The sequence below is a fragment of the Euphorbia lathyris genome, chromosome 6 (assembly GCF_963576675.1).
Source record: "Euphorbia lathyris chromosome 6, ddEupLath1.1, whole genome shotgun sequence".
Taxonomy (NCBI): domain Eukaryota; kingdom Viridiplantae; phylum Streptophyta; class Magnoliopsida; order Malpighiales; family Euphorbiaceae; genus Euphorbia; species Euphorbia lathyris.
This window is the reverse complement of record NC_088915.1, coordinates 48,255,489-48,327,577: the sequence shown is the minus strand read 5'-3', so window position 1 is coordinate 48,327,577 and position 72,089 is coordinate 48,255,489. Positions and strand designations below refer to the sequence as shown.

The 72,089-nt window shown below is 36.5% G+C and overlaps 3 protein-coding genes across 8 annotated transcripts; 1 reads left to right on the top strand and 2 right to left on the bottom strand.

Annotated features, from left to right (window-relative positions):
• Positions 1 to 29,138: 29,138 nt before the first annotated feature.
• On the top strand, positions 29,139 to 42,095 carry LOC136232332 (GPI inositol-deacylase). Of its 5 annotated transcripts, none has more exons than XM_066021406.1 (19): positions 29,139 to 29,225; positions 29,616 to 29,959; positions 30,397 to 30,645; positions 31,269 to 31,459; positions 31,536 to 31,704; positions 32,443 to 32,580; positions 32,652 to 32,841; positions 34,135 to 34,280; positions 34,721 to 34,897; positions 35,208 to 35,318; positions 36,026 to 36,145; positions 36,643 to 36,799; positions 37,679 to 37,842; positions 37,951 to 38,037; positions 39,161 to 39,489; positions 39,902 to 39,983; positions 40,291 to 40,430; positions 40,520 to 40,793; positions 41,365 to 42,095. In XM_066021406.1, exons 2-19 carry the CDS (start codon positions 29,669 to 29,671, stop codon positions 41,689 to 41,691), a joined length of 3,342 nt encoding a protein of 1,113 aa, XP_065877478.1. In that variant the 5' UTR covers positions 29,139 to 29,225; positions 29,616 to 29,668; the 3' UTR covers positions 41,692 to 42,095. The 5 variants fall into 5 exon arrangements, with proteins under 5 accessions (XP_065877478.1, XP_065877480.1, XP_065877477.1 ...); XM_066021408.1 differs by lacking the exon at positions 29,139 to 29,225 and adding an exon at positions 29,264 to 29,400 and having other exon boundaries at positions 40,544 to 40,793; XM_066021405.1 differs by lacking the exon at positions 29,139 to 29,225 and adding an exon at positions 29,264 to 29,400.
• A 476-nt stretch (positions 42,096 to 42,571) lies between these two features.
• On the bottom strand, positions 42,572 to 44,311 carry LOC136233002 (uncharacterized). 2 transcript variants are annotated; one of them, XM_066022512.1, is made up of 6 exons: positions 43,981 to 44,311; positions 43,830 to 43,912; positions 43,599 to 43,741; positions 43,459 to 43,508; positions 43,300 to 43,374; positions 42,572 to 43,212 (listed from the first exon to the last, which is right to left on the bottom strand). In XM_066022512.1, exons 1-6 carry the CDS (start codon positions 44,214 to 44,216, stop codon positions 42,675 to 42,677), a joined length of 1,125 nt encoding a protein of 374 aa, XP_065878584.1. In that variant the 5' UTR covers positions 44,217 to 44,311; the 3' UTR covers positions 42,572 to 42,674. The 2 variants fall into 2 exon arrangements, with proteins under 2 accessions (XP_065878584.1, XP_065878585.1); XM_066022513.1 differs by having other exon boundaries at positions 43,830 to 43,903.
• Positions 44,312 to 61,012: 16,701 nt separating this feature from the next.
• Positions 61,013 to 63,391, bottom strand: LOC136233001 (glycosyltransferase family 92 protein RCOM_0530710-like). Its single transcript, XM_066022511.1, has 2 exons — positions 62,846 to 63,391; positions 61,013 to 62,678 (listed from the first exon to the last, which is right to left on the bottom strand). The coding sequence occupies exons 1-2, from the start codon at positions 62,976 to 62,978 to the stop codon at positions 61,105 to 61,107; spliced, it is 1,707 nt and encodes a 568-aa protein (XP_065878583.1). The 5' UTR covers positions 62,979 to 63,391; the 3' UTR covers positions 61,013 to 61,104.
• Between the last annotated feature and the right edge of the window lie 8,698 nt (positions 63,392 to 72,089).

Here is a 72,089-nt window from a genome sequence, read left to right as displayed (position 1 = left end):
GCCCCGAGGCCAGACGGTGTTAACCCGAGCTTCTATCAGCATTTCTGGGATTTGATTGGTGATGAGATTTATGCTGCAGGATCATTATGGCTTGAACAAGTTACGTTCCCTCCAGGGATTAATAATACCATCATTACTCTAATCCCTAAGATTGAAAACCCTACTGATACGACAGAACTTAGGCCTATTGCGCTTTGCAACGTCATTTTTAAGATTATATCCAAGGTTCTGGCTAATAGGCTTAAGTCTGTCCTTCCTTCTTTAATTTCTGATAATCAGTCAGCTTTCATTAAAGGGAGGTCTATTCATGATAATGTTCTGATAGCATTTGAAGTTATCCACAGTATCAATGGGAATTGCAGTAAAAAGAAAGGGGATGTGGCAGTTAAAGTTGATATGAGTAAAGCCTATGATAGGGTGGATTGGAATTACTTGTAGGGTATGATGACCACAATGGGTTTTGATGACAAATGGATTAAAATAATCATGCTGTGTGTGACGTCTATTCAGTACATGGTTAAGGTAAATGATTCACTTATTGGCCCTATTATCCCCAAGAGAGGTCTAAGACAGGGGGACCCTCTCTCCCCGTATCTATTTCTTATCTGTGTGGAGGGATTGACTGCTTTGTTAAATAAGGCAGAAATTCGGGGTCATCTTCATGGGTCTCGGGTTGATAGGGGTGCTCCAGCTATTTCGCACCTTTTGTTTGCCGATGATGCAATCCTGTTCTGTCAGGCCAATATTGTGGAAGCCAGAACTCTGAAGGATCTCCTTAGTACTTATGAAAAGGCTTCTGGTCAGGCTATCAATTTCTCAAAATCTGGACTCATGTTCAGCCGCAATACTGCACCTGAATTGGTTACTGGGATTTCGGCAATTCTCAGGATTTCACAGACATTGAACACTGGAAGATACCTGGGCCTTCCGTCCTTGATCGGAAGAACTAAAAAGGCCATTTTTGCTCACTTCAGGGACAGGCTTTGGCAACGTTTACAACGATGGAGAGGAAAAGGTATGTCTAAAGCAGGCAAAGCTACCCTTATTAGAGCGGCAGGCCAAGCTATTCCCATCTACTTTATGAGTGTCTTCCTTCTTCCTATTTCTACTGCTGACGAGCTTCAGAAAATGTTAAACTCCTTTTGGTGGGAGAATAAGAAGTCTGCAGAAAGGGGGATCAACTGGATGTCCTGGGATCGCTTATGCGCCCCAAAGTTGTTTGGGGGCCTCAATTTCAAAATTTTCACTGCATTCAACCTTGCTATGTTGGGAAAACAGGGGTGGCGTCTATTCTCCAATCCATCTTCGCTTGCCAGCAGAATTTACAAAGCTAAATATTACCCGAGAGGGGATTTTATGGGAGCCGCGTTAGGGCATTCACCCAGTTTCATATGGCGACGCATTTGGAGTTCTCAGTTAATAGTCAAGGAGGGAGTCAGATGGAAAATTGGAGATGGGAGCAGTGTGAATGTATGGAGGGACCGTTGGTTACGAGATGAGGATTGCGATTTTGTTCAAACACCGATGATCGAGGGGTTAGAAAATTTAAAGGTATGTGATTTATTCATCCCGAATTCACGCGAATGGGACATTGAACTTTTACAAGAATTGTTCACCGAAAGAGATATTCGGGAGATGAATAGGCTTTTGGGACGTAATGCGCACACAAAAGATAGTATTATATGGTCGGCTCACCCCTCGGGGAGATATTCTGTTAAGAGTGCATACCGGTTAGCTAGATCGATGGAAGGATCTGAAAGGCATCATGTAAGTGGTGCATGAAAGAGGGTCTGGTATGCAGAGGTTCCTCATAAAGTTTGGTATTTCGCTTGGCAACTAGCAAGAGGCTGCCTTCCTACCCGCGTTAAGCTCCAACAGCGAGGGATCGAAATTATTAGTAATTGCGTGGTCTATAATGGCCCATGGGAGGATGCATGGCATGTGTTTATCGAATGTGGTCCCTCGAGACAAGTATGGCAGCTATCGGGTTTACTGGAGAAGATATCTGCAGCTGTGGAGGAGGCAATTAACCTATCTGACTGGTTTTGCAGGTTGTTGAATTCGCTTTCACCGCACATGGGGGCGACTTTCATGATGCAGCTATGGAGCCTATGGAAAGCTAGAAACAGTGGGCTTTGGAACCAAGAGGTAACGGAACCGGATAAAGTCGACTGGATCATTGCTTGTACGTTGAGCGATTGGGCGCGGGCTCAATCCCTTAAACAGGCAGTCGGCGCAGCGAGCAGAGAAAGGCGAGAGGACCCTCGCAATTGCAGCAGATGGCACCCGCCGGATCCTAGTTTTTTTTCATCTGCACAGATGCTGCAAAATTCAGCAATACGGAAATGGCAAGGTGTGGAGCTGCTGTCCGCGATTCTGGTGGTAACTTTATCATGGGGAGGGCGGAAAAATTATCCTGTTGTCCAACGGTTCAGGAATGTGAAGCAACCGCACTCCTTCAGGCGATGCAATGGACAGTAAGCCATAACCTTAAAGACGTTGCCTTTGAATCGGACGCTAAACAGGTTGTCGAAGCGATCAACGGGAACAAGGCGGATGATTCAGAGCTAGGAGATATCATTGCTCAATGTCGGGCAATCTTAACAGTTGATGACCATTACTTAGTCAAATGGATCAGGCGACAAGCAAACGGGTTGGCTCATGCCATAGCACAGTCTTCTCGTTTTATAACTTGTCCCACATTCTCTTATTCTTTACCGAGTTTCGCTTCTATTGATTTGTTGAACACTTGCCAGTTAAGGCACATTGATTAATTCATTCATTTTTTTGATTAAAAAAAACAGTTAACATAACGGTATTAAAAAAAGTTGAGGTGACAGACAAAGTCAAATAGTTGGAGGGGCATTTTTGGCATTTCATTTATGTATATATTTTATGATTTATTATATTTTCAAAATCCTAAACCTTACCCAATCCTCAACTTACACCTTAACTCTCCTCTTTCTATCACATCTCACTCTCTCTCCCAAGCTTGATAGCGTACTTCCATGGATGGTGCAGAATGCTAACAATGAAGCCTCTCAAACCAAACCACATACAGAGCTTTCACTCTGTCACTTGGCTCAACACGGTAACACGGCTTTTTCCATTTTGTAATTTATCAAACTCATCTCCTATTGAACTCCATTTTCAGAACGCTGAAAGAGGCTCTGGTTTGGAGCAAAAAAAAATCGTACGTGATGAACTCAAGTGAATTCTTGTTTAAGCTTAAAGTGGACAATATTGTTCAATGCCTCTTTGATCATTTGATTTTGACTACCACATCAGCTTTTTTTAACAATGTTAGTTTTTTGGATCCTGTTTGCTAACAAAATCAATCTCAATGTACCTGTTTGTTAACTTTTAAACCACTTAGTTTATGTTTGAAAATAATTCAAATCACAAGGTTTATTTTGTACTTTCCCCATTTAAAAACTATGTACACCAACGTCTAACAACTAGAATGAGCAAATATAATTGTGTCTCAATTTGGAGACTGCCTAAATTTGGACAGTATTCTCCAATTGAGATAATGGTGGACTCTATAACTAAAAAGAAAAAATTACTGCTAATTTTTCTTTTTTTTATCTTTATGTAAATATAATTGAGTGATTTTTTTTATGATTTTTTATTAAGAGGTAGAGGACAAGGAAATGAAGTCCGGGACATTCCAACTAGGTTGACATCCCTAGACAACCACTCCCGAACCCAAATCAATAAAAAAGAAGAAAAAATACAATCAATGTCAAAGAGTGAATAGTAAAATCTAAGCAAATCGATACAAGTCTCAGCCGTTACAATTATCCTAAATAAAACTAGAACAAAATTGAGGATGTGAGTCCCATCAGTGAGGCACCGAACTGATCCTACCAAAGTTGACCAGCGCATCTACAACCTGTTTACCTTCCCAAAACGTGTGATACAACAAAATACATTTCACGAAGCAAGGTTTCAACACTCCAGAAGCTCCTGATGCTGCTCCCAAGGGGTCAATAAGTCAACATGACGAAGGAGAGATACCACATAAACTGAGTCACTTTCTAGCCAAAGACGGTGCCAACCCTTATTGTATGCCATGCAAATTGCATAGAGCGCAACTGAGAGTTCCGCAATGTGCACCAGAGAGCAAGTAGACGGAAAAGCAAAAGAACCCACTGAGTGTCCAGCAGAATCCCGAAACGCACAATTTCGCAACCGACATTGACATTAGTAACCGAGGCATCCCAATTATTATTTTTTTAATAAATTTATAGAATGAATTTAAACAAAAATGAATACACTGCTGTTGTTGTTCTATATTATAGGAATTTAAAACAAAATTAAATAAATTATTAACTTTGTTGCTCTTAATTTATTCAACTAGTAAATTTCACTTTTTGAAAAATTAATTAAATTATTAATATTTATTTACAATACTAAATAATAAAATTATTTTTTTTAGAGAATGATAAAAATTATTTTAATTAATTATTAATGTTACAATTTAATATTATTAATAATACAAACAATTATTTAAAAAAAATACAAACAATTGGATTAAAATAAAAAAAAACAAAATCTTATCACGTGTGAGACCTGTTGAAATTGATAAAAGTATCCGACCAATAAAAAGTATTTTTAAAGAGAGTATTTTATTAGGGTCTCTACTGGTACGCTATAAGGACTTTCAGAAACTTTTTCTCTCGAAGAATTACTATTTAACCATTAGAGAAGCTGAATTTGAGGTTGTCTAGAAATATAAAGGGTGTTTGGCAGCTACTTTTCATGCTCATGGTTGTCTTTTCACTTCAAAAGGAAGAGTTTTAGGTGTTTGGTTAGTGATCTACTGTTTGCCATTTACACCTGAAAAACAGCCTTTTACAAAAGCATGAAATCCCTTCTTTTTGGAAAAATAGTATTTTCTAACAGTAAACAACAACAAACCGTAGATAAAACAAACGGACCCGAACACTTTTTTATATATGAAGAGTGTTTTACTCTTAAAGAGGAACACATCATGAAAATTTATGGTACGCCTGACATACCACGTCACTTTCTAACATAGTATGCCTGGACCAATACCATAATGACACTTGTTAAATAGTTAAAAGGAGAAAAACATTAGATTTAATTTACAATTTTAAATTATTCCAAACATCACGGTCTCCTTTTTTTCATCTGCCCCAAAACAACATTTTTCTCTCAACTCATCTCTCTTCTTCTCAGAATCCATCACCGGAGACTTAGCTTTACCGTTTCTGTCAAGGTTGGTTGTATTTGGAAGCGTATTTGTATAGCGTTGTCTTCTCTTCCCCTAACCCAAACAACCATCACTTCTTCTTCAATCCTGATCTGAGGTTTCCATCGATTTCCTAGTTTCAAAGAATCTCAAAACTGATTCCCTATTCCGTTAAAATTTAGCCCTCATTGGAAGGTGATCTGTAAATTCCACTGTAAACCCTCATCGAGATTTATGGTTTGCCCTGACCTTGGGAGTGGGTAGACTTACCCTTATCTAAACTTTTTCTCATAAACAAAAAAAAAATCTCAAAACCATTACCTTTTTTAGTGTTGCTCTTCTTCAGTCTTTGATTAAACCAATCAATATCAATGACTTATTCTTCTCCCACCTCTCTCTTTACCCTATTGTTCTTCTTCACTTTTATGTCTTCTTTCACTTTCTTACTTATGTTCAGGGACGCATCCAGAAATTATAGGTAATGGGGGCAAACCAGGGACGGAGCCAGAGGGGGCAGGGAGGGTCGGCCGACCCTCCGGCCCCACTGGAAAACCGCAGAGAGCAGTTTTCCTCCCTGGCTCCGCCAGGGGCCGCCATGGTTGGAGCCCCTCCAACATTTTGCAGAAGATGCTACAAAAACTTTTTACATTCTGATGAAGCAACACAGCAAATCGAAGGCGAGAAGATGAACGGACGAGAAAATAAAGAAGATGACACTACAACCGCTTGACTTTTTGTTAGGTTTCTTTTAATTGTTTATTATACATAGTATTGTTTTGTTTTTTATTAGTATTTTTCTTTTTGGAGTACAGATAGAAATTGCTTTTCTTTTGCTTTTTCTTTTTTATTTATATTGTTTAGTTTTTTTTCTTTCCAAACCATTTGTATTGTTTAGTTTATTTGAGATAATTGTCCAAATTGACCCTAATTTCTTTTATAGATTTGACCCTAGTGTATGAAATAAGGTACATTTATCTCTGATATTTCAAATAACGATCAATTTTTATCTATATTTTATCGAAAATTGAAAATGTTGAATTGACTGTTATTTAATTGTTAAGTTCAATATTCTAAACATCGGTTATGTTTAAGATATTTTAATATGTTTTAGAAGAAAATGTCATGTTTGACAAATAGCTGTTAGCTGATTACATTAGCTATTAACTGATTATCTTTTTGGTTAGTTGATTGTGTAAACTTGTTTAGTAAAACTTAGCTGATTGTTAATAGCTGTTTGTGTAAAATGACAAATAAGGACATGATAACGTCTTTATTTGAGGTTAGTTGGTAATATATAGAGGTAAAAATGTCATTCAAAAGGGATGAGCAATAAGCTAATTGAAAAAACTCATAAAATCATTAAAGTAGCTCAAACCTTTAATTTTGTTCCAAAAAACTCTTTAATAAATCAGGAATTTTCACATGCACCTTAATAAACAAGTGAATTTACTTAAAAATGTTAAAAATAGAGTAAAGTTCAAATAAAACCCTTGTGGTTTTACTAATTTTCAGATAAAGGACTGTGGTTTACTTTTTGTCAAAACAAGGATTGAGGTTTCAAACTTGGATTAATGCTATTAAAATCATCTTTAACGACCTGAAAATGAAAATTTTCAAGAATTAAAGTTGTTCAATGTCATATTTTCTATGGAACTGCATTTTCGATTTTCGAAAATCATCTTTTTTGAAACTTTCTCTCTCTAAACATTAACTTTCTCTCTCTTTACCAAACATCATCTAAACGACCTCAAAATAAAAAAGTTGAAGAATTAAAGTTGCTTAAAATATTAGTAGTTCTTAAAATATGTCATTTTTGAAGTCATCAAAGGTGATTTTAATAGTATCAATCGAAAAAGTCCTTATTTTGTTAAAGTTAAAAACTTCAATCCTCGTTTTGACAAAAAGTAAACCACAGTCCTTTATCTAAAAATTAGTGAAATCACGGGGGTTTTATTTGAACTTTACCCTTAAAAATATTAACATTGAACTGCTTTTTTTAGATTTTTCAATTACTAATAAACAATTAGCGTATTGCAGAGAAAAAAAATCCATAACAGCTTTTATATATACAAAGAATCATTATTTGAATTTTTTTTGTATCTATTTTTTAGTACTGGCTCCGCCACTGGGGCAAACTATATATGCGGTGTAAAAGAAAATTATACAAAGAATCAATAACAACATAAATAAATAATTTCAACAATTAGAAATCAACTATAGATGCTAAATTGGAAATCAAACTTGCTAAATTGATTTAATTGTTAAATAGAATTTAGAGATACTAAATAGCTAAATTGAAAATAATTACAACAATTTATAAATACATAATAAAACATCAAACCTCAAAAGCCTAATACAGAAATAACCCCTGAACTTGTCCAAATATTGCAACTGCCCCCTCCAACTTTCAATTGTAACAACTTACCCATCAAACTTGTCCAATTGTAACAACTTACCCCTTAAACTTGTCCAATTGTAAAACACAACCCCAAATTACTGACATGAACTGCAATTGAAGAAACACGTGAAATACAAAATCTGCGACGCTCGTGGAGTATGATAATCAGATCTTTGGCATGATACGAATCCGGGAAAACTTTTTTACAATTGTTTCAAATACGGGATAAAAAAATTCTCAATTTGAGGTTATATTTTACAATTGGACAAGTTTAAGGAGTAAGTTGTTACGATTGAAAGTTGAGGGGACAGTTGCAATATTTGGCAAGTTTAGGGGTTATTTGTGTATTAGGCCAACCTCAAATAAAAAGTGCATAAAGTACAAGAAAACAGAGACCGACACCAGCAAAATAGAAAAACCAAAATTAACAAACAATTTAACCAACACATATTTCATTTCATGAATCATAATAACAACTTAACAAGAAATTAAGAATTAAAGGAGAAATTAACAAAAACAGCAACATTATTTCTGCTATTTCAAATTTAAAGTGAGAGAGAAGAACCAAAACTGAATAAGCAACAACAAAAACAGCAGCACCTTTCGTTCTTCTAGTATGCTGGTGAGGGATGGTGACTCACGACAGAGAGAGACTGAGAGAGAAGAGAATAAGCAGATTTGGGGTTGGGGTTTTGATTAGATGAGTTCGAATTTGAGAGAGAAGAGGGAGAGATCGAGAAAGAAATTAGGGATTAGAAATTAGAAAGGGCTTGTTCTTGCTACTGGACCTTGATGGGTAGATTTTGGTTTTTCATATTTAATTTCTAATTGGTTATACACAAAACGGCGTCGTTCTACTTAAGTAGAACAGTGTCGTTTTGTGTAATTAGAATCAGACAACGTAATTAAACCTAATTTTTACCTTTCTTCTTCACTGTCTGCGCGCAAAGAGGGGTTGAAGGTGGTCTTCAATGGAGTCTTGGGGCAAGCTTTAAAAATCAAAAATTAATACATAGGATTTTTTGTTTTTCAAAATCTCAGCGGAGGCAAGTGCTCCCATTGCCCCACTGTAGATCCGTCCCTGCTTATGTTCCCTAAATTGTTTTACATGGTAATTTTCTCATAATGATTCTTGCTCTATTCCCAGGTGCATTACTTAATTAATTCATTTACTCTATTTTTCTTAGTTGCTTATTATTAATTAATTAATTAATTAGAATTGGGTGATATTGTAGGTTGGACACATTGAAATTTACAGGGAAGATGAGATGGAAAAGAATAATGTTAGTTGGTGATTCAAACCAATTAGAATCTCTTGTTTGCTTAGTACAAGGAGTTATTCCAACTAGCCAAAAAATATTACCTCTGACGATGGATTCTAATTGTTTTGGGGCATATGGATCCTGAGTTGCCTGAAAGAGAGGGCTGAGTTGAGAGAAAAAGATTAAACCTCTGTTTGGGATAGGTTTAGGAGATACATAGGGAGACATGGATAGTTGAAAAAAAAATTATAAGGGAGGGACTGTTTTTAACTATGGTTAAGGAAACAGAACCATTCCGGTGCCGGAATGGATAGTTTTAGTTTTTTTTTTTAAATTGCTTTACTCATTACGGCGCCATGGGCGCCGTAATGAGTAAGTGGACAGGAATCCCAGGATTCCTGTCCACAAGTGGGGCCAGTGGCAAAGCCACTGACCCGAGCAAATTTTTTTTATTATTATTTTATAAAAAATAAAATTTGTAAAATAAATATAAAAAGAAATTATTTTATTATTTTATAAAAATAAAAATATATATTATAATAATATTATTAAATTTTTATTTTATAAAATTTTGATTGAAATTCAAATTTTATTTTATTTTATTTAGAAACGTTAGGATTAAATTTGTACAATTTTATACGTTATGGCTAAATCTGTATCATTTGAAACGGTACGAGTAAATATTTAGTGCATTACTAACAAAAAAAAATTTAATAACAATTTCATGCATATTTTTTTAATTGTTAATAACACAGTAAAATATTTTAAACAGTTTCAAAAAAAAATAAACCTGCTATATATAAATTAATCACAATTTTTTTTTCCGATTTCCGATTTCGGGTTTGCAAACTTCGTTTTTTTTTAATTGTCTAAAATATTTTACTGTGTTATTAATTCACTTAATATTTTTTTTTTTTTGCTAGTAATGCACTAAATATCTAATATATACATCTCAAGTGAAATGTAGATTTAGCCATAATGTATGAAATTGTGGAAATTTAGCACTAATGTTTCCAATGAAGATCAATTTTAACCATATGCTACTGAAACTTTGAAAAAATTTGTTTAACTGTTATTTAGCCAGGTCAGACCTTCTAAACCAGTTTGACGATAAATTGAATCAGTTTCATACTCTTTTTTCGTAACTATATTAATAATGTCTAAAATATTTTACTCTGTTATTAATATATTAAATATTTTTTTTTTGTTAGTAATGCATTAAATATTAAGTAAATGCAGATTTAACCGTAACGTATAAAATTGTATAAATTTAGTCTAACATTTTCAAACAAAATTAAATTCAAATTTTAATCAAAATTTTATAAAATAAAAAGTCAATAATATTATTATAATATATAATTTTATAATTATGAAATGATAAATTAATTTATTTTTATTTATTTTATACATTTTATTTTTATAAAATAAAAAAAATTAAATATTTGTTGGGGGCAGTGGCAAAGCCACCGCCCCCACTTGTGGATAGGAATCCTGGGATTCCTATCCACTTACTCATTACGGCGCCCATGGCGCCGTAATGAGTAAAACAATTTTAAAAAAAAATTAAAACTATCCATTTCGGCACTTATTGTGCCGGAATGGTTATATTTCCTTAACCACGGCTCCTTCCTTGTAATTTTTTCTCAACTATCCCTATCTCCCTATTTATCTTCTAAATCTGTCCCAAACAAAGGTTTAATCCAGAGAAAAATTACTGTTTTGGGGCAGATGATAAAAAGAGAGGAAAGAGACACGTGATTCTAAAGATACTTTAAAATTGTAAATTAAATTAAAAATATATCCTTTAACTGTTTAACAGATCGATGTAGTTGTGGTATTGGTCAAGACATACCATAAATTTTAGATGTTGTTAAACCGAGTCCCAAATTCCCACCCCTAACCCTGTGAAAGGACGAAAATGCCCTTTCATGAATAAATATAAGTTAATTACAACAGATAAAACTAATATAATCTAATCCAAGCCTCTCTCCTTTCAGCATATAGATTGTCCAAGTGACGAACACTTGGATGATGAAATATACGTCATTGGGTGGCAATAGGAGGCACTGGAAATGTAGGATGTAAATAAAGACGTATGTAGTGATGATAACTCCCCAAATGATAAATCACAATCTCTCGCTCTGGTGGTCTTCCATCTAGGGATGGCAACGGGTAGGGTACCCGCGGATAATGCCAATCCCAAACTCTTACCCTTTTATTTTTTAACTACCCGTACCCTTCCCATTACCCTAACGGGTATATGTTTTGCATCTCATACCCTTCCCATTTAATTCACGGGTACCCGCGGGTACCCTTACCCGTTAAGAATCAATAAATAAAATAAAAAATATTACAAATTTAACAAAGTATAAATTTAATAAATCATCGATTTAAAAACTGAACAAATTGAACCTTAATCAATAAAAATAAAATAGTTTAGTGGTATCACTTAATGGTTAAAGAACAAAAGGTTAGTATTCAAATCTCACATCTTACATCTAAAACACAATAATATTTTTTAATATATAAAAAATTTATGACGGGTAACGGGTATCGGGTACCCTGAGGGGTCTTCCCATACCCGTCCCATTACCCTAACGGATAATGGTTTTGATCCCATACCCGTCCCATACCCTTTTATACAGGGTACGAGTAGTCCCATTAGGGTCGGGTAGTGTCGGGTACCCGCGGGTAGAGTACCCGTTGCCATCCATACTTCAATCGTCCGAACGCATCGGTAGTGTAGTGCAACATCCTAACTGTGATGTAGTAAAAAGGAATATTATTGCATTCAAAACAGATGCAGCAGCATATAAGTCATCCGGACTCACCATCCAGTGGGACTCACTACACCCCGCTCCTGCCCATTTAATACGCGTAAGGACAGCATCAAATTCGTTCCCATACACTGGCGCATATAGATCACGGTTTGCCCGCATCTCATTCTCTATGAGCACTCTCATCAGCTTCCACTCCTCCTGGTTATAGGTGATGGCATCGGTTAAAACACGAAATCCACAGTTGCCATCTGCTACAACATCATGGAATCCACTAAAAAATGGTGCAATGAGACCTTGAACCCGATGTAAATGGTGGTAACCGGCGATATCCGCATCAAATCCGACTAAAAATATTAATATATGAAATTCATCAATAAAAATATATTTACTTTAACTTCAACATATATATTAATAAAATAAAATATACCCGGCATCTCGTTGTTATGCACAAATGAGGATGAGGAACGACCTCGACTATGACAACTCCTCGAACCTGAGGACCGTGCTCGACCTCGTGGTGCCTGACTGTACTCCCATGCACTCGGATTTCGTTTCGTTGATGAATTCCCCTTTGGTCTACCCCTAACAGTGTCTTTGACCTCAGGTTCTTTGAAGCCACTTTGTTCCGGGTTTATCTGATCATGAATCATCATCGATATGCTACGCACCATTGAAGGATCTAATTTTTCAACCTTTTCCACAAGAGAGTGAAAAAACCGGTGATCCTCAGACCCGTCAGCATATACGGGAGCACTAACTGGTATGTCACTCAAACCTTCAAACGCAAGAGATCTCCAAAAAGGATGGATTCGGTCAGCACGGACCGATGTGTCCATGTCAATATACGTTTTAAGCTCACATGCACACAGAATGCCATGAGTCATGGGCAACACGCATCCGCATTCACTAATCACATCCATACTCAATCCGTGCATACGCTTGAGCTCAGCATTTAGTACACGCAAGCAGTAATGTGAAACGTGTAGGTCGAGATACTTGAAAGGTGCTCCACATTGAGCCACCGCAGATCTTCTTCTCAAATCCCCGAGTGAGTATCTGATTATATACCGTAAAGGATTACAAAACTAATGTATTACACTTTAAAAGATTAAAGCAAATAACAGAATAAATGTCTTACTTGATCGCCTCGATCTGAGCCTCAATGTCCTTGTGCACCTTCGCCCACACTGTATCGAGTGCACCAGTAGATGAATTCAACCACTGTTTCAACTGTGCATGTGAACTCTCCACTCGACAGGTTGTGGTGTTTCCTAAGTGCAACACCTTGTTCGTCCATGCTCGACAAAACTTCTCTTTATGCACTAGCCATGTGGTCTCCACGTACTCTATCATACGAGGCCAGTTGGCAGTAGTATCCTTCATGGCATACACTGCCGCCTCATATTCGGCTACTGTCGGGGCTTCAATTATACGTTTCCATTTGGAATTCTTAAAAACTTCACCAAAACTCTTCACTCCACACAACTTGCCTACTCTATCCTCCACATCTTTATTGATATGCCATGTGCACAATAAATGATGACTATGAGGAAATACCTCACGAACCGGCTTCATCAGTCCTAACTCCCGGTCTGTAGCAATGGCTGTTGGATGCACATCAGGTTGGAGCAAAAGCTTCAATTTTTGTAACACCCACATATAACTTCCCTCAGTTTCATCCTTCATGATTGCATAGGCGATCAAGAAGTTTTTGTTTGAAGGCGTCATTCCAATGATCTCAAAGAATGGCATCTTATACTTGTTTGTTTTATATGTTGAATCCATACCAACAAACAAGTAATAAGATCGGAATAGTGTGATAGATGTAGGATGTGCCATAAATAAGTGAGTCACAACATTGCTGCCCGGCACCGTTTGCGTCCAATGTACATATTCCTTATCTATAGCAAGCCGATAAAACTGACCGATTACATCCCGACCCTCAAAGTTCTCAGTCCTGATTTTCTCCCTATAGTTATAGATATGTCTTTGTGTCGGGCAATCCTCCGGATGTTTTTATTTGATTGCAGCAAAAATAGCACAAGGCTTAGCTTGAGCTGAACTCATTTCACGAACAAGTTTTTTGGAACCCGGGCTTAGTCCGCTCATCTGTCTGTAGCCCTGATGATATACAGCCAACTGATGATAGTGCTGTCCTCTATCTCCAGCAATCCCATTCACCACCCAACCGCCTAATTCAGCGATTTCCAGAACCTTTATCTGGAATTTGCAACCACAGTACTTTGTTTTTGTATCCCTTTGTAGTATAACATCCGCATCCATATCCCTTTTCCTTCTATAATTCTTAATACCATGAGCACATTTAACCAATATCCACTTTGACTTGCCCCATGTCTTGTGCGACGATGTGGTTAACTCGAAGTTGATCCCAATTGCTGTTTGTTTTGCCCAGTTAACAACTTCATGATATGTTTGAAATGTTTGTTTGGGAAAAAACTGCGAACTGTAATCAATGCCGTTTCCACCAAATTCTTCCCACGAAACCTCATGCAAATGATAAATAACGAACATTATATTTCAATACACGACATTTCTACAGCGTTTCGGTGTCTAAATCCGAAAAGCAGCCACAAATATGCTCGGACGTGTGAGCATCACGCCCCACCATATGGTGGGGCGTGTGAGCATCATGCTCCACCATGAGGTGGGGCGTATGAACATCACGTCCCACCTCATGGTGGGGCATGTGGCTATCACGCCCCACCATATGGTGGGGCGTGATGCTCACACGCCCGAGGTCCGAACCAGCGATTTTTAAAAAAAAAATTGATAGAAATCAAAGGAAGTTCAATCGGCCTCAACTTCAGACACAGCATCACTCCCGTCTCTTCCCGGTGATAACGGATTGCTCTCCATCAAACGTGTTGTTTTTTATTTCGAATCAAAATGTATTTGGGAGAGTTTGGGAGGGTTTGGAATTTTTAATTTTTGGTTAAAGGGCGGTTACGTCTTTTTTCGGGGCTTGAAGTGTGAAATTGGGGCTGGGTATACTAATCCACTAAATTTTCTCCAACATGGTAAGTCTTATTTCTAAAATTTGGGGTCACCACTAATTAAAAAATAAATAAAGAAGGTCATATTTCATCATTTATTAAAACAAAATTGAATTTAAAAACGGAAAATTATAAAATTGGATCAAATTGGAGACCCATTTATATATTTAGCCCATTTATCTAATCTACTACATATCCAGACTATTTTTATGTGATTTTTCCAAAATACCCTTAATATATATAACACTTAGAATTTTTTTTAGTCTTTCTTCTTTCTCCTTTCCGTCTGACTTCGCATATTTTGCAATATGCGAAGATAATATTTGGTTCAGAACATGATTTTAATTCGCATATTTCATAATATGTGAAGCATGTGAAGACAATACTAATTTGCAGAATAACTTTCATTTTCGTAGATTTTGCAATATGCGAAGTAAAATGCGTGTTTTTAAGTAGTATTATCTTCGCATATTGCTAAATATTCGAAGTGGTATATAACAAAAAAAAAAGCATAACAACAAGGGTGCAACAATGATTCTAACATTAAAAATCATAACATTATCAAAATTTACAACAAGATTATAACAATAACAACATCAAAATTTACAACAAGATTGCAACAATAATTCAAAACCTAAACCCTAAATCCAGAAGCGAAGAAAAATCGGCGGAATAAGCGTCATTTTGAGATGATAAATGGAACCCAAAGTTTGTGGTGATTTTTCTTTTCTTTTCAGAAAAGAATCCAAGAAAAATCGATAGGTTCCCACCTCACTTCCCCTGCATCCCACTACACCGCCTTCTTGAAAGGGATGTTATGTATTCAACCACCTTCACAAAAATTAAGTCGTGTTAGCAAGAAAAATGACGATTTGGCTTCGCGAAAGAAGATTCCGCGAAAATGTAAAAAAAAGGATGATTTTGCTCCGTGAAACCAGATTACATGAAGTTTGTGAAGGTAAAAATCATGAACATTTCTATTCGCAGACTTCGCGAAATCTGTTTTCGCGAAATAAAATCATCCATTTGAGCCTCTTTTTCCTCGAAGACCTTTGCAAAAATCATTTCGCGAAGTGGTTTTCTGGAAAAAAAAATGAAGAGAAAACAATACATATTTACATTTTTCCGCCTTTTACCATTAAAATCATCAATAACCTTATAAATGCAGAAAAACAATCAAAATAACGTCGAATAACGATGTCTTCGATCTGCACAAGAAGAAACAGGAAGATGATAAATCATGACTTAATTTTTTAGAAATAGGAAGATCATGAATCAAGATAAAAAGAGAGGAAGAAGAGAAAGACATGGTGATGAAGAAATTGGTGCAAATTTCACAAAATAAAGGAAGAGAGGAAGATTAAAGGTCTGGGAATGAGAATGAGAATGGGAAGAGAAACCGTGAGGAAGAGGAAGAGGAATGGGAAGGGGAAGATGAAAAGTTTGGGTATTTTGGGAAAGTCACATAAAAATAGTTTAGATATATAATAGGTTGGGTAAATGGGCTAAATATGTAAATGGGTCTCCCATTTGATCTAATTTTATAATTTTTCTATTTAAAAGGGTTTTGCTATTTACTGCCCCAAATTACTTATCACCGCCTCATTTGAACAATTTTGCCCTTTGCATAAAAAAATTTCAAAACTGGAAAAAAAATTGAGAGAAATTTTCAAAATTTGGCCTAAACGGATGCGGCATCCGCCCCAACCATGGTGGGGGCGGATGCGCCATCCGTTCCCGCCATGGGCCGGGCGGATGCCGCATCCGTTTAGGCCAAATTTTGAAATGTGCAAAATTGTAAGATTGTTAGTGACGAAAAATACTAAATCGTTCAATTTTTTGTGGCGAAAAATGCAAAATTCTCCGATTTTTTGTGACGAAAATTGCAAATTCGTTATGAAAAACATGTATTATTTTCATGAGTTCTTTGATAAAAAAAATGTAAATTTTAATGTTTCCGACTCGTAATCATCATTTTCGGGGTTCGGGTTGTCACACATCAATTATTTTAATAATTTCAATTATTGTTGTTCGGGTTTATGATTTTGGAGAGAGAATTTTCAGTTTTTGATCAAAATTATGAAAAGGGTAAAAAAATCTAAAGAGGGGCGGTGATAAGTAATTTAAGAGCGGTATTTAGCAGCTTATACAAAACATAATTGATATATTAGAACCAAAACCAATTCAAAATTAAAACAAATTCATCCAACAGTTTGGAAAATAAATTAAACTGATTTATTTATTTTTTTATAAAAAAAATCAAAATAGGTTCGATTAATTAAAAATTAATAAAAAAATTATTCAATTAATAATAATTTAATATCATTATATTATTTAACTTTTTTTGGTTTGTAAGTGTATCCACCGTCGACATAAGTGATTATTCACTTTCACAGATGGTTTGCACAACCCCGTAGAACAATATTTTGAAATATTATTAATACAAAAAGTAAAAAAAGTAAAATATTATATAATGTGTGGAACTTAATAAAATATTATGTAATTGTCCGATCACTATATTGAAAATGTATTTTAGTTGAAAAATATTTTTGTTGGCTTAAGGTGTTATTAAGCCCCTGACCTATTCAAAATTTTGATATTTGGTCTCTTATCTATTATTCGGTTACATTTGGCTCATGAACTATCTCAATTGGTGAAATTTCCTTAATTTAGATGGAGACTTCACAAAACTGTTATCTTCCCTCATATGTAATGATATTTTGACATATGAGATTGCTATGTCACACGTCTTGGAGTTTATTAATCATATAAACTCTCTTATGTCAAAATAATTAATTAGACTAAAAAAGAAAAAGAAATAAAAACAAATCTCTAAACTAAAATTTAACAAATTTAAATCTCAAAATGTCATCACGTGCTAATAGAATAATAATTAGGGTAAAGTTCAAATAAAAGGGATAATTACTAATCTAACCCAATCAAAGACCCCGATTTACATATCTAACCCACATTGCTTCCATTTTACCAAATTAGACATTTAAACCCATTTTGGACAAAACTACCCTTATTTTAGTTTGAAGGTTCATCTCCTACCTCCCGCTGCTTCCACTTCGACTTCCTCACCTGACCTTTCCCATTCAACTTCATTGTGGTTCATCTTCTTCAGTTTTAGTGTGTTTCAACTGCATTTTACGTTTTGAATTCATCACTATATATAATCTGGGCCGTTCTTCTCTGCATTTTCATTTTGATTTTCATCTCCTACCTCGCGGCCCGTTTCCATCTGCTGCGCACGGCGAGGATGGCGAGAAAACGGAAGGCGACGGCGGCGGCAAGCGAAGAGGAAGGACGGACGAAGCATAAGGTAAGCATGCATCATCTTCTTCCCTGTTGGTACCGCCATTAATGAAGATTAAATGCGCTCGAATGCGATCATATGTTAACTGTATGTAAATATGGTCGCATTTGTTACCTAAATGCGTTCAAATGCGACAAGGAATTATACGTGAACTTGGTGTCACATTTGTTACCTAAATGCGCTCAAATGTGACGAGCCATTACCTTAAACTGTCGCATTTATTACCTAAATGCGCTCAAATGCGACAAGCTACACCCTTAAACATTGTTGCATTTGAGCGCATTCACAGACGAATGCGACAAGATTGTAAGTGAGACAAGGAATTATACATAGAATATGTCAGATTTGTCAGTGAATTTAATATGTGTATGTTTAAAATTGTTACAGCATGATCCTAGGGAATCCAAAAAGGGCATACATAGTTCCATTTTCAAATATCCCAAGGCGGTTGATTCGGATGCTCAAGTAACAGTGAGGTTTAATGTGGATTCTGGGGTCATGATAAAGAAGTATTTGAGTGAAAAGCAATTAGAAATGTATAGGAAAACATGTTTTGGTCAATATTTGGATATGAAGGTTGTTGGTTTCTCTTCTGGAATAGTTCATCATGTCCTATCGCGGGAGATTAAACATAAAGAAAGTAAACACAGGGAGATGTGGTTCAGGGTGAGGGGAGTTGATATGCGGTTTGGAGATTGGGAGTTTGGCCTGATAAGTGGTTTAAGGTTTGGGGTAAACATGGGAGAATTCATGGAAAGAATGTATGAATTAGAGATGTCGCATAGGTTGCGAAATAAGTACTTCAAGCAATACGAGACAATAACGACCATTAACTTCTTGGAAGTTTTGCAAAGTATACAATAGAAGAAGAAGGATGCGTCTAACAGATTTAACCAAGATGCTGTGATGATTGCCATGTTGTACTTTGTGCATGGCAATGTACTGGACAATGCTAATGATAGGCATGCAAAGGATTGGGTTTTGGATCTTGCAGATTATCCAAGACTGTTTAATGAGTTTCCATGGGGGACGTTGGCTTGGGAGGAGATATATAGGTTCTTGGACTGGGCCATTAGCAAAAGACTGAAGCAATTAGAGGCAAATGCTGCGGGAAATAGGAAACGTGTTCCATATCAACTTATCGGATTTGCACACGTATTCCAGGTATGATTTGTGTATATATGTTTGGTGTATGAATGCGCCCGAATGCGATCACCAAACTTACATCTGTGTCGCATTTAGTGTTGAATGCGCTCAAATGCGACAAGGTTGGGTTGCTAACCTTGTCGCATTTGAGCGCATTCAACACTAAATGCGACAAGATTGGGTTGCTAACCTTGTCGCATTCGAGCGCATTCAAATGGAATGCGACAAGGTTATAATTCTTATCAAAGGATACCTCTTATTTGCAGACTTGGATTCTTGAGTTGTGGAATGTGACTCGTGCATATTACACAAGGAGAAGTGGCAACCCACTTCCACGTTTGCTGAGATGGACCCAGAGAATAGTCCCCTCAAACAAAGCAGTCAGAGAAACGTTTTCTGTAAGTGGAATGAGATTTGTATGTTTAAATTTATTTCGTATTTGTTTACCAATACATTTCTATTTTTCTGCAATGTAAGGTTGCTGATCCTCTAGACGTGCGTCTTGTGGTCGAGAAGGAAGAGAAAGAGTTCGATTGGTACACGTATTTGGTGGACCATGTTGAAGGACGGGAAGCTGATATAGATGCAATATTTGCCCAAATAAAGAAAGGTAATGAGAAGGTTGAAGATGAGGAGGAGGAAGGTGATGAGGAGGAGGGGGATGATGAGGAGGGTGATGGTGAGAAGGGACATGTTGAAGAGGGAGGTGATGATGAAGAGGGAGGTGATGATGAAGAGGGTGATGAGGGAGCTGAAGATGATGAGGAAGGGGATGATGAAGTTGATAGATATATCATTGCATCATAGTCACAAACGACCAAGATAAATCAACTTTAGAAAGTTCTGACGGATGTGCTTGATAGGCATCATAGGTGGTGCAAGGGAGAATTTAGCAAGGTCGGTAGTAGGTTGGGCAGCCTAGAGGAACGAGTATCATTGATTGAGGGGGATATAAAAGACTTAAAGGCGATGGGTCGACCCAATACTAATCGGGAGAATGAGGAGGCTGAGACCAATATTGTTCGGGAGGAGGTAGGCATGGTCCAAGAGGAGCCAAGTAAAGATGGAAAGGAGCAAGAGGCAGCTGTTATGGTTCAGGAGGAGTCAAGTAAAGATGGAAACATTCAGAAGGAGGCAAACGTTCAAAAGGAGGGCGATGAGGTTATTATCGTATTAGATGATTCTGTGCCCGATGAAGTTGTCCATCTTGATGATTCTGTTCCTGAGGAAGTTGCCCAAGTAGGGGAGGTTGTCCATGAAGTGCCAAAAGAGGTTGCACCAAAGTTGCAGCAAGTCCAAAAGGTAGAAGTTGGTTGAATTTATACATGAAATCATATCTCTGGGTCGCATTTTGTTATGGAATGCGCTCAAATGCGACAAGCTATTACATGAAATGTTGTCGCATTGGAGCGCATTCAAATGGAATGCGACAAGATATTACCTGGATGCTTGTCGTATTGGAGCGCATTCACCTCCAATGCGACAGCCTATTACCTGAATGCTTATCGCATTGGAGCGCATTCACCTCTAATGCGACAGGCTATTACCTGAAACTTCAAAGAGATAAGCTCATTACCATGTTTTTCCTTTTGTAGGTGGTTGCCATAAAAGAAGATAAAGGTCCAATGAGGGGTAGAGGGACTGTGAAAGGTGAAGATAAGGGTCCAACCCGAGGAGGTAAAGTTCCAACCCGGGGTGGAGGCAGAGTTAGAGGTAGAGGGAGAGCAGGTGGAAAAGGTAAACGGGTTCCTAAGATGAGCAAGTATTTGAATTCACCGTTCACCGATCCATTACAGTACACCGATCCATTAGTCTTATATGGTGGCCAATACATTGGCGGGTTTGAGGAAAGACCAGTTATTTGTAATGTTGATGATCAGCGCCACCGAATAGATATAGGTTTGATAGAGGAGCTAGATGCGTGGCTCAACGGGCCTGAATCAACTGAGGGAATATGCTTGGGTGGTTTAGATATGTACCTGCTTGATGCAAACTTTTTCAATGCCCTTCGGGCCGTTGGGACGTATATATGCAATGAGGTAACATTAATCTATCCAATATTCCCTTTTCATTTGTAATTAGGTGTCTTTTACTATAGTATTAAAGGTTTACATAATCACTGTTGCAGCATATCACTGGTTGGTTCTATTTACTGAGACGACAGTCAGTACAAACTGAGGTGGATGCAGAATGGACTACAGTTGATACAGATTTTGTTGGATTAATGGGCCAAGCCATGTATGTGAAGGGGTTTAATGAGCCAAACTGGGATAGTGAAGACTATTTCGTACAAAGAGTAAAAGGTGATACAAATAATTTTGTTCGCCCTTGGCACACAGTTCAAAGAGTGTTCATTCCGATCAACTACAAGCAAGAGCACTGGATCCTAGGAGTGTTAGAGTTGCGGTCTATGCACCTGCACATATATGACAGCCTTATCTCAAACATGTCGGAGCAACCTTTGGATGCGTTCCTCCAAACACCCTTACAAGTCATTGTTAAAGTCATGGAATTGAGCGGCTATTTTGTAGATGGACGTGAAAATGTGAGACGGATGATCACTTGGAGTAGAGTTCCAGGGGTGCCACAACAAATGTCCGGCTCAAATGACTGTGGTGTTTGGACTTGCATAAACGCACAAGTCTTAAGTGGATTACATGATCTCCCGCATGATGACTCATATGTATATCCATACAACTCTACGGATGGCACTTTCTTCCGTTTGCGCCTTGCAGTTGAGTTGTTTCATAGACGGTTGTTAGATTTCAAATGATATTGTAATAGCATGTTTTTTGTTGTATATTATGTTTTATTTATGTAAGTCTATTGTGTTCTATGTTCTCATTTAAAAACCTTGTCGCATTTGACTGGAATGCGCTCAAATGCGACAGTAATATTCACAAAGGAATTTTCTGAACCGCATTTGAGCGCATTCAATACTCAAATGCGACGAGGTTTGTTGCTAACCTTGTCGCATTTGACTGGAATGCGCTCAAATGCGACAGTAATATTCAAAAAGGGAATTTTCTGAACCGCATTTGAGCGCATTCAACACTCAAATGCGACGATTTTTGTAAACAACCTTGTCGCATTTGATTAGAATGCGCTCAAATGCGACAGTTATATTCAAAAAGGGAATTTCTGAAAAAACAAGGTAAAGTTGGCTGCCCCATAGAATCATAAAGTCTTAAAACAAGCACAATGTTAAGGACAAATGATATTAATCAACTTGGTCATAAATGCTTTGAGGTAGTAGTGTTAGAACAACTTGTTGAACTTGAGATTACACTAGGAAGCCGTGTAGTGTTTGGAAGCATGGATGGACAATTCAAACGATTATGACCGATGCTCCCGCATCTGCTACACCTTGTGCGAATTACATCTTCACCCACGGATGGCCTTCTTTTCTGACATTTTGGTCGACCAGCGGACCGCCCCTCCTTCTTAGGAGGAAGCACCTTCATAGGATTCTCGTTCACTTTCCATTCCGATTGGTGACCAAGTGGATATATCGAGTCACCCCATGCCAACTTAAGTGACTCGTTGGTGTAGTAACGGTGCACCCACCTATAGGCGTTGTCCATCCTATGTTTAGAAGCAACTTTGCATACGTGTTCACATGAAAATTGTGCTAGTTGCCATTTCCTGCATGTACATGTTCCTGCATTTAAATCAACAAGTCCCCCCTTTACCCGATCACTGATTTGAAAGGTGTGATTATCCACAGGGAAATACGAACAACGTACTGCTGCCTCTACACGCTTTATCATCTTTTTTTCCGGCAACTTGGCCAAATACCCCACACGTTCTTTTGCAAAAACATATTAATCTCATAAATAGTTATGTATGATAAAAATAAAATAAAATAAAAGACACGTTTATAACCTGCTTCTGTACGCCTCTCGTAAAACCATTTCTGTAGTGTCATGCGTATGAACTCAACCAACATTGTTATTGGTAGACATCTAGCCTCCACCATTAACGCGTTGAATGATTCTGCAACATTCGTGGTGATAATGTTATACCGACGACCACAGAAGAATGCACGTGACCATTTCTCTTTTCCAGCTTACAGTAAATAGTCGGCAGCACCAGAATGTAGTGAATGAAGTGTCGCAAAGTTTTCCTCAAAATCAGATACCCGATAGGATTTTGCACATTTCCAAAACGCCTCATCTATCTTACGAATTCCACAAAATTTGGCCTTCACATTTTGTTGCAGGTGACGAGCGCATGCCCCATGTACAGCATTAGGAAAAACCAAATTAACTGCATGTATAATGCTCTGATTTCGATCTGATATAATGGCTAGATCCTCAACATCGTGCAGACACTCTTTCAATTTATTCATAAACTAAAGCCATGATTCATTACTTTCTTTCGGGCCAACACCAAATGCAATAGGAAAGATCATTTTGTTCCCATCAATGGCAACTGCAATGTATAATATGCCGGGATATTTACCTTTTAGAAAAGTTCCATCAACGGCTAAGACAGGTCAAATATGTTGTTTAAAACCTCTCAATGAAGCACCCATAGCCATAAAGAAAAATTTAAATTGATCATCATCATCTGTCTCTATATGTGTCACGGTTCCCAGATTTGTACTCTTCAACATCTCACAGTAGTCCGGTAACAACATGAACGATTCTTCCGGCGAACCACTCTGCGCTTCCAATGCCCAGTGTCTTGCTCTCCAAGCTTGCATATAAGAGAGATTAACAGAAAAATCTCGTTCAAAATCAAAAACAATATCCTTTGGTCGATGCACCCGATTTTCCAAATCAAACCTATTTCGGAGTAGTATCCCTGCAACACGTTTCCCCGCTTGCCTATGGTGTGGACATATCTGATCTCTCCCACAAGTGTGCATGTCCATACCATCCATTCTTGAAAGCCTGAACAAATTGGAACCTGGAATGACGATCCCTCTAGCCTTCCATTTACATTTGTCCACATCCTTACATTTCACCTCAAACAAAGACTTGTTTGATTTGTAAATCTTCCATTCAAATGAATTTTCAATTGCATATTTTCCAAGTGAATCTTGCAATTCAACTTTGTTTGAAAATATATCATTGACCCTCAAAGTAGTCCCTCCGTTTGATTGCTTAGGTGCAATCATATTCACGGGCGCATCACATGGCTTTGGACACCATCGAAATGGATCAGTCATCCTTTTCATTCTATCTTCATCACCATCCTCATATGGGATACGTTGGACGCATGCAGATTGCTTAGCTGTTTCATGAACACTTTTAACAGGAATTTCATTCAGAGTGATATCTTCATTATCCACATTGTCACCATTATCGTAACAATAATCATTATCATAATGATCATGATTATCATTATTCAGATAATCATCATTATTGTAGTTCTGATAATCGATACCATTTCCACCATCGTTGTCATCCTTACCATGTATAGGAGCATCCAGTTCGATGGTGGGATCATTACTTACTACTTCCGTTGGTTTGCTTTGACCAACATGTCCATCCTTGTTAACATGTCCATCCTTGTTAGGTCTCAATGCTGAAGCTTCTGTTGTTCGCATGTTTAGAGTAACATACAATGGAATCAAATCGGTCGGATTCATTCGGCAATACTCTATGAATCCCATGACATCTTCATCGTCATCAATATGTGCTATCCCACCACGCAGTTTATTTGGACCATATGTCGCCTGCATGGACATTTGGAGATCATAAGAAGTTGAATCAACGCGAAGTGCACCATAAACTTTCTCTTTCAACTTTTGCAAGTCAATCCAACAACTTCGCTTTACCACCCACGTATGTCATCACAGTTCCTTATGTGGTCCATAGTCCGTTCCAAGATAAAAAACACGTACACCTCTCTTTGGTTGACATACTTCTACATTTAGTAAAATGGACATGTGATCAAAACATAATAAAGCCAATTCATATGTAAATGATGCTCAAATGCGACATGATACATCAAAATGCGACTCAAATGCGACAAGCTACACCAAAATGCGATCGCCAAATGCGACATGCTACATCAAATGCGACCGCCAAATGCGACCGCAAATGCGACATGGCTATGAATGCGACAAGCTATATGTTAGTCCTTGTCGCATTTGATTCTCTGTGTCGCATTTGAGCACCAGAATGCGACACATCGGGCGACAATGGCGGAATCGAAAAATGTCAAGATTCAAACAGATGTATTCGAATACCAACTGTGTATTTCTAGTAATGTGTATGAAAAATGAAGAAATGATACTTACATGAACTTGAATGGGGTATGGATGTGCTTAGATCTTGGGTTGAGTTGATGAATTTTGCTATGAGAATGTGAAAGTAAATGAAAGGGAAGGAGGAGATGGTTGTTATATAAGAATAAGGGTAGTTTTGTCCAAAATGGGTTTAAATGTCTAATTTGGTAAAATGGAAGCAAGGTGGGTTAGATATGTAAATTGGGGTCTTTGATTGGGTTAGATTAGTAATTACCCCCAAATAAAATCCATGTGGTTTCACTAATTTTCAGATAAAGGACTGTGGTTTACTTTTTGTCAAAACGAGGATTGAGGTTTCACACTTTTAATAATGCTATTTAAACTATCTTTAACGACCTGAAAATGAAAATTTTCAAGAATTAAAGTTGTTCAATATCATATTTTCTAAGGAACTACATTTTCGATTTTAGAAAATCATCTTTTTTGGAACTTTCTCTCTCTAAACATTAACTTTCTCTCTCTTTACCAAACATCATCTAAATAATCTCGAAATAAAAAAGTTGAAGAATTAAAGTTGCTTAGAATATTAGTAGTTCTTAAAATATGTCATTTTTGAAGTCATCAAGGGTGATTTTAATAGTATCAATCGAAAAAATCCATATTTTGCTAAAATTGAAAATCTCAGTCCTACTTTTGACAAAAAGTAAACCACAGTCCTTTATCTGAAAATTAGTAAAACCACGGGGGTTTTATTTGAACTTTACCCTAATAATTATGTCAAGTCATCATTTAAATTGGATGAAAATACACCAATGAGAATAGGTCAGGACCAAATGTGACAAAATAATAGGTGAGGCCTGTAACAAAATTTGAGAGTGAAATAGTGGTTTAAGTCTCTTTTTGTTAGATGATGTGGTATGGTTAAGGTTAAAAATCCTTCTACCATTAAAATGCTCTGATCCTCCGGAGATTTTGTAATAGTGTAAATTTATGTGTATATATTAAAGGGAAATTACTTTCATGGCCGCCAAGAAGCTGGACCGCATGAACAAAATGGGCATGGAGAGTAGTGGTCCATCTCTAAAAATTAATAAACTAAACATGATTAATGAGTAAGGTTCTGATTAGGCAGGAATAGATGCACCAATAACATAATTATTTTCATCTCAAGAAGATGAAGAGACAGCAGCCCTAGAATTATTCAAATGCATTCACGATAGAGAAGAATTCGCGGAGCTTGAGGCATTCCAAGCACATAACAAGGAAGTTCACAGAAGGTTGAAGAGAAAATGCAAAATCTGTCGCAACGTATTTCGTGAAACAAGGCAGCTAAAGCTCATATGAAGAAGTTCCATAACAAAGATGAACATGCTTGTATGGTCCTTGTTTCAGCAGAGTTAATGAGTTTTATATGCATGATAGTGATTGCCACAAGAAGTATAAGCAAGTTTGTCCTTACTCAAAGTGCTTGAATGTTTTAATAGCAATCAGAGTCTTCAGATTCATTTGAATCAACAACATCCTAAATGTATAATCTAGTTTCAGCATCCTAATAGATAGAAATTCAATTGATTCTAGAGAGAGAAATTAACAAAGAGGAGAGAGAGAGGAGAGAGAAAGAAGAACAAAAATAAGAAATTAAAAAGACAGAGAAGATAATGTATTTGATTTTTAATTTTTATTTTGGTGTTTATTTGTAATAATTAGATAATAAAGAAGGATAATTTATAAAATAAATAAATATAAGGACCAAATTAACTCTTTTCTCTTAGACTTTTAACACCGTTAGTCAATTTGGTATGTGTTTGCTAATGGAATGAAGTACATGTACCATTTTGTAAACTTTTAAACTACATAGGTATTGTTCGAAAACAAATATAACCACAAGATTTATTTTCGTACTTTTGCCGAGTTTAGAGTAAAAACAAATGAATGAGTTAAGCGTGACCTATCTATTAATTGAAGAACCGACCAGTCCCATGCAAACCCAACCAATCGGAATCACAAATTCAAAGAACACAGTGCTGCCAACAATCATGGCGGGAAGCAAATCATCCGGCAATCGACGAAGTTGACAATACAGATAGACATTACCACCAAAAATCGAGTAGCGGCAGGAGAAGGAATTCGAGCCGATAGAGTGAACGGAGGAACGTATCAGATAGAGAGAGGGGAGATAAAATCCCACCGGAAGAAAACGACAAGTAAATTGAGAATCCTACCGGAAAGAACAACCCATCGGCGGTGCTACTGGAATAGAAAGGCAGCAACTCCAGGTGCAGTTAAACCTATTACATATTTTTTTCTCTTTTTCTTTTTTGAAAAATTAGACCCATCACATATATTCTTTAGGGAAAAGTACAAAAATAAACATTGTGGTTACACCCGTTTTCGATTATAGCCCTGTGGTTTAAAAATTTACAATATGGTACCTTGAGGTTCATTCCGTTAGCAAACACATACCAAATTGACTAACGGTGTTAAAAGTCAAAGAAAAAAGAGTTAATTTGGTCCTTATATTTATTTATTTTATAAATTAACACCCCTTATTATCTAATTATCACAAACAAACCCCAAAATTAAAAATAAAAATCAAGTACACCTTCTTCCTCATCTCTCTTTAATTTCTTTTTTTCTTTCTTTCTCTCTCTTCTCTTTCTCTCTCAAAATACAAAATCAATTCCGTAAACCAGATTGGAAGACCAATTCGGTAAACCAGATTGGAAGACCAGTCGTGATTAGTAATTACTAATCGTGTAGCTTCCTGATTACTAATCAAATACACCTTCTGTTGCAGCTACGCAAGCGTGATATCATACTGAAATTTTCAGGATCAGAAAATAGCAATATACTTGGCAGCACTGTTAAAGTTGCACAGACACATAACAGTTTTCCTTTGGAATCATGTATAACCAGAATAAGCATTGATAATGAAAAATTTACCATATTTTTTATCGAAAACTTTAACTGGGTTTTATTTGAAAACGAAATGAAGTGGTCCTGGACAGAACCACAAGAAGGAAAATTTAACTATAAGGAAGCTGCTGAACTAGTGGACTGGTGCAAGAGCCACAACATGGAAATTCGAGGCCACTGTATCTTCTGGGATTTGGAGTATGCAATTCAATCATGGGTTCGATCCTTGAATGGAAATGAACTGTTGACAGTTGTTCAGAACCGTTACAAGGGAAAGTTCAGGCATGATGTGAACAATGAGATGCTACATGGTTCATTTTATCAAGATCGATTGGGAAAATATATCTGGGCGAACATGTTCAAAATTGGCATTCAATGGCATATTGATGTTCCAATTGGGCCGATCATTGCTTCTTCACTGGATAAATTAGGAAGTCTTGGTCTTCCAATCTGTGTTTACCGAATTGATTTTGTATTAGAAAGAGAAGAGAGAGAGAAAGAAGAAAAAAAAGAAATTAGAAAGACGAGGAAGAAAGTGTATTTGATTTTTATTTTTAATTTTGGGGTTTGTTTGTGATAATTAGATAATAAGGGGTGTTAATTTATAAAATAAATAAATATAAAGACTAAATTAACTTTTTTCCTTTTGACTTTTAACACCGTTAGTCAATTTGGTATATGTTTGCTAACGGAATTAACCTCAATGTACTATTTTGTAAATTTTTAAACTAAAGGACTGCAATCGAAAACGGATGTAACCACAATGTTTATTTTTGTACTTTTCCCTACTCTAATTAGGAGATTGCTTGCGGTTGTGGGTCCGGGCCATTAGCAATATATCCGACCCGGATAGAGAAAACATACCCGTATTCGAATTCTGAAATCTGAACCTTTTTTTTTTCCTTTCTAGACCAGAAATATATTGGTAGACCTCACTGTACCTGATAGCTCGATCTCACTGCCATCTAAGGCAAGTTTCCGGTCTGCTTCGATCAGGATTCAGGCGGACTTTTACGTTCTCTGTTGCCTATTTTACCTTAGTTTGTGATTAACTTTCTCCCATTTTCTTGCTAAATGCGGATTTTCCTTTAATTGATTCACTTCACTTTTCATTCTCATTGTTTCTATGAATCAACTTCATTAAAGTAAGGATCTATCTAATTATCCTTAGTAACTATGCGCATTGAACTAAACACAACTCAATTTCGATATAGAGTGTTTTGAGCTCTTCTTTATTATATATTTAACTGTTCTGCTTTGATTTTTTATTTTATTTTTTGAGGTTGCTTGTTATATCAGTGTTTTTTTCTTCGTTCTGTACTTAGTTCGAACCCTAAATCTTTGTACGTTTTCCTTGAAGGTTTTGAGTTGCGAGGAAGATATGCGAAGTGAAGTAGAAGATTGATCTCGAAAATGCAAGGTGTTGGAGCTAAGATTAGGGTGGCGGTTCCTGTTTTAGTAACCATAGTGATTGGTTTGTTTGGTTTGTATGGATTGTTGAAGCCCGTTTCAAATGGTTGTGTAATGACGTATATGTATCCTACTTATATTCCAATTTCTCCTAAAAATGGTGGATCTTCTGCCAAGTATGGGTTGTACTTGTACCATGAAGGATGGAAAAAGATTGATTTCAACGAGCATCTAAAGCAGCTCAGTGGCGTACCAGTTCTTTTTATTCCCGGGAATGGGGGTAGCTACAAGCAGGCAGGGCCTTCCTTTCCTTTACTTCTTTTAATTTAACTTCAAGGACAAATAATGTTAACCACTGAGAGAACTCTTGGCCTTAGAGGTTTATTGTATTAAGGAACACAAGGACATAATTGCAACATCCAGCAGAACTCATAATACTGCTAGCATTAGATTCTTTCCATTTCAGTTTCCTTTCCTTTTCTATACTATATTACTTTCCATCTCATGTTGAAATACAGATACCTGTATTAAACTGCAAGGAAAAATTGAAGGTTTTAGATACAAAATTTAGGTGAAGAAGAGATTTAACATTTGATTGAGATCTTTAATTGTGAGACCTTTTCCCTCCTCTCATTCCCTTCATTTGTCACATACATTTGGAACAAAGGCTTGTTTTCAAATTCTAGCATACATCTTTGTTTATCATTTTGACTCTGTTTTCCTCCTTATAGGTAAGATCCTTAGCTGCAGAATGTGATAGGGCATATCAAGGAGGTCCACTTGAACGGAATTTTTATCAAGAAGTTTACCTGACTCCTGAGGAGGGAGGTGCAGATGTTAGTATGTCTGGCTTTAAATTACCTAACCAATATGCTAGCAGACTGGACTGGTTTGCTGTGGATCTAGAAGGTGAACATTCAGCAATGGATGGTCGCATACTTGAAGAACATACAGAATATGTTGTTTATGCCATTCACAAGGTATTGCATGCCAATCATATTTGCGTTGTTATCTTCAAAAGTGTGGACAAATCAACTGCTACCTATTAAACTGAAATATGATAGTATTATATACTTAGTACAAATGGATTCTTATTAATATTTTATTATTTTTAAAAAAGTATAGCTAAACATGTCTCATAGAGGTAGTATAAAAAAACAAAGTGACAGCTATCCTCTAGAGGTGAATAATTTTCTTATTTCAGAACTAGGGAAGCTTTTGTTAAAGATGTTTTCCATGTGAAGTTTTAGGTTCAAGCTTATGCTTGTGAAGGTTAAAATGCATTTTTGTCCCTCTACTTAATCAATTGCTACACGAGTTTGCCTTCTGGAACTCTTTTAAGTCAAAGTCGCTAAGTTACATTGATTCCTTGATTATCATTTCTATGAATCAAATTAGGTTCACCTTCTAGCTCTTCTTATTACTCATTGATCTTTCATGCACTTACACCTTAGATTTGCATGACCGTCACGGTGTTGTCCCTTAATTATAACTTAAATTCTCTTGAACTTATTCTTGAAGCATTATTGTTTTTAATAGTCTAGGCTTGTTTGCATGCATGTTTTGCTTTTGGCAATTGGTTACTATATTGTCATGCCTGCAGATCTTGGATCAGTACAAACAATCTCATGATACCCGAGAAAGAGAAGGTGCTGCAACCTCTGGTAGCTTGCCAAAGAGTGTGATATTGGTTGGTCATTCTATGGGTGGTTTTGTTGCTAGAGCTGCAATTATTCATCCTCAGTTAAGGAAGTCAGCTGTTGAAACTGTTCTTACGCTTTCAACCCCCCACCAGTGAGCTTTATAACTTCTTACTGCCCTTGGTTGTCATTTCAAATATTAATTGCTAGACTCACCAATTCTTTTCCAGGTCGCCTCCACTTGCATTGCAGCCATCGCTTGGTCACTATTTTGCCCATGTAAATCAGGAATGGAAGAAGAGATATGGGGTTCAAACCACTCGGACAGGACATATGCCAGATCCATTGCTCTCTAACGTTGTTGTTGTCTCTGTCTCTGGTGGTTATAATGATTATCAGGTCATTTTAAATATATATTTGGGTGCAAAAATTTACAGCATCTGAGCAATTGGTATGGTGCATGGTGGAATGCTTCAAGAATGTTCACTTGTATCAATAAAAAAAAGGGCGGCCCGGTCGCACTACGCGTCCCCGCTGAGCGAGGGTCCGGGGAGGGGTCCCACCACAAGGGTGTACTGGGGGCAAGCCTTCCCCTGCCAATTTATTTGGCAAGAGGCCGCTCCTAAGACTCGAACCCGTGACCTCTTGGTCACACGACAACAACGTTTACCGTTGCGCCAAGGCTCGCCCTCAATGTTCACTTGTATCAATAAATGAATGATTTTTCCATAAGGAAGTTATTCTTTGAAAATTGGAAGATACATTATGGAAGTTAATCTCTTGTTTTTCACTATGGTACAATTTCTTTGTAATTTCCACTCCTTGAGTTAGGCTATATTGTGCTTAGAGTAGTAGCACCTCAGAGTAATTGTTTAGATCAGTCCCTTTTTCTATTGCTTTCTCCAGTCCAGTCTAAAAGCTTGAGCTGGTGGGTACAGATGCTATTAATTCATAATATGTAACACCATTTTTTTATATGCTTTCTGATTAGTGATTTATTATTGTTACAATCTCTTTATCATTAATTATTCTGTTAACTGAGCTGCAAATTATGCTGTTCACATTATCTTGCCTTATCATATAAAGATTTTATTAAAATGATCTATTCCATAAACTAACTCTTTTTTGTATTTCCAGGTGCGATCCAAGTTAGAGTCCTTGGATGACATTGTGCCTTCCACTCATGGCTTTATGATAAGTAGTACAGGCATGAAAAATGTCTGGCTGTCAATGGAACATCAGGCTATCTTATGGTGTAATCAACTAGTTGTGCAAGTAAGTATATTGTCTTTTCTTGGACCAAACTTAAGACTACTTCAGTTGCTGATTGTGCATGTTATGTCTAGGTATCACATACTCTGCTTAGTCTAATAGACTCCAAAACAGGTCAGCCATTTCCTGAAACCACAAAGAGACTCACAGTATTTTCAAGAATGCTTCGTAGTGGGATTCCAGAGACTTTCATTTGGACGAGGCCGTCAGACTCATCTTATCAGTCAACTCATGATTCCATTAGCGATGTAAAAGATCCCCTTGGTAATTTTTAGTCTTTAACATATGTTTTTATATCAGCTGAAGGCTATTTGTGGTTTAAAATGTTTAATGTCTACTTTTGGTAATTTGGATGGTGAAATTCATGATGATGTCTTATAAATTCTTTTATAACCTTAAGGAAGCATGTATTGCATTGCATGTGATAGAAAATTTGGAGCTGGAGTTGGGAAACTTTTTCTACAATGACATAGAAAGTAGGCGCAACAGATTAGAAGAGATTAAACTAGAGTTTAGATTTGTTAGAGGTATTTGTTAGGAAACAGACTGTTTTAGAATCTTTATTAGATTCGTATTCTTTTATTTTCTCTAACAGCTTTATTCCTAATTCTGTTAGGCATTAGGTTTTATTTCCGTAATAGTAGTTTTTTTAGGATTCATGCATTAGTTCCATTTTGGATTTTGCTTTCCTAAGGAGGATTCTGTTTTTACAGTTTTCCCCTCAGTTTCAGTAAAGAGAGAACTAGAGGGAAGGTAAGAACCACTGTTGAGAGAGAGATTGTAAAATCAGAAACTAATGCATGAATCCTAAACATAACCTTCATAAAATAGCTTCAAATGAAAACCGAAGTGGACACAAAACAGACACAGATATGAAATGCGGAAACACTACTAAAGCGAAGTTTCCTTTGAACTTAGGTGAGCACTATAGTCAAGTTGGACCAACTATACTTTAGCTGTGATCATTCGAAGTTGCCTTCAACTGCTCTTTTCTTTCTACTTATGTCTGTCCTTTTAATGTACTAGTGAGGAGTTTTAGATTTTTACTGTTAAAGTAAAATACAAGCTGCTAGCTACAATCAGTGAAGCTGCTCTTTATATGAAAGCAAGAAGGCCAAAGAAATAGAACTTCTCAACACTTACCTTATCTGTATTTTTATATTTTTTTTCAAATATTCGCAGTCAACGCTGAATATAACAATGTTATAGATTTGAGTAATAAATCACACAGGGATAAATCCTAAACTGCTCGTTTGGTAATTGGTCAACAACTCGTTTTACAGTGCTGTTTGGCTGTTGGAGGGTAAGGTAGTAATTTCACCATTTTCATGTGAAATACAGCTAAAAAAGCATGATAATCCCAGATTTTTTTATTGGTTTCAAAGGATTATACTGTGTCAGAATTTACTATCATGACTTGCAGAACTGTTAATCATATTGCAGAAAATGCAAATTAAGAGCTATGTGGTAGAGTTCTATTTTCAATTTCAAGTTCCACTCTTTTATTACCTTGGAAAACTACAAATTTCAAAGATTGTAATTGTTTGATATTTGCAGGTTCTCAAGTGTATGCTTTATCTGGTTGTCCCAGTAATATTAACTGGAATAATGATGCCCTTGAGAGGGATCTATACATCCAGACGACCAGTATGACTGTCTTGGCCATGGATGGGAGGAGGAGATGGATGGACATACAAAAATTTGTTAGTATTGCCTTAGTTCATCATTGATATTGGGGAAAACGTTTTAGCTATGGTCTTTTTTGCTATTAATGTTTAATAGATTATTGATCCTTGAGAGTTCATTTCCAACTTTTATTTGCTTGTTCTCAGCATCTGGCTTAGAGACCAGGGTTAAAGATTTCTGCTCAATTTATACACTTCCTATTTAATTTTTCATATAAAAAGTTGGAAACTTTTTTTCTTCTTTTTTTGGGGATGGGGGGTGAAAGTTCAATCATCTTCTACTCAACAATTAGTACTTTGCTAGAATTCATTGAAGGTCTAGAATTGCAGTTAGAACTTAACCAGTATGCATTCTCAATTTTCTAAAAATAAGATTTTCCTACAACCTGCTTTTGTTTTCTTTATTTCCAATTCAGCATAAATCTAAAGTTGCTTACAGTTATAACATTTGTCTGCAGAGTTCAAATGGAAAAACCCATTTCATCTTTGTGACAAATCTCGCTCCTTGTTTTGGTGTTAGACTTCATCTGTGGCCTGAAAAGGCGAAATCAGCTTCAGAAGAGGCAAGAAGTCAAAGGATTGTGGAAGTAACATCAAAATTGGTGCAGATTCCTTCTCGACCAGCACCACGACAGGTTTTAAAAACTTCTACTTTTCTGAAAGTCTGATAGAAAAGATTATCTTGCCATTTACTAGATCAGAAAAATCAAAGGCGCTTCGGACAGGCTAAAGATGGATTCCACTTTTCTCAACTAGGCCGAGCTGAAAAGTTGCTTCTTGTTCTTTATGCTGCTTCTGGAGTCTTGTAAATTGAAATTAGTCTATAGTTATATGCTATCAATTGGAGGTCAAAAGTTTTATGCTGTCAGAGTTTGATTTGACTAAACTTGCCTTAATATGGGTGACAACTCACTGTATGTTTTGCATATCCTGATTGTTTATCAGGTTGAACCTGGTAGTCAGACTGAACAAGCACCTCCATCTTCTGTACTTCAGTTGAGTCCAGAAGATATGCGTGGATTTAGGTTCCTGACTATTTCAGTTGCTCCTCGTCCGGTATTTGTTTCATTCTATATATTTTTTGACTTTTCCTTCTCTTAAATGTCATATGGGGCTGCATAGCTTTATACCTTTGCCTTAACCGCTTTAGTGTTACACTTACCTTCTATATGACTCTGTTTCATCTTATATATTCAGAATCCATGCAAAATGCTATACCTTGATATTGTTCACATCTTGGTTACTGTCAATATAGACATAGGCCGGATATGAATATCTCTGGAGCTGCAAATGAACTACAAATGATTGGCCTTGTTCTGTCACAGGTTGTGCAACCTTTTGTAGTAAATATAAGGCCAAACACCACTTAATGGCTTACCTGCTAAATCTCAGCTTGCATTAGCTTGGCTTGAGCAGGTTCCTGATTATTGACCAGTCTCATTTAGCTTATAGCCTGGAGTACTGTTACATTTTAGTGACCTATACTTTGTTCATACCCACAATGGCACACTAGGGCATGAACCATAGACGTTCTTACAAATTCCTGTTTGATTTTGCATATTAGAAACACGATTTAATCAGTGGAAATTTTTTAACCAGCTAATCTCCATTTTAATACATCATAAAGGTACAAATGTCTGCAAATGTTTATTGCACCCATTTTCTTCTTAAAAAAATTCTCATGAATGTCATAATAACTGTCCTTGTGGCTTAATATTTTGGAATGTCTGAGTAATTGACGTGTGTGAATCTCTGATATTCAGAGTCTTTCAGGCAGACCTCCGCCGGCAGCTTCCATGGCAATTGGGCAGTTCTTTAATCCAGAGGATGGAAAGAAAGAGTTGCCTTCTCTGTTGATGCTTTTTAGTACCTATTCTCAAAAGGTCAAAATCTTAATGGAAGATCTAAAGTACTTTCTGAGCTTATTAGTTATATAATTATACCACTATTCGGGAGCAGAAAGATGAGAAAAGTAGAGGGAAGGAAAATGAGAGGAAAGAAAACAGAGATGAAACCTGCCTTCTACCCTCCTTTGTGGATTGAAGAGGAAAATGGGTCTAACTATTGGTAAGGTGACTGTTATGTTCTTCACGTCTCTTTTGTAAATTCAGATTTTTTCAAGGAAATTGAGTAATATCACTAACCTTTGCCATGGTTTCCTCTCTCAGATGTAGAAGAGTCCTCTTCCCTCGTTTTCCATTCCTCCACTTTCATCGTCTCTGAAAAGAAAGTAGGAACATTTTGGATGGCTTTGCTCCCTGAAATTTCTTCATCTCTTTTCCTCCATCTCCATGCCAAGTAGTCTAAATTTGTGAATTGCATTAACCAATTTTAGTCACGACTGACTTTTGACCGGCTGCATGACTCTTGTGATGCGCAGGAAATATTTTTGGAAGAGGATCATTCCCTTGCTTTCAGCTTATCATTCCCTATTAGCTTAGGGCTTTTGCCTGTTACTATATCTCTGAAAACTGTGGGCTGTGGATTAAGAAGACCTGAGCTTCCTGCCGAAGATGCTGAAGAGATGGATGACAGCAGTAAGGAATTGACTTTATTTTTTTAATTTGCATAATCTTTTGATTTCTATTGGATCTTCTGATTATCCAAAATGCATCTCTGTAATGCTACCAGTCTGTCAACGTGGAATATGACATATAGTGTACAATGTACATGTACTTATATGTACTAAATCAGTTTGCTGGGGAAAACTGCTGGAAGCGCAAAAGATAAATAATAAATCTAGCTAATACAACAACAACAACAACAACAAAGCCTTAGTCCCGAAATGATTCGGGGTCGGCTAACATGAATCATCATATAAACCCGTGAAATCAAGTCGTGTCAGCGACACAAATTCGTAGATATTCTTCTGACTTCCCTAGTGTCAATGTTATAAACATCATGGCTTTCCATACTCTTTATTTTTCTTTAAGTTTTTTTCCCTGATATAGTGGAATATGACATATAGTGTACATGTACTTATATGCACTAATTCAGTTTAAGAATTGGTCAATGCTGGGGAAAACTGCTGGAAGCGCAAAAGATAAATAATAAAATCTAGCTAATCTATGCCAAAAATTTGCACGAAAAGATGTTATGTTGAGTGCTTATATTGAGTATATACTCCGAGGTAGATATTCGTCTGACTTCCCTAGTGTCAATGTTATAAACATCATGTTTTTCCATACTCTTTATTTTTCTTTAAGTTTGTTTCCCTGATATAAGATAAGCCCTTTTGGCATTTACTTTGATTAATTTTACAGGGCAAAGACTTGATATGATTATTTTGATCAGTGATTGGTTTCAGTACTGTGGAAATTATAAATCCTTAGATGTATCTCATTTCCAAAATCCCTTGTGAATTTCCTCTATGATTTATATCCTTTTATGCTAAGTTAGCTTCCTTGGCAATTCAGAGCTTTGCAAATTGCGTTGTTTCCCACCGGTAGCAATTGCATGGGATCCAACATCAGGTCTGCACATCTTTCCTAATTTGGATGGTGAAAAAATTATTGTTGATTCATCACCTGCCTTGTGGAGTTCTCCTGAGGGATCTGAAAAAACCACTGTTCTTTTATTGGTATGCTGCTTATTAACAAATTTATTGTATATATGCTATTACTAATTATTTTTAGTGCTACATACCTATTGACAAAAGTGTACTATTTTGTTTCACATCCATTTACAGGTGGATCCTCATTGTTCATATAAAATGAGAGTCGCTGTTTTTGAACCTGCAGCTGCTAGCAGGTTTTTGCTTTTGTATAGTTCACAGGTGATAGGAAAACCCTGAAATGGTTGTATTTTCCTATTGTGTAATGTTTGCTTTCTTTTCTTTTGGGTTTCATTTTCATTTTAGAAAATACCTTGTTTGCTTGAAGTTTCTCATCATATTTGCTATTATTTTTTCATTGGAGTTTCCTCATCATATTTGCTATTATTTTTTATGCTTCATTTTTTCAATTAAATGTTGTGAGGAACTCTGTGAATGCTGTACTGCTATGATTTATTCATGTGATTCAACTCTAAACAAAATCCATGTAGAAAATACTTATGGTATTGTGATGTATCTTGGTCATCTAAATGTGGCAAGGACATTGTTTTGCCTTTTGAATAGCAATTCCAAGCGTGAGAGTTTCATTCATGTAGAAGAGATATAGGAACCAGGAAAATAGGAAAAATTCTAGTAACCACCTTGAATTCTTTGGATAACCTGTTAAACAGTGATTCTGTCTAAGGTTTTTTGCCTGAGGAATCTTATGGTGTTTTTGTTAATAATTACTGGAAAAAGTCATCAAAAAGGAACATTGGTCTATAAAAATGGGGGAAGGTTCTTATAATCAACATATGAATTCATGTGAATTAACATGCTATGTGCATACTTAGAAAACATATCTGCATTTGATTTTAACATCTAGTAGGAGCATTCAATTTCATGTTGGATAGAGAAGCACCTCGATTTTTTTTTTTGTCATGGGATGTTACAGAACCAGGCATTTAATAATTTTAATGAACATGCTGTTATGAAAATACTTCATATTAATGAGCAAATAACAGTTTGAAAGCTTAAATGCTTTTTTGTTTGTTGGCATGTTTATTAATTGTTAGTTTGTCCACCAAGATGTATTTTCCAAATACATTCCTTGAAGGAAGCATGTTCTACTGTAGTGTTTTTCTCATATGTGTTTTTGACAAAGATGAATTAGTAGTCGTGAAAATGCCTTGGTGTTTGTTATCAAAGAAATATAAACTCTTTTGGTGTAGTTGAATGAGAAGTGTTCTGTAGTATTAAGTACCCTGTGGCCATGAGTGCTAATTTTTATTCTTTTGCTAGTAGTGTTGTAAATCCTTTGGGTAAATACTGAGCTAGTTCATTTTTTGGTACTTGTTTAATGCAGATAGTTGGTTTCTCCATTGCAGTTATCTTTTTTGCTCTAATGCGACAAGCATATTCATGGGATCTTGATCTGCCTATACCCTCAATGCTGACAGCTGTAGAATCCAATTTGAGAATGCCATTACCATTCTTGATTCTAGCAGTGATACCCATTTTTGTTTCATTGTTCATTTCCTTGCTAATGTCTCAACCCCTTCCTTCATTTGCTAGCTTCATCATTGTTGCACTGGTTTGCTACTCATATGCAAATGGTTCCATAATTCTACTGATCTCTGTTTCCCAATTTGTCTTCTATGCGGCTGCAACCATACATGTTTTCATCAAGACAAGGTTGGTGAGCTTTCCTCTTTGTGTTTTATACTGTGTAAATAATGAGCTTAGGAGATGTATCTGTTAATGTTGGGAGTTGGTATATTGAGACAAAGAGAAGGGCAGGAAAAAGAAAAAAAAGTCAAAGAACTTATACATGCAATAGACATCTGCACAGGTTTTCTTTAACTATTTCTGATTCTTTTTCTTTTTATTTGTTAAAGTAAAACGACACTAAGAAATGTCAGGCAGCCTAAGAACATGGCAATTCTAGTAGACCTAGTATTTTTAAGGGGAAAAAGGTCAAATATAGGCGTTCCCTTTGTTGACTTACTCGTTTTAGTTTTAACTGGTCATTTGACTTTCACTTTCACTTGGGCTATAGTTTATTTTGTTTATTCACTTATTTTGCTTTTCGTTTTGCACGGTGTAGGTGGCAAGGATGGGAAGGAAATTTCCGCTTTGGATTTCTCCATTGGTTTATTAATCTTTCCTCGAGTTTCATTTCATTGAAGGTAAATTCTCACATCTGACACATGCTGTAATCAGAGTGGTGGTGTTGGTTATATAACAATAATTTACAAGTGTTCCCCTGGAAATTTGTCCTTGAAACCTGGTTACTGGGCTTGGCTTCTAATTCTAAATACAAGGAAGAGACAACTTGGGTACAAAGGCAGCCTGAATTTTGACTCTTTGGATGTCTGTTTTCACTTCTATTATCTTCCTTCTGGGACTTTCATACTCATTTTTCTAATCCCTAACTTTTGGTTCCTTTTTTATGCTTGGATTTTCTTTCCTTGATCTGAATTCTTTTTGAAGCAGGTCATAAGGATTGTGAGACTCAATCCATTACTTGTAACAACATTAACTGCAATTACATTGGGATGCCTAGTTCATCCAGCATTCGGCTTGTTCATACTTCTATTATCTCATGCTTTCTGCTGTCATAATGCCTTGTGCAGGTACACCTGTTTGTTAACTTCTGTATTTATTTTGTTTACTGTTTTTGGTAGATACACATCCTAAGAGCCGTTCTATGTTTTTGTAACAGTTTTTTGACGGCTTCCTTTCGCAGCCATGCAAGGAGAAATGAACTGTTTGATTTTAAAGATGAAGGAAATGAAAGAACTCAGGAAGTTGCATTAAAACATAAAGGCGAGTTGAACCATAACTCCCCATTAGAAGAAAAGAGCTCTGATAGTCCGAACTCCTCAAAAAGTTTTGGTGACACGCAGTTGGAAATTTTCCATCACCGACATGGCTTGTTCATGCTTCATCTTCTTGCAGCACTGATGTTTGTCCCCTCTCTAGTGGCTTGGTTGCAGGTATGAATGGTTCATTCATACTCTAATAATAGGATTAAGTACTTCATATTGTCACTTCTGCAGATTCTGAATGAATCTCAAATAATCATTGAGTTTGCATCATCAGATTGCTACAAAACCTAAATTAATTCCTACACCCTTAATATTGACATGGTACATGATATTTTTGTTTCTATAAGATGCATGTTGTTCTTCAACTATGAAGACAAACATCATAGTCTAATTTGTTCCTAAACAATACGATCTCTCTCTGAGCTGGGAATCAACAGATTGTTAACATGGTATGATTATAAATGTCATTTTTTATTTTATAAATTGGCAATATGCTTTCTATCTGCATTCCATTTTGTTTTGTTTTACAATGCAAAATGGTTAGCACAATATGGAAAACTTGACATTTATGGTGGACCCATGGGCTATTGCCAAGGGATCACTGTCAGCATGCACGCACTTGAGCTGAAAATTTGTTATCACTTGTAGCATAATACCCAAACCCTTGAGTTTTTACAGAGAATTGAGGCTCTTCATATGCAACCTGTTTCGAAGTCCTTCATATTGAAATTTGTTGCAGAGAATAGGATTGGGTCATAGCTTTCCATGGTTCCTGGATTCAGCACTTTGCATTGGTGTCATTCTTCATGGTGTCTTCACTGCAAAACCAGAGTGCAATTCCATATTTTCCTTCCCGACAATACATGGGAGGGAATTGAGATTGAATTTCATATATCTACTTGCTGGCTACTATTCCTATCTCTCTGGGTTGGGCTTGGAGCCATACAAAGTATTTTATGCCATGGCTGCTGTAGGGTTCATATCCTTCATTTTGACGGGATTACAGAGGAGAAGGGACAAGGGAGAACCACGATTTGGGCGGAAAAAGCATTCTCATAGACATTGAGCTATCTTCTCCTTACAGCCATCCAAACATACACTCCAAGATTGTTGTTCATTGAATATCATATAGCAGAGGCACATCAACCTTGCTTTTGGCGCAGATTCATTGCAGGCAAGGGATGCAAGTTTTGCTACACGTGCAAGATGTAGAGTAGGATAAAACACGTTCATGAAATTTGTTGTTGTGAGGTTAATTAGTCAGGCAATGTATATGCAGCACGGCATTTTTGTACATGAATATTTTGTTTTGAGAGCTTAATCTGCAAAATTGAATGAGTGAATATTTTGTTTTGAGAGCTTAATCTGCAAAATTGAATGAGTGATTGTTGTAACATAGCATACGGCAGAAATCAACATTATTTGATACATATTGCAGAGTTGGATCATGCCAAAACCATTCGGTATCCATAGTTGTTCTACATTTCTGTTTGAGGAAGATGTTGCTTTCAAATTTTTTTTATGGATATTTGTTTCCCTTGAGTCATTTTGATATGATTTATAACAATGTATTAAGAGAAAAAATTCATGTTCATTCAGAGAAAAAACTGGCCTGAGGAAGCTAATTGTAGTTGGTCATATTGTATTATGAGAAAGGATTTGCTTTGCATCTGAATTCTCTTATCATATTCACTAGTTTCTTGTCATTAGGTTTTATCTTTTATTTGAGGAGTTATAGTAATGGTATCCCTGTTATAGAAGATATTGCTTTTCAGAGGATTAATTGTTTCTTTATTATTTTGTGTATCTGAAAAAGAAGAAAAATTGTATTCACTTTCTGAAATCTTTGTTTTTCGAAATGACGAGTTTGAATTAGATTAGGACACTTTAAAATTACACAATTCTAATTTGTACTTGATCCGTTTTAAGTTGATTTTGTTTGAATATTTTGAGTGAAGGAAAAAAGAAAGCATATATATATATATATTTAAAGAGGGAATCCTTAAACAATTTAGGAAAAGCCATATTTCTAAAAAGAAGAACATCAAACTATGAAAATGAAGGCCGGGTTCGGTTCCGAACGTTGTAATTAGCTCTAGATGCCATTGCTCTGAGATTAGCTCTAGCTAAAGAAAGAGAAGAAGAGCCCAAAAATTCTTCTCTCTGCAGCCTTAGAGCTAAAGCAGCATCTTCATCTTGGCTGGGTCTCCCACCTCCTCTTCTCCTCCCTCTTTCTAATACCCATGACAGATTTTGTCTTTGCATATTCCTCTCCACTTGTTCATTTTGTCTTGATGTTCCTCTTCTGTTCCTTCCAATCTCATCTCCATTCAATAACCGACTAAGTTCTTCTACCCCTTGCAGGGTTCGAGAATCCGTCTCGTCTTGCCCTCTCCTCGAATATTCAATTCCAAGATCTTCTAGTGTTGCCGGTCTTTTTCTCCTTGGAGCCTGTCTCCTTTCTAACATTTGGCGTGTTCGAGGACTCATCTCTTCTCGGCTTGCCTTCCTTGCTTCAACTTCTTCTGGAAACAGAAGTTGAATTGTGTTCCAAAGTACTGTGTTCACTGTACAAGATCTTCCATTGCTGCATAAGTTTAACTATCTGAAATTAGTATATGATCATTTGATCAACTTCATAATTAAAAAAGGCCCACTAGAAGAAGCATCAAACCTTATTAGCTGCCTGCACTTTGGGCATTTCCTTCCACATTTATCAGCAGCCGATCTCAAGCACTTCTTACAAAAGCTAAAAGCATAACAAATTCAGTTTCTTTATGGATGGAAACAATCAAGCATATCAAAGCCACTAAAGGTAGAAACTTTAGGTTACCTGTGCCCACAAGAAGTGGTGCTAGGTTCAAAGCAAATCTCTAGACATATCTGCAATTTATTCCATCCAAAATAATTAGGACCCACTTTGCCTAAATCAATCAAAATGAAAAACCATTAAGCAAAACAAGCGACTCTTACTGCACAAGAAAGCTCTTCTTTTAGTTTATCCATACGAGGGACAGCTGATTTTGAGCATGAAACACCAGAATCCTCTTTGCTTGATTCATCTTCATCTCTTTTACATTCTTCTACAACCTCAATTTTTTTCTCTTTCTGTTTCTCTGCCCATCGTGATTCACCAAAAAGAAATCAATTTCCTGATGCCTAATTCCTTAAAAATTTAGGGTAGAAAGAAAAAGAAATAATTACCTTGTCTTTGGGATTTTTCTTCATCTAGGTTAATGACAGGGATAGAAATCGAAATAGGACTCTTTCTCTGATTCCTGCGTTTTCTGATTATACAGAGAAAATTAACTAAAATGTAAACTGAATTTCCAAGAGATGAGTTTGGGTAAGGTACCTTCTTGAAGAGTTGGAAGGTGGAGTCTTGAGATTAAAATCGAAGCGTTTCTTGTGTTTAAACTCTCGATCGGGCGTATCCTCTACTATTAGGCTGGCGACAAGGATGGATTCTTCATCCCAGCCAGCCATGGCAGCCAAGGATTTCAATCTGGGACTGAACAAAGTCTCCATGTTTTCAACTGGGTTCGATTGCCTTTCAGCCGTTGGACTCTGTTTCAATTCAGGATCCACCATCGCCGGAAGGCTTTTCTTTCGGAGTTACTGTTTTGTTTGGAAGAGAGAGCCGACTCGATCGAGAAGAAAGTTCAAGGACAGAACAAAAGGGCTAGTAACGGTCGACTTCTTTTTTAAATAGAACTTTTTGAATACTTCTCTGTTGATTTAATATTCCTTTTTCTAAAAGCAATATTTCTTCATCTTCAACGGCTATTTTTAAAGATTTTTTTTTGGACAATATAATTAACCAAAGAACACCTAAGATCTTGGGTTAAGACTAGACCTGTCCATGGGTCGGGTTGGACCGGGTTCGGGTCGGGTCTGTCGGGCTTTTGTATAAAAGTGCTCGTCCCAAGCCCAGCTCAGCCCAGTCCAGTATTAATTTAGACGGGCTCGGGTCGGGTCGGGCTGGCTCGGGCTTAAAAATCAAATCCTAACCCCAACCCATATAAGCCCACCTAAAAAAATATTATTAATTTTTAATTATAAAAAATTAAATTTATACTTAAAATAAATATTTAATGATAAATATATAATATTTTTAATTAATATTAATAAGGCGACAATTAATGGAGCACTATCAAAATAAGAAGAAAGACTTGCATATGGTTTTCATTGACTTGGAGAAAGCATATGATAAGGTACCAAGGGAAGTACTTTGGTCGGCCTTGACAAGGAAATGCATTTCGCGGAAATATATTGACATCATAAAGGACATGTATGAGGGAGCATGCACAAGTGTACGTACTAGTGTTGGGAAGACTGAAGAGTTTCCTATTACGATTGGAGTGCATTAAAGTTCCGCACTAAGCCCATTTCTTTTTGCCATCGTTATGGATGAACTAACAAGTTCACTTCAAGATGGTATACCATGGTTCATGCTATTTGCAGATGATATTTTGTTGGTTGATGAGACGAAAGAAGGAGTGTAGAGGAAGTTGGAACTATGGAGACAAACTCTAGAATCTAGAGGCTTTAAGTTGAGCCGAAGTAAGACAGAATATTTGGAGTGTAAGTTTAGCGGCCATAGGAGTAGGGAGGCAGGGACAATCACCCTAGATGTGAGAGTTGTTCAGGCCTCAGATTGCTTCCGGTATTTAGGATCTATTATCCAAACGGATGGAGAAGTAGATGGAGATGTTGCTCATAGGATTAAAGCTGGTTGGTCGAAGTGGAAGAGTGCTGCGGGTTTCCTTTGTGACCCCAGCATGCCTAATAGATTGAAGGGAAAATTCTACCGGACGGCAATTAGACCAGCATTGTTATATGGTACGGAGTGTTGGGCAGTGAAACAATGCCACATCCATAAGATGTCGGTGGCGGAGATGCGTATGTTGAGATGGATGTGTGGTCATACGAGAAAGGATCGGGTGAGTAATGAAATAATTAGGACAAAAGTAGGGGTCACATCTATTGAGAATAAAATGAGAGAAAACCGACTAAAGTGGTTTGGCCATGTGAGACGTAGAGTGCTTGATGCGCCGGTTAGGAGAACCGAAGAGTGGCAAAGGGATGTAGTGGTGAGGGTAGGGGGAAGACCTAAGCAAACTTGGAGGAGGGTGATCGAGAGTGATATGAGTTTACTGGGAATTGAGGAAAATATGGTAGTGGATAGGACGGAGTGGAGGGAGCAAATTTGTATCGCTGACACGACTTGATTTCACGGTTTTATATGATGGTTCATGTTAGCCGACCCCGAATCATTTCGGGACTAAGGCTTTGTTGTTGTTGTTGTTGTTGTAAGGCGGGCCGGGCTGGGCCGGCCCGTGATATTTTCATATGGCCCAAGCCCGCCCAAAAAATAGGATGGCTTTAGCGGGCCTGGGCCGGACTGGGCCTAAGAGTAAATTTCATTGTCCAAGCCCGGCCCAAAGGACACGGACCTGGGCGGGCCGGGTACCCGGGCCCATAGACAGGTCTAGTTAAGACTAATCATATGTAGACCTCGGCATGGGCCGGGCCTGTCGGGCTTTTTATAAAACCTGACAAGTCCAAGCCCAGTCCAAACCCACACTAATCAGAGTTGGGCTTGGACGGGCTCGGGCCTAAAAAAAGAATCCCAAACCCGTCCGCCCAAGCCCATATCTATATTAAAAAAAATTCAATTAAAATGAAATACTAACGTTTTTTAATAAAAAATAATAAACATAATAGTTATTAAGTCTTAGAAAATTATAATAAACTAATAGTTAAATTCGAAATAAAATTACAGCATTTAGGGTTAGGAGGAGATGGATTGAAAAGTATATATACGAGGGTAAATAAATATTATATATAATTTATATATATATATATATATATATATATATATATATATAAATAAGGGCGGGCTAGACCAGGCCCGACAGGTATTTATATAGCCCAAGCCCGCCCATTTTCTAGACGGGTTTATTCGGGTTTGGGCCCGACCGAGTATGACACCAATTTGATGTGTCCAGGCCCGGCTAAATGGGCCTGGGCTCGGGCCAGAAGGGCGGACGGGCTCATCGGCCCATGTCGAGGTCTAATCATATGTGGTCTCTAAGCATGAGGAATGGAATAGTAATATCACAATACTTAATTTGATTTTTTTTTTTTTTACAAAACAATGCTTAATTTGTTAATAACAAAACCATCTATCTTGTAGTCCTTTTATCCAGATTCAAGCGATAATAGTTACCGACACGTGGACGATGTGTAATTCAGATTTTTGTATGTGAATTAAAAGAAATAGTTTGGCATTGCTAGGTTCAATTGATGTGAGAAATGAAAAGGATGAGACGAATGAAATTGACTCTATTGAATTTGGTAATATGTATTTTTTTTAATACATGTAAGAAAATCTAGCTTATATGTCGTTTACGTGTCTTTTCTGATAATTGTTATTATTGAAATTTGAAGAAAATGACTACAAAAGAAATCAAATGTAAAGTTGGAAGATTTTGACGTTAAAAAATTAAGTTTTGTGATATTACTGTTCTATTATTAATATTTGAAGGACCATAAGTGTAATTAACTCTTGAGATTTTTTATGGTATCCCTGTGATCTTTAATGGTTGCGATTATGATGAGGAAGATAACAACTCTTTGTTGCCACATATGTAAAAACACATCAATAAATAACACATTACTATAATTCTCTTTTACTTTCGATTTTTGTAGGATCCATTTATAATAAAACACTATATATTTACTTAATTAATATACAATTAATAATTTTTACCTAACAAAATAATTTATTCAACATTTATTATAAATTCCATATAAAAATAATTAACTTAATATTTAATACTCCATCCGTTTCATATTACATGTTTTTTGTTTCATATTACATGTCATATTATATGATCAATACACTTCTTTCTGCCATAAAATGTGGATTTATGGAAATTAATTAGAATTAATGGACTTATTATAAAATAAAGGGAAAAGTACAAAAATAAACCTTGTGGTTACACCTGTTTTCAAATAGCACCCGTGTGGTTTAAAAGTTTGCAAAGTGGTACCATGCACTTCATTCCGTTAGCAAACATAGACATTTCTGTCTAACGGTATTAAAAATGCTGAGGTGGCAGTCAAAGTCAATAAATCTAAAGGGTAATTTTACCATTTCATTTATTTTATATTTTATAATTTATTATACTTTTAAAATGTTAAACATTGCCCAATTGAAAACAGACACCTCACCTCCCTCTCTTCTTCGTCTTCAACATTGCAACACCTCCCTCTCTTCTTCGTCTTCAACCTTGACCTCAAATGGTGAAATTTTTTCTGTAAGCACCAGCAAGTTATCGATAATAAAATAATTGCTAGCATACGAGGATCGCAAGCGGCGGCTTCGGCCGTATCGAATGTACTAAGCCAGACTCTTGCTACTGTATGAGGATCACGTATTTCAGCTGTCTATTTTCCCTACGGCCTTCCACCATATCTTCTCTGTCGATCCCTAATGTCTTCAGGAGCAGCGGTTGAGGTGAGGACCGAACGAGTTGTGATTGGTAATGGCCGATTTCAATGAAAGTTGTCCGATTTCAATGATCCCCGATGCCTTCAGGAGCAGCGATTGAAGTGACAATGGCGGGGTTGATACTACTATGGAATCACCAGTTCTTGTTCTGTTATAGTAAAAGTTCAATATTTTTAGATAAGGCGGTGCTGGAGATATGATATGAATTGTTCCATTTTTAATTCCAAACTAAGACTGGCAAATTTATGTGATAAAACAAACAACTAGATAATGAAGAATAAATTATAGCAGATGCCAGAGTAAATGACACCCATGGCAACTGAATTTTTTGTATACCCAGCCATAGCCATGAAGAACGTTTTTGGGAGATGGAAGAGGAGAGATGTGAGAGCAAAAGAGATGGGGTGTCAGTTTGTAATTGGTTGTTATTGGGCAATGTTTAATATTTTAAAAGTATAATAAATTATAAAATATTAAATAAATGAAAGGACAAAGTTACCCTTTAAATCTTTTGACTTTGACTGTCACCTCATCATTTTTAACACCGTTAGACAAAAATGTCTATGTTTGCTAACGGAATGAAGTACATGGTACCACTTTGCAAACTTTTAAACCACACGGGTGCGGTTCAAAAACAGATGTAACCATAAGGTTTATTTTTGTACTTAAACAGTGAAATCAATAAATAAAAAGCAGTAAAGTCTTTTTTTCAATATTCTTAATTTCAATGCAACTCTCTAGAAAGCCATGTAATATGAAACGGATGAAGTATTATTTTTTATAAAAGTAAATAATTAAATAATTATCATGAATTAAAAAAAAATAATGTCTTTGATTTTATTTTATTTAATTTGTGCAATATCTTTTTTTTCTAACATTTTATTTTATTTAAAGATATCTGATTTTAAGAAGGTATTTGACCCTTTAAGTAGCTATAAATGGGATACTAAAAGAGGAAGAAAAGATTAAGAGATAACAATGAGTGGATTTTGAAAGTGTGAGTTTATTAGGTGAAACATGTGTTTGTAATGAAAATTTGTGAGAAGACAAGCGTTAGATAGCTATTTGCAATCAAAATCAAAATCTTGCTGAAATTAAATTACAACGATATATATTCATACAAATCATCGGTCATAGAGGTAATTATTAATTCATTAGTTTCATTCTCCAAAAGTTATGGTAGGTTTCATTATCTTAGGACATTAATTTTCCATTCAACTTCTTCTTATCTCCAATTCGATTCATGCACAAAGAGTTGATATGAATATAAATTGAAGGTTAGTACTTCTTTTTTCTTCTTTAATAGTTTTGGTTTATGTTTTTTCTTTCCTTTCTATTTAGTGTTGTTGCCTTTGGTTAAGTTCTTTTTTATTGAAAACATTGACAATTATAATGTCAATCTCCATGATATCACATTGCTCATCTTGCTAGGATCAGTTATCGTCTACTTTTCGTTGGAAGTCGATTCTCAGTTAGGAAGTATGAAGTTTGTGGTCCAAACCTTAAATGTCTTGCTTTTTTAGCAAGAGGAGTTTTCGGTTTTCTTTAGATTTTAAACTTACTTTTATTATTTAATTAATTTATTTTTTTCATCTATAATTGTTTAATAAGAATTATTATGAAAGTACAATCTATCAATTTTAAAGTTTTTGATAGTGTGTTTGCAGATAAATTTACACAGTTACATTGTTTAATCATTAATAAATTTAACTAAATATATTTTTTTAAGGAGAGAAGAAAAAGTTTAGATTGACATACAAATGGACTGGATAATGAAATAAAGAGACAAAGAAAAAATAAATGGCTAGATTGGAGGTTCAGAAAGCATGGAAATCCAAAGGATTTGGCAAAACAAAATGACTAGATTACAGACATGGTAGTTATTTTGCAAAATCTGTTTTAGTTTTGAACTTAGAGAATGATTTGACACGATAAAGATTTATGGCAAACAATAAATAACATTGCAAGTAGGGACGAATCTATAGTGGGAGTAATGAGGGCACTTGCCCCCCACTGAGATCTAGAGATGTGTAAAACTCTATATATATAATTTATGAGTTTGCCCCCGGTCAATCATCTATTCTTGTTGCAGTTTGAAGATTTTTTAGGGTTCTGCAGGCTAATATCAAAAGGTTGAAGATGATGCCAAATAATTGAGTTTTTTTTCTTTCTCGATGAAACCATATCTGTCCATTTAGTGGAACGACGTCATTTTGTTATGTAGGAATCCCAAAAAAAAAAAAATTAAAACAAAAATCTGATTTATTATTTTCTCTCTTAGTCAATGAAAAGATAGTCTATTTTTTTAAAGGGTAAATAATTATAAAGTCCTTATGTTTTTGCTTAACATACTAGTAGGTCCATCATATTATTATAAAGTCCTTAAATTTTATTTTAATCAACTCTTTAATCATTCCATTTGTTTTTATAGATGAAAGTCCAAATTGTCCCTAGTTATTTACATAAAAAAAAATTATCTTTTAGTTTCAAATTTAATCTAAATAGTTTTAATAAAGTTTATGAAGTATATATATACCGAAATCCTTATAATTGTATATACCAATTATTAAAAATGTATTTTTATTCTTTTAAATTTTTATTTCTTAATATAATGTCTTTAAACTAACATTAAATATTAATAATTTAAAAAAAAATCATATTTTTTTTCTTCATTTATAAAATTTATTAGAGATAAATAAAGATTACTTTTTACAATTTATATAGTTTTGCTCTTATTTTGATAATTTTTGAAATATTTTTCATTCATTTTTTAGTCAATAAAATTTAGGCTACTAAATTAAATTTCTATAATTATATAAAATTTAATAAATTATTTTCTCAATATTATAGAGATTATGTAGGAAAAAAGGAGAAAAAACATAAAATAGGAAAAATAGATGTTTTATTATCAAAATATAGAGTAAAGGGTAATTTTGGTATTTTGAAATTTATTTGGTATAGTTTGACCATTGACTCAAACATGAGGACTAAGGAGTTGATGAAACAAAAAACTGAAGAACTATATAATAATTTCTAAAAAAAGTAGGACTGGCTAGTGTATTAAGTAAAAATTCAGAACCTTATAATTATTTACCTTTTTTAAACTCTTTCTCAATCATTCTTTCGACAGAGCTTACAAATACAAAACGTCCTAACTTCCTCAATTTTAAATTCCCAAAAACCCAAATCAAATATGCTTCCTACTTAATTCTCTTACTCAAAGAAGGGTTGGAGCCTGCTTCTTCTTCTCCCACTTTATATGTACAATTGATGTGATGTTTTTTTTTTTTTTTTGTATTTTAGCAATGAAGTAATTTTCAATTTTGCTGTTGAAGCAATTTATTTATGCAGTTTAGCAGTTGTTAATTCATGTTTTTATGTAGTTTAGCTATTCAACCAATTTTTGTTGATAATTCATGTTTTATGTATTTTAACAATTGAAGCAATTTAGTAATTTCAATTTAGCAATTACAAAAGTCTTGAGCCATTACAAAAGTCTAAAGAAATTTTCAAGTTAGCAATTTAGCAAAAGTTTAAGGCAATTTAGTAATCATAATTTACAAAAGTTTGAAGCAAATTTACAATAGAATGAAATAACAAACTTTGACTTTGTGGTTACTAAAATGAAATTGTATTGTAAAATAAAATTATTTTTGATGGAAATATCAAAAAATCTTATTAAACGCCAAAAAACTTTTACAATGAACAAAGAACAACTCATACATCTAAGTCCATTTGTTCCACAACAAGCTGGAAGATTGAGATTTACATAATCTCATTTTTACATTTAAAGACATTTGCCTAACAATTTGATTCTTACAAAAAAAACCATTATCAAAAGCAATTCTATTCCTAGTCAACCACACCCAATACACAGTTGCTGCAAAAACAACTCTTCTAATAGAAGATTTAAGAGATTTTCCTGCAACATTCCTTGACAACCAACTTATAAGCCTTCTCCATGGTAGATTATTTGGTACATCACACTTACCACTAATCTCCATCCAGACACTCCCACTAACGGAACAACCAAAAAATAGATGGGGCACTGTCTCCTCCTCCTGACCACATAAACAACACAATTGATTTGTCAAGTTTGCCCAGACAGCAATATGAGTTTTAACATTCAATCGATTTTTTAACGCAATCCATAAGATGAAACTGTGTCTTGGGATAAATTGATGTCCCCAAACAACCTTCCACCAACCCACAATAACTTGAGTAGGCATTAAAGCCTTATACGCAGTAGCCACAGTAAACTGTCCCTTATTATTCCCCTTCCAGACAATCCTATCCCTCTCGTTAGGATAAATTTGTATCTGTTTCACCACATGCCAAGCTTGCTCAGTGAGTTCATCACTTGGGTCTGGTAGACGCCACCCTTGCCTCCCAATAAGATCAGCAACCTTCATATCTCTAGCAACATCAGTATCAGAAATATCCAATCTAGGAAAAAGCTCCCTTAAGCTCTTATCATTAATCCAAGGATCATTCCAAAAATTAAAACTCTTCCCATCCCCCAATTTATAAGAAAAGAAAGGCTTAAACATATGCTTTATTTTGTGCATACCTGTCCAACTCCAACTTGCATCAAATGGCCTAACAATTCCCCAAAAACTAAGTTTCTTCAATTTATTAGCATGAATCCACACTGCCCAAAGAGAACTTTTTTGAGAAAACAACTCCCAAATGAGCTTCCCAACTGTAGAATAATTCCAAACATTCAAATCTCTAATTCCCAGGCCCCCACAACTTTTCGGAGAACATACATCAGCCCACGCCACTAAAGCCCCAACATGATTATCACTTTTTCCTTTCCAAAGAAAATTCCTACATTTATTATCAATGCTACGAATTACTGACTTTGGGAGAAAAAACACAGAACACCAATAAACCTGTATGCTACAAAGGACAGATAAAATAAGTTGAAGACGGCCAGCATAAGATAAAAAAACGAGAATTCCAGCTATCAATGCGAGCTGTGATTCTATTTACCAAGGAAAGACATTGTTGCTTAGAAAGTTTGGAAGAGATTAGTGGTAACCCCAAATACTTAACTGGAAGTTGCCCCTCAGAAAAAGGAATTCTGCTTAAAATCTCACTTTTAACTTCATTTATCATGCCGCTAAAAAAGATAGCGCTTTTTTGAAAATTGACTCTCAATCCTGAATAATCCCCAAACTTTGTCAAAATAGCACATAACTCCATAATCGAAGCAAGGTGCCCCTTACAAAATAGGAACAAATCATCAGCAAAACACAGATGAGTAAGCTTCAAAGCCTTACATCCCCAATGAAATTAAAAGTGATCCGACAGTCGAGAATGAAACATCTGTGATAGGTAGTCCATAATTAACACAAATAACAAGGGAGACATTGGGTCTCCTTGTCGTAATCCATTCTTCCCTTCAAAATAACCATGAATTCCTCCATTAATAGACAACACAAACCGAGAAGACCGCACACAAACCATGATCCAATTAACAAATGTTAAAGGAAATCTTAGCCCCAGTAAAACTTCCTCAAGAAAATCCCATTGGACACTATCATACGTCTTCCTCAAATCAATTTTAATAGCACAACTAGATTTTGCCTGGCCACGATGATAGTTTCTCACCAACTCATGAGCAAGGAGAACATTTTCAATAATCTGACGTCCAGCAATAAAAGCAGATTGATTCAGAGCAATCAAACCCGGTAAAACCCGACTAAGCCTGGCTGAGATGATCTTTGTAATTACTTTATACATTACAGTACAGCAAAAGATAGGTCTATAGTCATTTAATCCATCTGGGGTCTGTTTCTTAGGTATAACAACCAGAACTGTAACATTCAATTGCTTAAGTAATTTACCAGTAAGAAAAAACTCTTGAACAACCTTAGTAAAATCAGCCCCAATTATATGCCAGCTGAACTTAAAAAACTTACTATTAAAACCATCAATCCCTGGTGCCTTACCCTCATCAATAGACCACACTGCCTTTTTTACTTCTTCCTCAGTTACCCTAGCAATAAGACTGTCTCCCTCAGCAGAGGAGACTAACTTGCCAGCTGAAAAAACACTTGGATCACAATGGGTTCTAGCTTGACCCGCCCCTCCCAACATATCTCTAAAAAAATTGACCATAGCCTCACAAATAGCCCCCTGATCAATAATACACAATCCATCCTCCATCTTGAGACTAACAATTCTATTCGCCACACTTCTATTCTTAACATGACTATGGAAAAAGGTTGTATTCATATCCCCTAATTAAACCCACAAAATCCTCGATTTTTGTCGAAAAAACGATTCTTCATAATGCAAAAGAGTTCTTAACTGCTGGACCTCCACCCTTTCTTCCTCTAAAACATGAGAGTTGAGAGGATCAAGTTGAACCCGCTGCTGCAATTCCTCAACCAACACTCTTTGCATTTGCACCCTTTCTGAAATGTCACTGAATTCAACTCTATTTAACTTCAAACATTCTTGTTTAATTAATTTCAGCTTAGACCAGATAACAAACATCCCAGTACCACTAATTCTATGATTCCAAATTCCTTGGACCATGGGAAGAAAAGAGGGATGGCCACACCACATGTTAAAAAACCGAAATAATCTAGGTACAGAACACACAGAGCTAGGATCATGCCATTGAACCACAATTGAGGAGTGATCAGACATTCCAGCAGTGCACACCTCCGCCTCAGACTCCGGAAACACCTCATACCATTTATCATTACATAACACACGATCAAGTTTACACCAAATACGCTGAGCATCCATTTGATTATTAGACCAAGTGAAAAAACAGCCTTTCCATCTAAGTTCCACAAGGTTAGCACACTGAATAGAATCTTGAAAACCCTCATCCACATGATTGCCCACAATCCCTCCAACTTTCTCATTAGAATGCAGAAGAGCATTAAAGTCCCCCTGCATTAACCATGGTCTCTGAACGGACCTACTTAAATCAGCAATAGTAGTCCATAACGCTAATCTAGCCTCCTTAGTATTAAAAGCATAGACCACCGACCAATCAAAAACCACTTCCCCAATCTCAACTAAACAATGAATCAATTGCTCAGATTCCATAATCACCCTTATATGAATCACACTAGGATTAAACAAAATCCAAATTCGACCAAGCCTATGAGAAGAATAGTTATGGATTAAACCCCATCTAGGTAACTTCAAACCATTTTTCACAGAATCAATATTAGACTCACGCACTCTTGTCTCCAACACCCCAATAGCACACAATTTTTTACAAGACAGGAACCTCACCAGTTCCTTCTGATTCATGGGGTCATTTAGACCCCTAACATTCCAGCTTCCTATCATAGTCCCTTATCAGGGGGCTTTCTAATCCTTTTGCCTCCAATTCCCTCCCCAATAATCCCAACACTACTTCCATTCTCTAAAGAGACAGAGGTAGAAGGCTCAACACCCTTATAAGGCACCACATCAACTTTCTTAACTTTTTTCCCTTTGCCCACTTTAGTCCACTCCTCTCCCTTATGAACCCTTGTAATTTCCTCCCCTGTTGAAAAACCCTGAACAGATTCCAGAGCCTTCGACATACCTTGATCTAAAGGCTTCCTGTTTTCCACCACCTTACCACCCTCAGGCACAGTGCCTTTGATCACTTCTTTCCAAACTTTAGTCTTAGACTTCTTATGACTGCACTTATTAGAGTTATGGCCAATCTCCTTACATTCTACACAAAACTCGGGTTTCCATTCATACTGCACAACCTGAGAAAGCCTTTCCCCCAATTCATCTTCTAAAATTAACGAACTAGAAAAGTCTCCTCTCACATCCATCTCCACAAGAACTCGAGCAAAACCTAGTCGAGCCTTTGACACAGTGCATTCATCACAAAACAAAGGCATCCCAAGCAAACTAGATATCCTACTAAGAAAGTCCAGAGACCAGAATTCCCAAGGTAATTGTGGAAATTGCACCCACACAGGAATCTTATGAAAACAATCAAGACTCAACTTCATTCTAGGAGCCCAAGGGCGAAGTATAAAAGGACGATGATTAAAAGTTAAAGGTCCCAATCCTAACACATGCCTTTTACCCTCATCAGATGCAAAATTAAACAAGAAAATGTTATCACGAACCTGATGAACCGAAGACAGTCCAAACTCCTTCCAACGGCGATTTACAAAGCTTTCAATCAGGAAAAAGCGAGGAGATGATCCCAAGACACTTCCTACCAGCGCATGCTTCCATTTCGCAGCTTCCAAATTCAATTCTGAGGAATTAAACTTCACCACTTTTTCACCATTAGAAACAGCAGGAGGAACAAACCGTAAAACATTCCGAATCGATCTGACTCTATTTTGAGCCACTACATCAGCCCACCGTACTTCCATACATTTGGCCTCATCCACCACCACCGGCTCTAGCACCGGAATTTCTAGAACAGGAGAAGCAGCCTCAAAGCCCCCAGACTTTGATCTAGACCCATCGCCAGACAAAAGAGGAAATCCCTCACCACAATCCCGAACCAGACTCACATCATCCTCCCATACATCCTCCACCAACACATCCTCATCCTCCATGACCAGATTCCCCTCCATAGCCACTTTCTGAGCAGACTTTTGATTCTTCGATTTTACAGGAATCTTCTTCCCTTAATAACAAAAAAAGATGTTATAGCTAGGAGAATCAAATAATATATATATTGACAATAGTGATATTCTTGTTAACATGTTATTAATGAGCTTGTGCTTTTTTTATTCATTTTATATTGGAAAAACTGTAATTAAAATCAATTATGATAGGAGCTTCGTCAAAAATAGAATCAATTTTTTTTATCATATACTATAAAATTGAATAGGTTTGTGAATTTAATTGCAAAATATTGATACTAAACCCAAATATGTATGCTAAAGTAAATTGTTGAATTGAGGTTAGATATGCATTAAGATTTAAGGCCACATATTTGAATGTACGATTATTTTGAAGAGATTTTATTTTTTAATGTTTTTTTATGTAATTAACCTTTATACTTATATCATAAATAACTAAAATTCTAAAAAGTTAATTAATACATATTTTCAAATTCAATAACATGTTTATAGTATTTGATAAAATATTAAATATGCACGAGTCTTCAACTAGTTTCAAGTTATAACAGAAACATACATCTTGATATTTATATCTTACCAAGCTATTCTTTTTCCTTCTTTAACCAATACATGGAAATCCAGAGTTGAATCACCATCTCTGTTTTTGGTACTAATATATCATTCATGCTCGTCTCTGAATCTTACATCTTCCTCCGATAACTACTAACACGGTGTCCGCTATGGTTACTTTGTTTTTTACAAAGTACCGTTACTTGGTGTGGTTTTCACCATTGGATGATAGAACATAAAATTAATCCAATGATGAAACCACACTAAGTAACGGTACTTTGTAAAAAACAAAGTAACCATAGCGAACACCCTACTAACACTAGAATGAAATCAATTTTCTAAAACCAAATAATTATGATTTAATATGTAACTAAAACAAGTATAGATCATTCATGGAATTAACTCAGAAGGATGATGAGCCTATCATTATTATTTCTAATTTATCTCATTTAGAGAACTTATTAATAAACAATGCAATGCAACAAAAAAATGAAGGTAGAACACATTCCTCAGGGTGATTCAACATCAACAACAATATGAGAAGAACCCACCGCAATGACGATAAAAACACCACTAGTTAAATCCAAAACCCATTAATTACATTTTCCCTTTCTAATTTTGTTTGAATAAATTCTAAATAAAAATAGGGGCAAAGTACGAAAAAAATGCTCGTGGTTTGCCTTGTTTGCAAATAGAGGTCCGTGGTTTAAAAGTTTGCAAATAAAGGTATGTGGTATACTTTTTTTTACAAAACAAAGTATTTAAAATTAAACTTAAAATTAAACTTTTAAGTAATTAATAACAATAAGAGAATTTTTTTAATTTTTTTTCAATTACATTTATATATTGACAAAATACAAATCACAAAATCAAATTGCAACCGTGTAAAATGAACTTAAATATCAATTTAATTCATAAACTGTCAGATTAGTAAAAAAACGTAAAATTTCACCATATTATTTATTGTTTCGATTTAGAAAGTTGTTTTTTGCGGGGTTGTGTTTAGCTGATATGTAAGAATAATTTTTTTTAAGATAAAAACGTCTTTGGTTGTAATCAGGACTTAAATGTGTAATTGTAATACTTTGTTTTGTAAATAAAACATACCACAGACCTTTATTTGTAAACTTTTAAACCACATGCCTCTGTTTGCAAATTGGGTAAACCACAAGCATTTTTTCGTACTTTTCCCTAAAAATAGTATGAGCATAAGGCTAAATATATATATATTTTTTTGATGATTACATCAAATCAATTCCATCAGTTTGGAATTAATAGAACATATATGCCAATTTATACAAACCAATTCACATTTTCTAACCTAGGTTAAACTTGAATTGAAATTACTAGCCTAGCTAGCTAGAGATCATTCCAGTTTCCGTTGAAGAAAAGAGAAGGTTGTAATGGTGGAAGCAGCGACCCCGACGATGGAGGCTGACTGGCAGTTGCAGAATTTTCCTAAGGGGGAGAAGAGGAATATCACAGCAATGAGAAGGAGAGGTTTGGGGATTTCTTAGATTGAAATTACAGTTTACTATCGCAACAATAAACATAAGAGGTATATTATCGCAGAATATTGCATATTTTTTTGTTTGTGTCATCCCATTCCACTTAATGAAACAACGTCATTTCAATGACATGGTTTTATCTAAATGAATATGAAAACAACATACCACAAATTATACCATGTTGTCTTCATCTTCTACAATCAGTTAATAAAGGAGGGGTTAAGTTTTACAGGCTTCTGCAATTGCAATGTAATTTTTTTTACCACAAAATTCTAGCAGTTAGCTGGGGCTCTAGCCCCGGCTAACCCCCCTCACTCCGCCACTACCCACCATAGGTTAGACAAAGTTATTTTCTTAGGTAGATTCCCTCGATAGGGAGTCTATCCATGGATTGAAGGTCCACTGATGCAACTTTTTGAAGCAATTTCTAAGACCAACCATGGACTTCTTCTAAAACATTAGCCAATTGACTTCAAGTTGAAGAGACCAATTGAACTGCTTACTGAAGTAAAAGGTCCCATACAATTTTTTAAACCAATTATTGTAACATTAGAAATTAAATCAAGAAAAATCCATTAAAAAATTAACGAAATATTAATGGTTACATCATTGCCTATTATTTTTTCTTCTAATATCTCGACAATTTACGATCAAATATCTAATTTACCCGTCAACATTTTATTATTTTTTTAATGAATATTTATTGATTTGAATTTTAATATTACATTAATCCAATAAAGTTCAATAAATTTTTATATCAAAAAACTAAATTTATGCATCATAATATTTTTTTAAGGAAAATAATTATTTCATTCATAAGAAAAATAGTATATATCAATCTAAACAATTAAAAAATTACAATCCAGAAGTACATCAGAGAAGTTTGAATCTGCATCTACAATATTATAGATTGTGATAGAGCAATAGTAGACAGTGTTTGAAACTGTTTTTGATACAACGATGAGAAACACACTTAACCTAGAATCGACCTCATAGTCTTTTTATTCAGAAATGATTTTATGATTTTTCAATGAGCCAAATTTATAGGATGCTAGATAAAAACATTTATGTTTTTCCATGAAAAAAACATGATAACACTTGTATAGAGAGATAGATAAAAACCAAAATACAGGAGACAGAACAAAAACTGCAAATATAAAAAAAATTCGATAAAGAAACAAAGTAAGGGAGAAGTTTATCTTCTAGCTGAAAAATGGACTAAGTATTTAGAAGCACGAGAGCTTAACATGGAAGGCTTTTTGCATCAAAATGTTAATAACACTATAAGACATATGAATATAATTTGGTTACCCCCAAATAACTCCCATCTTTCTTTATCAACTTTAAATTATTTACATCATAATGTAACTTAAGAAGATATGTTAACCTAACTAAACTAAGGCTAATTAATACACGTCTCTTATTATTATTATTATTATTATTATTATTATTATTATTATTATTATTATTATTATTTTACACTTGGTATCCTCTTTTTAAATATGTCCTTATGATAAGCTATGGAAATGCAAAATAACTAGGAGTCGTTTGGACTGCCAGTCCAATTGGGTGGCTGCCCGTAATCTTAGGAATATTGCTATTCTGCAGGATCGGCCTGTGGTTTGCTCGAAGTGGCATCGCCCTCCTCAGGGTCTGGTTTGCTGTAGCATTGATGCTGCATTTTTTGCTGCAGCAGGAAAAACTGGTTCTGCTGCTGTTCTTCGATCAGATGAGGGGCGCTTTTTGTCTGCTCGGGTTAATCCTGTAGATGGTCTTCAGCTGGTGCACGAAGGGGAAGCTACAGCTCTGTTGAATGCACTTAATTGGATTAAATCGGCTGGTTTTGAGCATGTGCTTCTCGAGTCAGATTCGTTAACGGTTGTTCGAGCAGTTAATTTGTCTTTTCCCGACGAAAGCGAGTTTGGTGATATCATTGCTCAGTGCAAATATTTACTCAGTCTCAACAACGGTTTTTCGATCCGTTTTGTCAAACGTTTAGCTAACGGTTTAGCTGATGCTTTTGCTCGGCTTTCCTGTTTTCATGCTATTCCTTTTATTTATGATGTTATTCCGGATGTAATCTCTTCTAGTTTGTTGAACTTTTGCCCGATTGTGGCTCATTAATCTAATCCGTTTTCGAAAAAAAAAAAAATCCTTATAAAAACTGTGGAATTTGAACTTATAGGCTAACAGTATTATGCTTCTCATTTCTAGAATCAACAAGGCATATGCACAAAAAGAATTGATTGCTAATCCCTACATCTTTTTACATTATCATAACCAAAAAAAACCTATAGAAAAAAAGAAAAAAGGAAATTAAATCATCTCAACACTTTTTGTTCAACCATAATTCCCTCTACTTCTTGCCATGGTAAGAGATTGGTCAATGGGTCCAAGAAATTGTTGACCACTCTATCTCTAAGGCCAGTATCATTCACCTCACAGAACCTACTAAACCAATCTGGTGGCTCCACAGGTCTAGTCCCTAACCCAGGGGTTCGGTCCTTAGACCCAACATTTTGCTCATTCTGCCAATCAACCACATATGTTGCAACCCTCCTCTGAAATTTCTGCTTAAACACCTCCCACACTTGATACTTGTAATGGTTGATAACCATCAAACTCCTATCCACATTTACATGCCTAAATTCATCCTTCAAATGAAAATGATGCACCACATTTATCAACGACGAATTGAGTGCCTCTGGCTTCACTATACTCTTGTGTCTTTCGGCTATCGCCAATCGACACGTGTAACCTACCATAACCCCTTGCGGCGGCGCCTCCTTCAGCCCAGACGGTCCAAAACTATGGCAGGCTGCACGAATTTCGGCCACATTAGTGAAAGTCTCGGTTTGATTTTTAATAAGAACAGGCAAATCTAACCCAGTTGGCAAGTGGAAATACTCATCCACATCTATAAACCCAACCCATTCACACCAAGCCCGAGCCCTCAAAGCACAATGTGCAAACCCTGCCTCTTGGGTCTTAACCCAAGGCCACAAATGTCTAGAAATGTTATACTTGGACTCAACCAAGGACTCAATCACACTATCAATTTCGTCATCACTATTGTTATCGTAAATGAACCAACGTTCTACCCCAATATGGGCGTGATACACCACCCATTCCTTCAAGAACCTTGCTTGATTACGCAACATTGTGCATATGCACATTTCATTCGGCTTTCGGGATATCGGGTCGGATTCGAATGCCTGCTGGTGCACCGGACGGGCTATGGAGGGAAATGTTCCTCTGCCTTTTACTCTTATAGATACCTTGATAGAAGAACTATTCAACTTTGCTTGGTTGCTCAATATGCTCAAAGGTGTTTGACACCGTGCGATCTCTTGAGCTATCGATATCACGTTTGATCTCAGTATAAACTTCGGCCTCTTAAAATCCCAGCCATACAAACACTCAAATCTTGATGTGTTGTAGATTTTCTCCGGCCGTAGATTGAGCCCCTTCACAAATAAGATTGTGGTATTGTCGTAGTCGATCATAGCTTCATAAACGAGTGAGTCCCACCTGTGAGTGGGCCCCAACTGGATTTGACCACCTGATTTCATCGCAAGAGAAACGACGTCGGAGCCATGTGAACTGAGAGGGCAACGTACGATCTGATCCTTAGCGTCCCCACCACCATCGATGGAATCCGGTGGCTGCTTCACCTGCGGTTGAGATGATGATGAGTTGGCTAACAAGTACACACAATCCATTTCCTCTTTGGTAAATAACCGGGCTGAGTGAGGGTATTCCAGGAATAAAAGAACATGATCCGGAAGTATAACGGTATCACGAATTAAAACCGCTGAATTCGGTTGAGAATCACTGAGCATGGCCTTCATAACCGGCGGCCGCCATGTGGAGAGAACTTCTGGATGCAACTTTTCTGTCCGGAATCATTATTAGCGAAAATTAGTGAAAAATAATCGATCGCGGGACAAAACAAAACCTAATCAACATATATTAGTTATTAGAGGAGATGATCGCAATATATGGAATCAATCAGATTATGAATAGCATAATTAGAAAAAAGAAAGAACGAAGTCAAATTACCTCCAAGCAACAAGCGAACAGTGGAAAGACTGGAACCGGTGAAAAGAACGCAAAAGAAGACGACGACGAGAGTACACCAGAAGAATCTACTCCATAACGAAACGACTTGGCGCTTCCGACTACGATCCTTCATCGCTGGTGCTGGTGTTGCGGTTATTAACACCAACACCAACAACAACCACAACCACAACCACAACCACAAACAAGTAGAGGATAACCCCAAACCGATTCTTCCAAGATTATATTTCTTTTTCCCCAAAAGAAATTAAGGGGCGGTTTATGGCGAAGAAGTTAAGGAGAAGTTTTATATAATGAATAAAATTGATTAACAATAAGTGGTATTATTCTACTAAGAAGTTGAAACTTCCGACGAAAGTAAGGAGGGAAAGAGAGAGGGGAAATCGGAGTGGAGGGGGATAGAGAAAGAGACGGAAAACATCCCTCGTCTTCCGATTTTGGTGTATCAGGCGTTGATGTCGGTTTTTTTTTTTTTTATTTTTTATTTTTTATGCGGTCGTTACATTTTCAACATTCTGATGTTCTTCTTTTTACTTTCTAATTTCTTCCTATTTTATTTTAAACAAGAAATTACTAGTAAGTTATGTTCTAAATTCGCAAGTTTGGATTCTTTTTTCTTTTTAGGAATCTATTCATTTATTGATTCGTATTTTGTTTTTTCTAAGATATTGATGTGTTGATTTGTATATATTTTTACTGGTTAAAAATAAATAAGTTTTGGAAGATAATAAAATATTTTAAAACTTTATAGGATCAATTTCTTTTTTAGAAACTAGTTTCCTACTCAAGTTTTCCCGGTCGATCTTCTGTCTCAAACCAATTATCACAAACAAAAGGAACCCGTCGGAGGGCAGGAACAGAGTACGGGCGTAGAATAGGGGAGACGAAATAAATAGAGGCGATTGACTAATAGGGAAGAAGCGATCCACAAGGACGAAACAAACTCGGCGCAGTGGTAGGACTCTAAAATGTTGATATATTAAACCTTTAAAATTTAAATAGATGTAATGATTCCTCGTAAGCATACAAAAAGATATTTTTATGTTCCAGGATAGATTAAGAATGTTGTTATACCCAGCCATCGATTCTCATTTCTAGCTATGTGAAAAGACAAAAATACCCTTTTAGAAATTGGGAATGGAAAAAGGCTATTTTTTTCCTTCCTGACACGCGGGTATGTAGCTATCACGCCCCACCACATGGTGGGGCGTGATAGCCACACGCCAGCGTGTCGGGCGGGTAAAAAAAAAATTAGCACGTTATTCAATTAAACCTGTAAATACTTATAAACACGACACAATTTTAATTAAAACCTGTAAATACCATATAATTTTAAACGAGAAAATTTTAGTTTTTTTACATGTGAGTTTATGTTCATGTGACACTCTCTCATAAAGCCTTTTAAGTTCAACTTTTATATAATATGAATGGATAATTTTCAGTTTCTCGATCGAAGATTAAAGGATGTATTCATGTCTATTTACTTGAATTAATTCTTTGTGACTCGGTTGGTAGTTTTGGTGCATCAAGGAATGGTACCCTCTCTCGTCATGTTCATCTTTTACTTGCCAAGGGTCTTAAGGGGCGTTTAGTTCGCACAAGGTACAGAATGGAATCAAGAAAGGGGAAAAGGAGAAACGAATGGAATGACCCTGAATTCTGTTGTCTATTTGTTTCAATTCTAGAAAGAGACTGATATACATCTGATTCCATTTGTGACTGTTTGGTTTAAATGAAATAATAATAAATCATAGTTGGGTTTTTAATAACAATTTCTATATATACATGTGTTGGTATTAGTAAATTAGTTATATGTAAATATAAGAATTAAAATCAATTATTTCAACCATTTAAATCAAAAGACAGTGAAATAAAAGAAACTAAAATAAAATCCATAAATATTTTATGTTAAAAAGAAAATATTCATTTCAAAATAATTAAAAATAAATACTAAAATTGAATAATATGATAAAAGAAAAAAATTGGTCAAAATTAATTTTCAAAGTAAAAAGTAAAAATAAATAAGTACAAGAATCAAAAGTGAAATTAGTCTAAAAATTAAGAAAAGTATAGATAAATAAGTATAAGGATTAAAACAAAAATAAAAAAGTAAAACTTAGCCAAAAAATATTTTTTAAGGATAAAAATTAAAAATATATAAATATAAGGATCAAAAGTGAAATTAATTCAGGAATAAAAAATAAAAATAAAAAATATGGACCAAAATAAAAATTAAAAAGTAAAATAAAGATTAAAGTAATATTTTATAAGAGGGTAGAAGTTCAAGTTAGTAAATGAGAGAAAGAGAATAGAAAACTTTAGACGGAGTTGAGTAATGAGATGGAAGGAGTCCGAGGTAAACTCAAAACTAAAAAAAGTAAAGAGAATTGAATTAATAAAAAAAAAATGAAACCTCATATTTCCCCTATCCTTTTCTGAAATACCCCAAAACAAACATCCCCTTAGTACGAGGGAAGACCTTAGTTGGTTAAAAAATTGTCGCTTCAACGACGTTCTTATCAAAAGAAACTCAAAACTTCTAGTATTGCTTTACATTATCAAGATATATGTTTGTTTCTGTTGACCCAAAATAAATAAATTTTATTATATATATATATATATATATAATGCTTATTTGTCAATTTTAGGATATAGTTTTCATTGTATCTAGAAAATAATAATGAGAAAATAAAAATAATAAATACATTCGTAAATTCATCCCAAATACGCGAGGCGTACATCTTCATACGCAAGGCGTACTCCACACATCCAAAGGCGTTTCAGGATCAGGAGCACGTTTACGCGGGGCGTGCATTTCCATACGCATGACGTATACCGCGCATCCAAAGACGTTCCACTTCAGAGACTCGTTTACGCAGGACGTACCCTTCCATATGCCACGCGTAAACGTCATCGACAGAACGCGCAAGCTTTAGAAGCCCTGATACGCAGGGCGTAACCGACATTACGCGGGGCGTATCCTCTCTTCCGGCAGCAGTTGGAAGCAGTCAACAACAGTTAGTGGGAGTTGAAGAAGTTAAGTTAGTTGGTGATGTGGCAAGTTAGTGGGAGAGAATTTCAAGGGGTAGTTGGTGAATAATTACCAAAATGCCACTGAATAATTACCAAAATGCCACTCCAAAATACTATAAATAGACCCCCTCCCCTTCATAAAAAAACACACTCAATCCAACACAACAAAACCCCTTCCTAAGGTCCCTTCCAATGCTCTCTAGTTCTTAGTTCTTAAGTCCCTTTGTTCTTAGTTCTTCAAGTTCTTTCTTTCGTTCTTCGTTTTTCTTAGCTTCGATTCATCTTTTAGCTCTTCTTTAGCTCCAATTAAAGTTCCAATAGCCTCTTTCCAAGTTTTTCTAATTCAATTTAGTATTCCAAGTCTTTAATTTGTTCAATTCCTAGCTAGAGCTCTGTTTTCAAATCGATTTTCCAGATTCGTCCAATTGCTTTCAAAGCCCGATTGCGTCTATTTAAATTCATTTTTTACTTTCAGTCCATTCGACAAAGTTGTTCCTGACGTCTTGAAATTCAATCTAGTATATTTATTTGCCCAATTCCGTGCCCAGAAACTCTATTTACAAGCCGATCTGTCCAGCCCAAATCCTTTTAGACATTCTGTTTCCAGAATTTTCCAGATTCGTCCAGTTATTTTCAACTCCCAGTTTCGTCTACTTAGCATCCGTTTTAGCCTTCGATCCCTATAGAAGTTTGTTCCTGACCTCCTGAAGTTAAATTTAGCCTATTTACTCGTCCAATTTCGTGTTCTTAAGCATCCAAACGAGCCTCCCGAAGTTGAGAGTTAAATCTGCCCCATTTGCCTACCAACGTTTTGCCATTGCCAAGATCATATACTGTACGGGCCCGACCGGTTGCAGCTCTCCAAGGACCTCGCACCAACGCCAAAATTCAACATCAATCTGAGATAGCTATTGTGGCTCCGAGTTTGTTGTTGAATTCCAATTTATTTTAATTGCATTTCAATTCCTTGTATTTGATTTGTTCTTCCAGTTCAATTGAATTAGCTATATGTTTAGTATAGAAGTTCTTCAATTGTAATTCATTTTCAATTTCATTCTTACCTCAAACACATGTATTCAAACCTTGATTTACATCAATAAAATACCGATTTTTCACCAAATCTCGTGTTAATTTCGCACCTTCAATTTCTTTACTTTTCCCGTCTTCAATCTATATGCTTAGCTTAAATAAAAACAATTTATCTCGCAAAGTTTCTATAACAGCGCGAGAGACCCAAGAGGGACTTTTTCAATCCTTGCGTCCCTCGCCAATCATTTCGTTTAGAATTCAAGTTTTGGCGCGCAAATTCCATAAACTTAACCATTTTAATTGAGAAGTAATCTTCTCTGGCACGCCCGCACCCTAACCACACGTGACAAGGTTGAAAATTAGCATATTCGCAAAATATCGCTAACAATTTTTGGCACGCCTAGTGGGACGTTTTGTTTTTAGCTTAACCGAAAATTTTAAAAGCCCGTTTCTTTTCAAACCACGTATATATTTTTCATTTAGTCTTTAAACCACTTGTTTTTCATGCTTTTCTTTAATTCCATTAATAAGTGTTTATTTATTTCTTCGTTCTTTCTTTTTTCAACACTAGATTTACTAACTTAATTTCATCATTTTCACTTATAAATACTCACGGAGGATGCCTCCTAGGAAGAACACCGGGAAAGATCCAATTCCATCGGACTCCGAAGAGAGTCAAAATCAAAACCAAGACCGAAACAATGAGCCCGGAATGCCCGAAGGCTTTGTGGCCGAGACTGTGAGCCATAGTCGCGATACAAACCAACAACCACCTCAAGGCCCGCCCATATTCGACTTGGCACCATTTATAGCAAATATGGAGAAGCAAATCAACAAATTTCTACATGGGTTTTCACAAACCATGAGAGAGAATAATGAGGCTATATATAGCGCAATGCAAGCTAACAACGAGGCCATGTTCAAAGCCAACAGCGAGGCGATAAACGATTCCAACAAGGTTCCGGCCCTCGAGGAGAGGATTGTCGATTTAACCGGAGAAATCGGCAAAATCCCAGAGAAATGCGCCGAGCTTTTCTCACAAAAGTCAAGATCCCAAGGACTGGCAAGCAATGGAAAAGGAACGCCGATCTCAGGTGCCAGTGAAAGGTATACCCCTCCACCAATCCGGGAAGAAAACCTCAGGTTCAATGAGCGCGGCGATAGGATCAGCCCAGAACCCGTTCAAGTCCCACCACCTCAACAACAGTTTAGGTCTCATACTGGGCCTAGTAACCATGCCGAATATTACGAGGAGAGCTATACTCGTAACTCGGGGGGCAATGGGAGAGGAAGCAGCTTTCACCCACAACGAACGACACACACACGCGTGGAACCTACCAACAACGTAGGAGAGGCCCAACGTATAAAGAACATCGTCCAAGAAATTTATGGGCCAGCCGTGAAGGAGGTGTACCGACCCGAATTCCAAAAACCATATCCACAGCAATATGATCAACTATACCCCTTACCTCACAATTTTAGAGTCCCTGATTTCACTTTATTTTCAGGAGAAGAAGGGCAATCCACCGTAGAGCATGTGGCATGCTTCACCTTTCAGTGCAGTGGTTTGAGCATGGACATGAACTTCGACATGTTGCGCTTGCGACTTTTCCCAGGATCACTAACGGGACCAGCGTTTTCTTGGTATGCCACTTTGCCCTCAGGGTCCATTCATGGATGGGAACAAATGGAAAGACTTTTCGATAACCAATTTTATCGAACGGAGCCCGAGGTTTGTGTTGCGGAGCTGTCCCGAATGACGCAACGACATGGGGAACCGGTTGAAAATTTTATCAACCGATTCAAAAAGATGCGACATCGTTGTCGAATCAATATTCCCGAGGTCGAGTTCGTAAAGATTGCTCAACGTGGACTAGAATTCGAAAATCGGAAGAAATTTCAGGGAATCGATTTTCACGACTACTATGAATTGGTGGCCAAAGTTTCAGAGTACGAGGAGTTGATGAGGGAAGATCATCGACGCAAAAAGAACTCCATAGGAAGCTATCAAGGGGAAGTCCAAACGCATGAGGTAGCCATCGCCGACTTAACAAACACCGGATCTCGAACTTGTCCCGTGTTGTTAAAAAATCCCAAAACCCCTGAGGTAGTCAAAAGGGTTCCAACCACCCAATATACTTTCGACGTCTCAAAGACGGAAGAGATCTTCGATTACTTGCTAAAAGAGCAGTTCATCACATTGCCTCCTAGACATGTGATCCCATCCAAAGATGAAATACGCGGACGAGATTACTGTAAGTATCACGACAACTAGAGCCATAACACTCAAGCTTGTTTTGGTTTTAGAAACGCCGTGCAGGATAGGATTAACCGCGGGATACTCCAATTCCCGGAAAAGAAGGAAATCATGTTGATCGATGAGGACCCATTCCCGATAGCCAACATGATCAATGCCACTTCACTAGTGTGGGGGGAAAAGGAAAGCAACATCGCGACCTAAGGACTCGGCAGATATGGGTACCAAAAGCGACACCACCTAAGTTGGAGGAAAGCTCAAGGCAAAATACAAAGAAAAGAGACGTGCAACAACGATGACCACGTTTCGTGACACCTTCGAGCATGTCGCCCATCGATCAATGGCAATTGAATAGCCATAAGAAATTCCCAAAGCCTCTCTCCAAAAATGCGAAAAGAAAATTAAGGAAGAGAGAGGCAGAAAAGAGGAATGATCAAAAGGAATCATCCAGCGTTAACTCTAATGATGCGAAAGGAGGAGGAAAAAACCAAAAGAAAGACGTCCAGATCCGGGTCGGAGATTTCATCATACGGATAGAGTGCGCAGCCACCTCTTTAATCTTACCTTCGGATTTTAGAGGTGAAGATACCAAGAAGGAAGTCCCCAAACCCGAGCACAGAGAGCAAGAAGACACGGTACCCAACGCATCAGGTGAAGAGGGCATGAAGAGGGTTTACTTTGACAAGCCCACTCTAAGGATGACTCGCCATATTAAACCTCTATACGTCAAGGATCATGTAGATGGCAAACCGATCTCCAGAGTACTCATCGACAATGGATCAGCCGTTAACATCATGCCTATGAAGATGGTCCTAGCTTTAGGAAAATCGGAGGAAGATATAATCTCGTCAGAGGTGTCAGTTTCAGCCTTCACGGGAGAAATCGCAAAGACTTATGGTGTCCTACCTTTGGAGCTCACTATTGGTTCTCACACCGCCATGGCTGCCTTCTTCGTGGTAAATTCAACTGCGAGCTATCAGGCGCTTTTGGGGAGGGATTGGATTCATTCCAACTCATGCATCCCTTCATCATTGCACCAACTCCTTCTGTTTTGGAAGGGAGACGATGTGGAAATTGTTCGGGCAAATGAGAAGCCGTTCGAAACTTACTCCAATGTGGTCGAAGCCAGACTCTATGAGGAATCCGTCGGCCCAATCCGAGTTGGGGCCAATCACAAAGAGCAATCATGTGGCAAAGAGATTAAGAATATCTTAAAACCAACGGCAATCGTGCCTCGTCGAAGGCCATTCCACAATGAACCAATAATTGAAGAAGTTCCATGATTAAGACAATATCGAGAAAAGAAGCGGTAGCTTCAGCCGCTATATCAAAACTGAATGCACAACAACTAGCAGAGAAACTATACTAAGAAAATGACATGAGGGTCTCAGAAGTCGAAACCCCCAAAGGAATAACAGAACTGAATCCTCAAGGAGAAGAAATCCAACTACAAGATCTGAAGAGGGCAAACCCAAAGTTGGAAGATGAAGGTTCCATGGCAGTCGATCCTTTGGACGAAGTAAATCTAGGAACAGAAGAGGAGCCTCGGGTTACATTTGTCAGTAGCCTACTACGCCCAACGTTGAAAGAGGCCATTATCAGTTTGCTTCAGCAGTTCAAAGACTGTTTCGCTTGGAATTATGATGAAATGCCCGGGTTGAGCAAAGACGTTGTGGAATATAGATTGCCAATCAAACCAGAATTCAAACCCTTCAAGCAACCAACAAGGAGAATGAGCAAAGAAGTGGAAGGCAAGGTGAAGGAGGAGATAGAAAAACTTTTCAAAGCTAAATTCATCAGACCAGCAAAGTACGCTGTATGGCTATCTAACGTCGTGCCTGTAGTGAAAAAGAACGATAAACTACGCGTATGCGTAGATTTCCGCGATCTAAATTTGGCTACGCCAAAAGACATCTATGTAATGCCTATAGCCGACATGTTAGTAGATGCTGTGTCTAAGAATGAATTAATATCTCTGTGTGATTGCTATGCGGGGTATAACCAAATCCCCATCGCCGAAGAAGACATTGCAAAAACGGCATTTCGATGCCCAGGGTCAATCAGCACATTCGAATGGGTCGTCATGCCATTCGGTTTAAAGAATGCCGACGCCACATATCAAAGAGCAATGAATGCCATTTTTCACGATTTGCTTGGCGCCTCTATGGAAGTATACGTAGACGACATCGTTATCAAGTCCAAGCGAGAAGCAGAACATGTCGGTCATTTGAGGAAAAGCTTTGAACGAATGCGGAAGTATAACTTGAAGCTCAATCCTCTAAAGTGCGCCTTCGGAGTCAAAGCGGGAAACTTCCTCGGATTCTTGGTCCATCAAAGAGGGATCAAGATCGACAACCATAAGGTAAAAGCAATCAGAGAAGCACAGCCTCCGAAGAATAAAAAAGAGTTACAACGATTTCTGGGCCAAGTAAACTATTTGAGACGATTCATATCTAACTTGGCTGGGAAGTCCAGAGCATTCTCAAATCTGTTGAGGCTCAAAGACGAAGAAAGCTTCAAGTGGGACGACAAGCATCAAGCGGCGTTCGAGGAAATCAAAACTTACTTGAGTAATCCACCTGTTTTGATGCCACCAAGAGAGGGCACTCCACTCAAGCTCTATATATCAGCAACCGACGAGTCAATTGGGTGTCTACTCGCCCAAGATAATGCAAACCGCCATGAACAAGCCATCTACTACCTAAGCCGAACATTACTATCAGTAAAGACAAGATATAGTCCAGTTGAGAAAACGTGCTTAGCTCTCTACTTCGCTTGCACAAAGTTGAGACATTACTTGCTCAAAGCAAGAGTTTACGTGATCGCCAGCACAAACTTGATCAAATACATTCTAAACCAGCCTATCCTCTCAGGAAGAATAGGGAAATGGTCACTAGCATTGGCCGA

Excerpts from the sequence above, each read along its gene's own strand:
- LOC136233002 (XM_066022512.1), bottom strand. The coding sequence starts at position 44,216 with ATGGTGGATCCTGAATTGAAACAGAGTCCAACGGCTGAAAGGCAATCG. Across the intron at positions 43,509-43,598 it reads AAGAAGAGCTTTCTTGTGCA|ATATGTCTAGAGATTTGCTT; the intron begins GTAAGAGTCGCT and ends AATAAATTGCAG. Across the intron at positions 43,213-43,299 it reads AAGTGCAGGCAGCTAATAAG|CAATGGAAGATCTTGTACAG; the intron begins GTTTGATGCTTC and ends AAACTTATGCAG.
- LOC136233001 (XM_066022511.1), bottom strand. The coding sequence starts at position 62,978 with ATGAAGGATCGTAGTCGGAAGCGCCAAGTCGTTTCGTTATGGAGTAGA. Across the intron at positions 62,679-62,845 it reads TGTTCGCTTGTTGCTTGGAG|AAAAGTTGCATCCAGAAGTT; the intron begins GTAATTTGACTT and ends GATTCCGGACAG.
- LOC136232332 (XM_066021406.1), top strand. The coding sequence starts at position 29,669 with ATGCAAGGTGTTGGAGCTAAGATTAGGGTGGCGGTTCCTGTTTTAGTA. Across the intron at positions 32,581-32,651 it reads GTAATCAACTAGTTGTGCAA|GTATCACATACTCTGCTTAG; the intron begins GTAAGTATATTG and ends TGTTATGTCTAG. Across the intron at positions 34,898-35,207 it reads CTCGACCAGCACCACGACAG|GTTGAACCTGGTAGTCAGAC; the intron begins GTTTTAAAAACT and ends ATTGTTTATCAG.